We start from the raw sequence: 70,078 nt of genomic DNA, 5'->3' as shown, positions 1-70,078 counted from the left end.
TCCACTCGGGTTTTTGCACGATGACGTGCTCGGCTTCTGGCGGAGCGAGGAATCTGCACGAATCGCCACAAAGGTCAACGGGAGTCTTTTCCAGACGCCCAGGGCCAACCCCATTCCTGGGGGAGCAATTGAGCTGGGATGTAGCCAACTTTCTTGCTCCGAAGATCCAGTAGCCGCTTTCCACAAATTTCTGCAAGGATCCACTTCGGAACAACAAAAGGGTACAGATCGATCTGTCCATTTTTAATCTCCGCATTACCTCTGGTCGTTTCCCATCCTTGATCTCACTCATTAATCACACAATCTCTCTCTCTCTCTCCCTCTCTCTCTCTCTCTCTCTCTCTCTCTCTCTCTCTCTCTCTCTCTCTCTCTCTCCTTTCCATTGTTCTCCACCCTTCTTAATTCCCCCTTTTTGTTCTTTTTGGGGTCAGACTTTATTTCCTTCCTATCTTTCCACGCACCTTGTTTCTCAGGGACTAGATAAATTCTCTCTCTCTCTCTCTCTCTCTCTCTCTCTCTCTCTCTCTCTCTCTCTCTCTCTCTCTCTCTCTCTCTTTCTCGCTGGCTCTTTTGCTGACACCAAATTTGGGCCTGCTGGACATCTGGAAGCCATCAGCGCTGTAAATAGAGCCAAGTTCCAAATTCTCCACCAAAAAAATAAAAATAAAATCCACGTTGTGGCAGGCAGGGCTGTGTTTTCTCCCCACACCTCCCCCTTTAATCTCGGAGGAAAAGGGTCCAAGTTTTATTAGAATAATGCTTTTATTTCTACGTGTGGAAACCGCTTCTGGACTTTGTGCTTGAGGTGTTAAAAAAAATAATACTAATGAAACGTTGATTTTGGGTTTTACCGATTAGCTAGATCTGCTATCTGTTATCGGAATGGCTAGTTTAGGCTATTATGTGAAAGTAAAAAGTTGAGGTCTGATATTAATGTTTTATTCTACTGCACCAAAGGGAATCAGAAGTCAATGCCTTTTTCCCCCCCCCCCAACTCTTTCCCCCCTGGCTTCCCCCCAGTTTTCCCTACCCTCCTATTTACTTTTGTGTGCTATATTATAAACATAATAATAAAAAAAATTCACACATGCCAAAAGAGAAACGGCTCTGGCTTTTGTTCTTCTCTATCCCGCCCCCTCCCTTCTCCCCTGTACACTCTCTGTTATTGTTCCTGTAGAAATCAGCAGAAAAGAGGAAAAAATGATTCTCCAAATCTTGCAAGCAATTTTTCTCTCCCCCTCCCAGCTGACTTTGCAACGATTGAAGTCCCCGGGGACGGTGCAGGAAGGAACACATCTGCAATACGTCACCCCTGGCAGCTGAGATCCTGGTCAGACCGGACCTATCTCGGCTTGATTAGGGGTGACAGGCTAGGCAAGAATCTGGGTTTCTGGAATTGCAAAGCAGACAGAGTGAGGTTGCTTAAAAGCCTCGGGGTGTGTGTGTGTGCTCCAGCTGGGACACAGGGCAGAGGAGACAGCTGGGTGAAATCAGAGACGTTTGGGGGGGGGCAGAAAAATGCTGAGTTAAGCGAGCGGAGATAAGGGAGCGACGGATGAGGCTGGAGGGATGCCTGGCTGGCCTTCTCTGCTCTTGGGAAGATGCATATTTTCCTGGGCGGAGAGCCACTGCATTGCCTGAACGAGCCAACGGAGGCAGGCTGAAAAACAAGCCTTTGAATTTTTGCAGGATCCTCGGGGTTCTCCGAGCTTGGTGTTTTTTCTTCCAGACGTTTCGTGACCCAACTAGGGAATGTCATCAGTGCTAGAAGAGAGGGGGGGGAGAATTGAGGAGGAGGACTGTGGGGTCCTTGGTGTTCCTGCTGTCTGTAAACCCCACTCCCTTCTAGCACTGATGGCGTTCCCTAGTTGGGTCACGAAACGTCTGTAATAAAGCCACCGGTCCTCACATTTACAACCGTTGCAGCATCTTGGGGTCAAAAATCATGCGATCCACATCTGCGACCTTCCCAGATGGCTTCCCACAAGGAAGCCATCTTTGTTTAACAACCACGCGGTTGTTAATACGTGACACACAAGAGCTGCAGTGATTGGCTTAACCACCGTTAACAAAAAGGTGACAAAACGAAGCGTGACTTCCTTAACAGCTGCCTTGGGTGGCCACAGAGAATTCTGCTCCCAGTTGTGATCCTAACCCAGGGATGCCCACCAATATTTTGCATGGCTTTGTCTAAATCTTTTAAGACTTATTTTCGGTTGCCTCTTGAAGCTACGGAGGGATTCCCCCCCCCCTAGGTGAAGCCATCCGCACAACGGATTTTCTCTCCTGGCAACCTGCATCTATTCTGGCCTGAGATTGCACAATGTGGTTTGATTATTTATTCTGAGATTTGGGGCATTAAAGTCTGAGTTAAGTAGCTCTCACCATCAAGGATGTCCAGGGCTCCTAAATGTGCAGTGGAAACTTTATACCACTAGAGGGCGCCCGAGGGCTTTCCATCAATCTTCCTTTTTTTTTACAAAAAAAAATTCCAGAGATCTGTGTGTGTGTGTGTGTGTGTGTGCGCGCGCACGCGTTTGTGTATTGTATGATACAAGAGGCAAGCATGGGCTCAGGTACACACATACCCCGCTCAAATATTCCAATGGGGGCTGCAGTCTGTGTCCAGCCTTATGACTGGCCCAAAGTCACCCAGCTGGCTTTCATGCCCAAGGCAGAACTAGAACTCACCGTCACCTGGTGATTGGCCTAAAGTCACCCAGGCAGCTTTTCCCCTTTTCCGACCTGACAACCCCGATTCACTTAACAACCGGGTTACTAACTTAAAAACTGTAGAGTTTCACTTAACAACGGTGGCCGGAAAAGCCGGAAAATGGGGCATAGCTCACTCCAGAGGTGTCCCGCTAAACGAGGGTAATTTCGGCCTCCAATTGTATCAATTAAAAAAAAGGATGGTTTGATGCAGTCGGCCTGGGTGATCTATCGGAATCCATTTTGCAAACTGCTCGTTTATTGGAAGCAGACGCCGGGCGGAACCGTCTCCGTCTGATTCGGATCCAAGCTTGAAAGATCAATGAAATACACAAAAGCAGCACTTAAAACAACAACAACAAGAAGAAAAGCAGTATGGATTCAATCCATTTTCTGGGAGTGTCAGGGGGAGAATTTCTAGGAATAGTTTAAAAACTTTTTATTTCCAATTCTTCGGCTCGGCTTTGTGAGGCTGAAAAAGGGAGATTTTTCTGGGAAACTTTTTTTTTCCACATTGACCTTTGATCAGAAGTAGAAGTTAGTTCCTTGCTGGCAGGAGGAGCCATCCTGGTTAGCCAGCGGTTCCAGAGGGAATGTTATTCCCACGGTCAAAGACTTAAGGCTGGACTGAAAGGATGAAAAGGCCACGGAGGGAGGGATGAAGGGAGATAGAAGAAAAATATTTAGACAAATGACAGAGAGAGGAAGGAGGAGAAGGAAGGAAGGAAGGAAGGAAGGAAGGAAGGAAGGAAGGAAGGAAGGAGACAGATGATAGACAGGATTTGATAGGTAGGTAGATAAAGAAGGAAGAAAAGATAGATGAAAGAGTGGGGGAAGAAAGGAGACAGATAGACAGACAGGAGTTGATAGGCAGGTAGATAAAGAAGGAAAGAAGAAAAAGATATAGACAGATGACAGAGAGAGAAGGAAGGAAGGAATATAGATACCTACTCAAATTTAGACATTGTCCCTCTTGCTCTCCAGTATACAGGAACTGCTCAGCAGATAAGAAAATTTAGAAACCAACCTTAATTCCAATTTCCCTTCTGATCCCCTCTCACCTTCTCTATTATCCCCAAGAGATTTATCTCAGAACGCTAATCCTCTGCTAAAGCTTTTAGCATAAGGGTATCATCTGCCTTTTTTCCAGAAGAGACCAATCCCATCCCCTTTTCCAGAAGGGAGGACCATTCGTGCCTCTTCATTTACTCACCTCCACTTGCTATTCTGCAGGAGTAATACAAGAAGCCCCATGGGAGCGGAGACTTTTTTTTAAAAAAAAAATAATTATTGTTATTGTGAAATTCACGTTCCTCCGTATGCATTTCAGCCTGGATTTATAGCATCATCCCGAGTAATGTTGTTGGGTGGGGGAAAAAAAACCTAAGCAGGGCTAGGCTGGGCCTATTTTTGGATGGGAGACCCCAGAAAATTATAAAGCATCGTGGAGACAAGTTCAGCCATGGTTTCAGAGGAATGAAATTGCCAGGAATTGGACCTTCCTGAAAGAATAATGCTAAGGAACCAAGCTTGGTCCCCTCTGCCTCCTCGTTGCTCTGCAACCATCGCCATGGGAACCCTGGGGAGAAAAAAAAAGGATGCTTGGAGGCCACAGAGGATCATAGCACCGGCTCACCGGTGGCCACCATCTGAGGGAAAACTACTTATTTCCAAATAACTGGGCCCATCTGTTCGTCCTCCGGCCATGGTGAGAATCAATTACAGAGCGAACAGTTGTTCTTTTTCCCCCCACTTCCATGATGAATAATTAAGGGATCGAGCATCGTGCATTGCTTAAAAGCCGTATTCCTTTCTTCTTGGCACTCTTTTTTTTCTGCACGCTGTTTCCTTGCACACCCACCTTCTCTCCACGATTAGATCTGCGGGGAGGAAGCCTAAGTCTACCTCCCCCTGCCAGATTTGGAGACTGCCCTCAAATTAAAATTCGGTGCAAAACTGACAGGGCTAATAATTTCAGAATAGAATAGAGCTGGAAGGGACCGTGGAGGTCTTCCAGTCCAGCCCCCCCTGCTCAAGCAGGAGAACCTATAAGGTCTCCTGCTTAGACAGGGGATTAGACTAGATGACCTACAAGGTCCCTCCCAACTCTATTATTCTATTCTATTCTGTTCTATGTTCTGTTCTGTTCTATTTCATTCTTTCATTATATTCTGTATTTCTATTCTATTCTTTCTTATTCCCCATTCTATTCTATTCTAATTCTCTATTATATTCTGTTCTATTCTATTTCATTCTTTCATTATTCTATTATACAGTATTCTGTATTTCTATTCTATTCTTTCTTATTCCCTATTCTATTCTACTAATTCTCTATTATATTCTGTTCTATTCTATTCTGTTCTATTCTATTTCATTCTTTCATTATTCTATTATATTCTGTATTTCTATTCTATTCTTTCTTATTCCCTATTCTATTCTGTTCTATATTCTGTTCTATTCTATTTCATTCTTTCATTATTCTATTATATTCTGTATTTCTATTCTATTCTTTCTTATTCCCTATTCTATTCTATTCTATTCTATTCTATTAATTCTCTATTATATTCTGTTCTATTCTATTGTATATTCTGTTCTATTCTATTTCATTCTTTCATTATTCTATTATATTCTGTATTTCTATTCTATTCTTTCTTATTCCCTATTCTATTCTAATTCTCTATTATATTCTGTTCTATTCTATTCTATATTCTGTTCTATTCTATTTCATTCTTTCATTATTCTATTATACAGTACTTTGTATTTCTATTCTATTCTTTCTTATTCCCTATTCTATTCCATTCTACTAATTCTCTATTATATTCTGTTCTATTCTATTCTGTTCTATTCTATTTCATTCTTTCATTATTCTATTATATTCTGTATTTCTATTCTATTCTTTCTTATTCCCTATTCTATTCTGTTCTATTCTATTCTGTTCTATATTCTGTTCTATTCTATTCTGTTCTATTCTAGTTTGTTCTTTCATTATTCTATTCCATTCTATTCCTATTCCTTCAACCCACGTAAAGACACACCAAGTAACCAGCCTAGTCAGGGATTTGAAATCCTTTTATTTCGACAGCGGTGGGTGGGCTACGGCTCTGGTCATCTCCACTTTTGTTTTCCCCCTGTGGTTTGGTCACTGAGAGACCGTCTCTTTGAAACGGTGCCCGAAACATTTGCCAAAGGAGGAGGAAACAGAGTTATCTTTCTTTCCTTTTTTCTCGTTCAGCGGAGCGTCCCTCTCGACACCCCCCCCCAGCCACGCAAAGAAAATCAAATTCAGGTAATCTTCAACTTACAACTGTTCCATTTAGTGACCGGCATTGAAAAAAGTAACCAATGACCCGTTTTTTCACCCTTAACGACCATTATACCATCCCCGTGGGGTCAGGTGATTTACATTCGGACGTTTGGCAACTGGCTCACATTTACGACGGCTGTAGCATCCTGGAAGGTCTACACGTAATCCCCTTTTGCGACCTTCTGACCGGAAGCCAGATTCATTTTAACGATCGGGTTCCTGATTTTAAGAACTGCAGCGATTCGCTTAACAAACGTGGTAAAGAAAAGTTGAAAACAGGGCAAAACAAATGTAATAATAAGAATAGTAACAGAGTTGTTAGGGACCTTGGAGGTCTTCTAGTCCAACCCCTTGCTCAGGCAGGAATCCCTCTACCATTCCAGACAAATTTCTCTCTCAGCCACATAAATGTTGGGCTCAATTGTGGCCATATGTTGAGGACTACCTGTAGTATTTTGCACCAAGGTTACACTGAAGCGGGACGATGCGGGACGTTCCCCCCCCCCCGCCACCAGCAGGCAGACCTCCCCCCTGCCCCCAAAGCCTCAGAAGTGAAGTTGATCTCAGTTGATCTCCCAGAGCAAATCCAATTTTTCATGGTCGATGGGACGAGACGGGAAACCGTTACCATGGGAAAAAACAGAGTAGCTGAAATGCAGAGTGAATTCTGCTTTTTTTTTTCTTTTTGCAGAGTGAAAGAGGCAGTTCCTTCAAAGGCAGCTTGTGTGGGATCTGCCAGCAGTTTTGAACGGAAGAAGGGATCCGGGATTGCCCAGATCACCAGAGTCTTGCCATCAGCGGGGCCCGACACGCTTCTGAACCAATTCACACGACACCTTTGGGCGTCGAATTGATCCGTTTTGCTGGCTTCGCGCAGGAGATTCAACAGTTGTGTCTCCGAAAAGATGGGAGTGCTATTCCACACTTGGAGCCTGAAAACTGGATTGTTGCGTGAATGCAGCGCCTCGGACGTTCACTGACAGGGCTCTGCACGTCAGTGTGTGTCACTTTGGGGTCTCCGCTCCCGTTCTTGGGGTTCGGCACACGGGATAAGGATGAAAGCCTACTTAGCCCTTATTTCGAGAATGGTGAGTCGCTAGAGAACTTACAACAGCTTGCTTACTGACTGTTCAAAGTTACAACGGGACTGAAAAAAGTGACTTATGACTGTTTTTCACCCTTGTGACTGTTGCAGCATCGGTCGTGTGATTTACATTCAGATGCTTGGCAACTGACTCCTATTTATGATGGCTGGGGTCATGTGATCCCCTTTTGCGACCATCTGACAAGCGAAGTCAATGGGGAAGCCTGATTCACTTAACAACTGGGTTACTAACTTAGCAACGGCAGCGATTCCCCGAAGAACTGTGGCAAGGAAGGTGGCAAAATGGGGCAAAACGCACTGTTTCACTTAGCAACGGAAATTTGGGGCTCAGTTGCGGTTGTAAGTCAAGGACCGGCCTGTATTTTTTTTAAAAAAGAGAAACCCTACATTGTCAAAACTTGGGAATCCATGGCAACAAGAAGCCCCCGACTCTAAAAGAGTGGGTAAACCTTATTTCAGCTGGCAGAGAGGAAACGGCATCAACAGGCAGTCCTCGTTTAGCGACCACCTTGCCGTCACCATGTCGGTGAAAAAAGTCACTTTGTGACCAGTCCTCACTTTTACATCCTTCGTAGATCTGACAAGCAAACGAAAGTTGCAAAGATGTATTATTTGATATACACAGAGAGAGAAAGAGTGAATCACTCCGGATAGCATGACGGACAGCCAATAAATGTAATAAATAAATGAATGAATAAAACAATTTCAAGTGAGCGGCCACTTGGCTTAAAGACCAAATTGCCGGTCCCGTTTTGGTCGTTAAATAAGGACTGCCTTCATCATCTCTCCTCACTCCCTTCCCTGCTCGGATGGGCATTCACGCATCCATGTTTTTGCAATGCTCGTTAATTCAAATGTCGGCTTGATCCCGGAGCGACGGAACAATTGGGCCATCAGCTTAGAGCCTTAGAGCACTCATATCCATCTGGAACCTCCTTTTTCAGTTCAAGGATCCAGCATGGAAATTCTTAATTTATTCATTCATTCATTATTATTATTTTTTGGAGGGGATATTTAAAGGGGGGGAGCGTTCTTTGTGGGTGCGCCTGATCTGTGGAACCGTTTACCGGTTGAGCTCCGGATGGCTCCCGACCTTCGCTCCTTCCGACGTGATCTAAAGACCTATTTGTTTGAACAAGCCGGCCTGGTCTGATGAGTTTGGGTTTTATCGCTGTTTTTATGTAATTTATTTGTTGCATTGGGCATTGGTTTAATCTCTTCTTAATTTCTGTATTTCTGTATTTTAGTATTTATTGCCCTGTTCACCGCCCTGAGTCCTTCGGGAGAAGGGCGGTATACAAATTAAATTAAATAATAAATAAATAAATAAATAAATAAATAAAAATAAAGCAGCCTCAGACAAAGCCGGCTCGCTTTGCAAGCGCAGAACTTAGTTTGGAAGATACCAATCTTGATATTAGGAATTGTAAAGAGAAAGCTTGGAGGAGGCCAGCAATATAACCCCTGCCCCGCTCCCCTCGCTTGGCCCTAGGGTTCAAGATAGACTGCTCCTAGGCAGGGAGGTTCAATCGATCCATCTTGGCGCCTGATAGCTTCTTCCTCTAAGAACCCGCATTATTGGGGAGGGAAGTGAGGATGGCTAGTGGAGGGGGGGGGAGAAAATAATTTTGGGGTTTCTGCCAGCGCTGGGGATTAAAAACGTCACCTCTCCAATTCGAGCTTTGCTGTGTGGTCTCCCCTCCTTTGTGCCAGCGCCTGGCACGGGATCCAACTTTCTGAGTGCGAGTTTCCTTTAGGTGACTGCTGCCCCAGGGTGAGCGGGACGAAAGGAACAACGGAGAAGCTGTGGGTTGGACTAGAAGACCTCCACGGTCCCTTTCCAACTCGGTCATTCTGTGTTCCATTGGGCTGAGCCTCTGACCTTTCCTCCCCTGGTTAAAACGCCCTTTCTGTTCTCTTTTTTTTGTCTTTTTTAAAATGTTCCCGAGCACTTGTGGGAAACTCTCTCACATTCTCCGGAATATCCTTCCTTCCTTCCTCTAGCGAAGAGTTCAGCAAAAGAATTCTGTATAAGAATACTGACTTGAAAATGCGCGTTTTTAGAACACTGCTTCGAAAATTCGCATTTTCCTGAAAATTTGGGACGTTCTTCCTGCCTGCTCTATTTCCTTCCTTCCTTCCTTCCTTCCTTCCTTCCTTCCTTCCCTCTATTCCTTCCTTCCTTCCCTCTGTTCTTCCTTCCTTCTCCCTCCCTCCATTTTTCCTTCCTTCCCTTTTCTTGCTTTTTTCCTTCCTTCCCACTATATTCCTTTCCTTCCTTCCTTCCCTTTAATCCTTCCTTCCTTCCTTTCTTCCTTTCCTTCCTCCCTCCCTCCCTCCCTCCCTCCCTCATTCCCTCCCATCTTCCTCCTTCCTTCCTTCTTCTTCCTCTACCAAAGAGTTGGGCAAAAGAAACCCCTGAACCATATCAGCTTAATGGGCTCCTCTCTCCCCAAAGGAACAACCTTAGAAGGCTGTAATGTCGGCCGAAGAGCCTTGCAGTCGGGTTAATGGGTTCCATCTTGGCTCAAAGGAAACAAGCCAGAGACGTCTTGTACTGCCTTTCTCCCAGGGAACTTAAGTTTCCACCATCCCTCCCCCCCCTCCCAGTTCACAGGGGGGTCCCTTGCCCCCTCCCGGCCAGCCCCGGCCTGTGCCCGTTGCGCTCGCAGCCCTCGCCTCCGTGGACAATCAGCACAGGAAAGTACAACGCATCCTGGTAGCACGGGGGGCTTTCCAACGGCTCCGTCTCCGTGTTGCTCCCCACGTGGCTCCCGCTGAGGCTGCGCAGGATCCCACCACACCGCCGGGCGCCACTCAGCGAGAAACGGCTGCAGCTGAAGGGCAGGCGGGCATAGAGGGCTCGGGTGCCCCGCGAGGGCAGAGAGTTGCTGCTGACAGTCCGCCGACAGCGTTGGCAGCTGCGGAGGTAGGCTGCGCCCGCCACCGTCGTGGCGTCCATCAACACGGCCTCGGAGTAGCTGGGCACCAGCTGCTGGTTGGAACGGATGTGCCATTCCAGTTCGGTCATGTCCACTGTGTTGACGCGCGAGATTCGCCGCCCGTAGCCCCCCGCGGCATCCAGCGGGCTGGGCCCGTCGTCTGCCCCAAAGAGTTTCTCCACGTGATAATGTACGTTCGCCGTACGGTATTCAGACAAAACTCTCAGCGGCCAGGACAGCAGGAGGAACGAGGCCAGCCAGAAGACACTCCGGCGCGTGTACCAAGGTGGGCGCCCCGGATCCAGGAAGACCAACATGTGCTCCTTAAAGTCCACGTTTTTGAGGTGCATCCCTTCGCGGGCCTCCATGTAGTCGTCCAAGCCTTCATTCTCGCCAAAGAACCGGGCCCTCTGCGTCAGGTAGGCGGCTTCCGCCTCGCCCGTGGCGAAACTGAAGCATTTCGTAAAGCGGAGTTTGGTCACAGGGTAATCTGAAAGACCCAACAGCTCCTTGGAGACGTCCTTCACCCCGTGCCCTGAGTAGTCAAACTCCGTCTCCGAGACGTGGGTGTTGACCCGCTCGTGGTAAACCTGGGTGGTCGTGTAAGCGTCCCCGTTGCGGTAACGCGTGACCTGCCTCGTACGGCGGATGTAGTGATAGCTGACGGCTTTCCACCAGATGCAGGGCGTGGCCTGCTGCATGCGCTGCACCTTGTCGTAGACGCTCGCCGTATCCACCCGGTACTGACTCTGTCCCTTGGCGAACCGGTGCCAGCACTCCACCAGGTACACCACGTACAACATGCTCAAGAAGGCCAGCGGGATGTAGATGTACCCGTTGGAGCACGGGCTGTCATGGTACACCAGCGATGCCCCCCGGTAGGAGCTGTCGTAGTTCAGGCGGGTCACCGTCGAGAGGCGGCACCAGGCCATGACGCCAAAGCACCCGAACATCAGGAGGGTGAGCACTAAACATTTCCAGTGGGACTCGCGGCACAGCGAGCTGCTGAGAGACTGCTTCAGAGGACGTTGCTAAGGGCCGAGGGAGAGACAGGCAAGGAGGGAAGAGAAGAGAAGAAGAACGGGTTACAGAGCTGCCCCTTCCCACAAAGATCCGAGACCCCCCCTCCCCAAACCAGTAACCATAATTCTGCCCTCCCCACCCCGTGTTTCTGACCCGGAGGACGAAAAAAACCAGCACGCCAAAGTTGAACCCTTGAAACGGTGCCAACGTCTTGTGTCCCAGGATCACAGCAGGCGGGGCGGCGGTGGTGGTGGTGACTTAACTACCAGCTTGGGGTTGACATGCCAGACACCCTGCAATTGTGTTTTCAGACACATCACGCCGTTCACATTGGGGGCGTTGAGGCCAGACGCTAACACGGCCACTTTCAGGGATATAAACAGGATGTCGAAAGCCAGACAAAATAAAGCCGAGTGTCTGTTTCCTCCGCAAAAGCCGAAATGCACAGCCAGCCTACAGCTCTCTGGTTTGCCTCCTTACACCAGGATAGACTGCTCCTGTGTAGGGGAAGTTCCATTTTGTTGTGACCGCCAGCCATTTAACGTATCTAGCCATAAGCCAAGTTGGATGAAAGGGTTAGGGATACGCTGTTATTGAACTGTTCCCGGACGTTGTCTCACCTCTAGCTGAGAGAGAGAAAGAAAGAGAGAAAGACAGACAAAAAAAAAGAAACAGAGAAAGAAAGAGAAAAAAGAGGGAAGAGAGAGTCCAAGGGAATTCCGACTATTTAATTTAAATATTTAATTTACTGTTTTATGTTTTTTTTAATGGCTTTAGCATTTTAGAAAGGTTAGCCACAGAGGGTTCCTGGACCACTCTAGAAACGGATAAATAATAAAATAAACTAAGCCGGGACAGCTTCAAGGTGGATTGGGCCCTCTTGGGTGGTAGTGGAGGGGGGTGGGTGGAGAGGGGGCAGCTGGGAGGGAGTTCCATGACTTTTCCATGCACCCTTCACCTCTTCCATCATCCCCTGCCTTTCAACGTCTCCCTTGAGAACTGCAAAAGGGGTTCGGCAACTGGATTTTTGGGAGACTGCCAACCGCAAATGGCTTTTAAGATGGTTGGTGGGGGGTGGGGGTGGTAAAGAGGATGATTTTTTTTTTATTTTTTAAAAGCATGGGTGTGTGTGTGTGTGTGTGTGTGTGTGTGTTTCAATCTCACACCCTCTTCCCTTTGCCTTAATGCAGTCCAGGAAGAAGGCAAGACTAAACGTGCCTGGCGTTTGTCTATCAAAATTTGTGTGCGTGTGTTTTGTTTGTGTGTGTGTGTGCTTCTCAACCCCTGGCAACTCCCAGCCTCTTGGGTGCCAACTCCCTCCCCCACACACAAATACTTCCCCAATCTTATTCTTCAAAAGCTAGGCAGAAAGGCCCAGCCCTTGTCCCAGCAGCTTTTTCCATCCCCCAACCAGAAACTACACAGGCTGCAGAAAGGCGTGCAAAAGAGGGGGAAGGGGGGGCACTATTCTTGTTCCTAAGGCTTTTTCGAGGGGGGGGGGAGAGCGAGAGAGAATTATCCTTTGTTGGTTTTTTTTCCTGCAAGAAAATGCAGTTGCTTTTAAAATAAAAAAAAATGCTAGACGTGGAGAAAAAAGGGGGTCGAGTCCCAATCAGCGTCGGAATGACTTTCACCCTCCCTTTAGCCCCCCCCCCAAACCCCTTCCCCGATCCTGCTGGCTTTGTTCCTCCGCTCAGACCGAGCGGTGTCGCTCGCCGCAAGAGCATCAAAGCGGAGAGGCGAAGGACGCGGCCGGGCAGACTGTGGTGCAATGCAGAACTTCACGCGTGCCCCCACCCCTCCACTCTTTCTTTCTCTCTCTCTCTCTCTCTCTCTCTCTCTCTCTCTCTCTCTCGTGTCCCCACCCCTCCACTCTCTTTCTTTCTTTCTCTCTCTCTCTCTCTCTCTCTCTCTCTCTCTCTCTCGTGTCCCCACCCCTCCACTCTCTTTCTTTCTTTCTCTCTCTCTCTCTCTCTCTCTCTCTCTCTCTCTCTCTCGTGTCCCCACCCCTCCACTCTCTTTCTTTCTCTCTCTCTCTCTCTCTCTCTCTCTCTCTCTCTCTCGTGCCCCCACCCCTCCACTCTTTCTTTCTCTCTCTCTCTCTCTCTCTCTCTCTCTCTCTCTCTCGTGCCCCCACCCCTCCACTCTCTTTCTTTCTCTCTCTCTCTCTCTCTCTCTCTCTCTCTCTCTCTCTCTCTCTCTCGTGCCCCCACCCCTCCACTCTCTTTCTTTCTCTCTCTCTCTCTCTCTCTCTCTCTCTCTCTCTCTCTCTCGTGCCCCCACCCCTCCACTCTCTTTCTTTCTTTCTCTCTCTCTCTCTCTCTCTCTCTCTCTCTCTCTCTCTCTCATGCCCCCACCCCTCCACTCTCTTTCTTTCTTTCTCTCTCTCTCTCTCTCTCTCTCTCTCTCTCTCTCTCTCTCGTGTCCCCACCCCTCCACTCTCTTTCTTTCTCTCTCTCTCTCTCTCTCTCTCTCTCTCTCTCTCTCGTGCCCCCACCCCTCCACTCTTTCTTTCTCTCTCTCTCTCTCTCTCTCTCTCTCTCTCTCTCTCTCGTGCCCCCACCCCTCCACTCTCTTTCTTTCTCTCTCTCTCTCTCTCTCTCTCTCTCTCTCTCGTGCCCCCACCCCTCCACTCTTTCTTTCTCTCTCTCTCTCTCTCTCTCTCTCTCTCTCTCGTGCCCCCACCCCTCCACTCTCTTTCTTTCTCTCTCTCTCTCTCTCTCTCTCGTGCCCCCACCCCTCCACTCTTTCTTTCTCTCTCTCTCTCTCTCTCTCTCTCTCTCTCGTGCCCCCACCCCTCCACTCTCTTTCTTTCTCTCTCTCTCTCTCTCTCTCTCTCTCTCTCGTGCCCCCACCCCTCCACTCTTTCTCTCTCTCTCTCTCTCTCTCTCTCTCGTGCCCCCACCCCTCCACTCTCTTTCTTTCTCTCTCTCTCTCTCTCTCTCTCTCTCTCTCTCTCTCTCTCTCTCGTGCCCCCACCCCTCCACTCTCTTTCTTTCTCTCTCTCTCTCTCTCTCTCTCTCGTGCCCCCACCCCTCCACTCTCTCTCTCTCTCTCTCGTGCCCCCACCCCTCCACTCTCTTTCTCTCTCTCTCTCTCTCTCTCTCTCACACACACACACACACACCCCAGCTGGTCGCAAAACGCGCCGCTTCTTTTGCAGATCCCCTCCCTCTTTCCTGGGGATCCGGAGAAAACCGGGGTGCCTCGTTTTTACGCAGCGCGGACACCTTGTTGCAAATCGCTCCAACCCCCCCCCAAAAAAAAAGTCTGGTTGGGGAGGGCGGAGGCGGCGAGGATGCAAGGGGGCCCGAAGGGGAGGGGGCCCAAGAAGCCACCTTTCCTCCCACCCCCCCATGCTCGACCCCCCAACGCAGAAATCTAGGTTTATTTTTAACCCCCGTCGAGCTATTAATCACGCACAAAGGGACACGTGTTCCCTGCAGCAAAATCGCTCCTGCGCTTCCCCCGTGTTCACGCCCCGCCTCTCTCGTTTTAGGGAGAGGGGGGTGGGTGGAAAAAGGGGGTGGGGGGCGAAGGACCGAAAAGAAGAGGCCCGGAGCCCGGGTTTCAAAGCCCGAAAGCCGGCATCCCCCTCCCATCCCCGCTACCCCCGGATTTTGGAGGCGCCGCTTGGAAAGGGCGAGTGGTCTCCAAAGCGGTGCGCCCAGGGCGCAGCGCAAAAGCGGTTCGGGTTTTTGGCATTTCCTCCTTTCTCTCTCTCTCTCCTTCCTTCCTTCCTTCCTTCCTTCCTTCCTCTTTCTCTCTCTCTCTCTTTTCCTTTCCTTTTTCCTTCCTTCCTTCCTTCCTTCCTTCCTTCCTTTCTCTTTCTCTCTCTCTCTCTTTTCCTTTCCTTTTTCCTTCCTTCCTTCCTTCCTTCCTTCCTTCCTTCCTTCCTTCCAGCCTTCTCTTCTTTCCCTTTCCTTCCTTCTTTCCTTCCCTCCCTCCCTCCCTTCTTCCTTTCCTTTCCCATCTTCCCTTTCCCCTCTTCCTCTCCTTCCTTTCTTTCCTGCCTTCCTTTTCCCCATCTTCCTTCTTTTTCTTTCACCTTCCCGCCCTCCCCTTTTTTTTCTCCCCCACCCCACCCGCAGCGTGGGACCGGCTTACCTCTTCACGAGGGGGTCCCCCAGCCGGGGTGAGGGTGGGCAGCTCCCCCGCGCCCGGCTGCTGCCCGCCGTCTTCTCCCCGGACGCCAGGCATCGTCGTTCCCGCGTGGCGCCGCCGAGCAAGCGGCCCGGCCGCATCTTACGCTCGGCCGAGGGGCTGGCCGGCCCCGCCGCGGTTCCAGCTGTGCCGCCTCCCGCAGTCCCCGCCGCCGGGCATGGGAGGCAGCCGCGGCGCGCCCTGCCCGGACACCCACCTGCCCGGACGCCCGGACGCTTCGGATGGAGGCAGAGGCGGCGGCTCCGCCTTCCGCGGCGGGGCTGGAAAGCAGCCCCCGCGCACAAAGCCCGCCGACCCCGGCCCGGTTTCTTCCCCCCTCCCGACGGTCCGCAGCCCCGAACTTTCGTCCGGCTAAGCTGCCCGGCTCGAGTCTCTCCGGCTGCCTGGTCCGCCGCCTTTCTTGTCGGCCCTGATGACTCGGCAGGCGAGGAGGGAAGGCTGCTTCCCCACGTGTCCCTCCCCTTCCCTCCCCCCCCGCTTTCCCCCTGGGCGCGAAAGCGGCGCGTCTGCACGTCGGAATGCAAACCTGGGTCAGAGAGACTCGCCTTTCTGCCCTCCCCCCCCCCACACACACACACCCCGGCCCAAGGTTTAGGTTTAGGTTTAGGTTTATTCGATTTCTATACCGCCCTTCTCCCGAGGGACTCAGGGTTAACAGGGCATATATAAATAAATAACAGTACAAAAATTAAAAAAGATTAAACCAATGCCCAATTAAAATACAATAACAATAAAATAATAAAAAAAACCGTTAAAAAGACCCTCCCCATTAGGCCAGACCAGCTAGTTCAAAGAAGTGGGTCTTCAGCCCGCGGCGGAAGTAGCGGAGGTCCAAGGATGTTAGTTCTAATAACCCCCCCCCCAAGTAAAAATGGCTTGGAAGTTTGCGGCGAGGGGCAGATGCGACTGTCCTGAATAAACCCAGTTTATATTGGGCTACTGTCGGACTAAGTTTGGTCAGTATCTCTGAAATGGGGGGGGGGGTGTTCCAAGGGTCGCCATCAGCAGACACCTCACCTCCGCCAGATCTGTAATAACCCCACAGCCAGATAAAGCCTGGCCCTACTAACTGGGTTCTGACCCAGATCTAGCCAAACCACAGGGAGAACAAACCTACAATTCTCCAAGCTCTGGAAGGAGAGGGGTAGGTGAGCTTGGCTGCAGCGCTCAGGTCCAATTTCCCACAATGCCTCTGAGAGCCTCAGGAGCATTGTGGGTAATTAAAAATACTTGATGCGATGGGCCTGGTTAACTGGGACGGCAAAAATATTACAAATACGGTAAAAGGGAAAAGAAGTCAGAGAGTACCAGTAGATGCAAGGTGGTTTTGATATAGTATTGTGCAACACACACACACACACACACACAAACTTCCTGACTGTGAGAACAATTCACCAGTGAAACAACCTGCCTCCAGAAGTGGTGAATGCTCCAACACTGGAAGTTTTAAAGAAGAGACTAGACAGCCATTTGTCTGAAATGGTATAAGGTTTCCTGCCTGAGCAGTGGGTTGGACTAGATGACCTCCAAGGTCCCTTCCAACTTTATTATTATTATTATTATTATTATTGTTATTGTTATTATTATTATTATTATTATTGATAATTATTATTATTATTAATAATAATAATAATAATAATAATAATAATAATAATAATAATAATAATAATAATAATAATAAAAAATAATGTGGCCATGGCTTATTTTAATAGCCAATTGTTTCAGCCTTTGGAATTTTTGTTTTGTGGATTTCAGCTCCCAGAATTCCCCAGCTAGCTGGCTTTGAGATATGTGAACTTCAACTCCCAGAATTCCCCAGCCACCATGCCTTGAGATATATGGACTTCAACTCCTAGAATTCTCCAACCAACAATCTTTTAACCTTATTTGTCCATGGAAATGTAAGCTTAGACTCGTGTTTCTCAACCTTGGCAACTTTAAAATAGATGGACCTCAACCCCAAGAATTTCCCAGCCGGCATGCTGGCTGCAAAACTCCCAGAATTTCCCAGCTGGCATGCTGGCTGGAGAATTCTGGGAATTGAAGTCCTGCCATCTTAAAAGTCCTGAGGTCGAGAAAGACAAGCTAGATCTGTTCTGCAAACATAACTGATTAAAATTGGGTGGAAATCCTACTGTTTTTCAGTTCTGGATGATCCCAGATGAATCTTCAAGGGATCAACTCAGGTTTTACTATTGGAAACAAAAATTATTTCTGTGCACACCCTCTATGCCAGGGACACGTAATGAAGACCATCAATGAAAGGTAATTTTTTTTTAAAAAAAAGATCCAGTTTGTTGTTATTTAAAAGGGGCGAGGGTTTTTAAGCAGCAGCAAACTTTCTTTCTTTTTTAATTACATTTCATTGATGATTCAAACCTGGCTTATAAATTTGACCAACAGGTTCTCCCAGGGCCTCAGACTTAAATCTAGTACTCAAGAAAGGTTTTTAAGCGTCAGGAGAGTGAGGATCCACAAGTTCTTGGATGGGATCAAACTAGCTGCCGAATTCCTGTAGTAGGATGTTTAAGAATTGCCTCTCTGGCGATGCTCCATAGGTGGCAATGTCGAGTTGCAACGTGGTCCTAAATCTCGATTTAGATTTGGAAATTAATTAATTTAGAGCTAACGAATTTCCAGCTAACGAATTTCATTACAAGACATTAATAAATAGAAAACAATGGGCATTGCCTAATTTTAGTGTTAGTGTCTGGATATCAGCAAGCAGAAGGATGTTGGCAATCCATACTATCCATACTATCATATATGTATATGTAGAATGTAGAATAGAATAGTGCTGGAAGGGACCTTGGAGGTCTTCTGGTCCAGCCCCCTGCTCAAGCAGGAGAACCTACACCATCTCAGACAAGTGACTGTCTAGTCTTTTCTTAAAAACCTCCAGTGATGGAGCGCCCACGATTTCTGGTGGCCAGCTGTTCCACTGGTTAATTGTCCTCACTGTCGGGAAGTTTCTCCTTAATTCCAGGTTGTTTATCTCTTTGGTCAGTTTCCAACCATAGTTTCTCGTCCTGCCCTCTGGTGCTTTGGGGAACAACCTGGCCCCCTCTGCCTTGTAGCAGCCCCTCAAATACCAGAACGCTGCTATCATGTCTCCCCTATTTCTTCTTTTCTTTAGATTAGCCAAACCCACGTCCCGCAGCCGTTCCTCCTATGTTTTGGTCTCCAGGCCTTGGATCATCTTGGTTGCTCTTCTCTGAACTTTTGCCAAACTCTCAACATCTTTTTTGTAATGTGGTGACCATATGTATATGTATATATAAGGTAAAGGTAAAGGTTCCCCCGCACGTGCGTGCTAGTCGTTTCCGACTCTAGGGGCTGGTGCTCATCTCGGTTTCATAGCCGAAGAGCCAGCGCTTGTCCGAGGACGTCTCCGTGGTCGTGTGGCCGGCATGACTAGACGCCAAAGGCGCACGGAACGCTGTTACCTTCCCACCGGAGCGGTACCTATTTTTCTACTTGCATTTTTACGTGCTTTCGAACTGCTAGGTTGGCAGAAGCTGGGACGAGTAACAGGCGCTCACTCTGCTACGCTGCACTCGGGATTCGACCCGCCAAACTGCCGACCTTCTGATCGACAAGCTCAGCGTCCTAACCCACTGAGCCACCGCTATATGTATATGTATATGTATATGTATATGCATATACATATATGGGAGTTGAAGTCCATAAGTCTTATAAATTCCCAGGTTTGGGAATAGCTGATCTTACAAATAAGGCTTAGGGAACTGCAATCTAAAAAACGCATCTATTTGAGCAGTCTGACCTGGTCTGATGGGTTAGGGTTGGGGTTTTAAATACATTTTAATTATTGTTTTAACCTTGGGCATTTATTTAATCGCTTTTAACTTTTGTATCTTGTTTTTGTATTTATTGCCCTGTACACCGCCCTGAGTCTTTCGGGAGAAGGGCGGTATAAAAATATAATAAATAAAATAATAATAATAATCCACTAGAATCTAGATGTCTTGTTGAACTACAACTCCCAGCATCGCTCGGGATCCGCCATATCTCCCGGACTTGCGGCTCAGCCAATCAGAGGGAACCTCTGTAAGAAAAAAAAAAAACACAGGCAATTCCCTAAACAACCACCAACCCCCCCCCCCCCCCCCGCCGCCGCCCATGCATCCAGCCGCTTCTTCCTACCAGTCTCCCTGCCAGCTCGGCTGGACCCCAACTCCCATCATCCCCTGCCCGCGCCTCGCACCCCCAAAACCTCGGTTGCCACCCAACGCCCCGCCCCATCCTCCAACCTTCCCTCCTGCGCCTGCGCCGAAGGGCTTCGGAACGCCAGCGAGCGAAACCCCTCCCCTTTGGAACCTCCGCCGGGCGAAATGGATACACTCTCCGCCAATCGGCGCGCGGGACCTGCCGAAAGGATACAAGCGGCAGCCAATGGGAGCGGCCGCCTCGGCCGCGCCGGCGCCTTTGAGGACGTGGCTTAGAACCTTCGCTCTGCTTCCTTTTTTTTTTTTTTGATCTCTTCGCAACTTTGCTGCTCGGGTTTTTTTTTTTAAATTGATTTTTTTTTTTAAATTAAGACCGTCGATCTTTTTCCGCGCGGGCCGCAGTGGATCGAGGCAGGCGGGTGGGAAGCGATCGAGGGGCGCCATGGCTTATCCCCCTGGTTATGGGGGGCCAGGTAGGTGGGGGGGAGGGAAACGGGGGGGCAGGCCGGGTGGATCCAGTGGGGGGGGGAGAATGGGGGAGGGTTTTTTTTTTGGGGGGGGGATCTTAGCCCGGGAAGGGATCCAGCATTAACACCCTCCCCCCTTTCCTGCCTGTTGCTTTGGGAGAGGCCCGTCGATCCCTACCTTGGCTCCGGATCGACCAGATCCTCCGGGATCCCTAAATCCGGCTGGCCGGTCGGGCCCTTCCGGGGTGCATTTTTGATTTCATCCCGGGGTTGAATCAAATCACTCCCACCCACTAGAGCTAGTTGGGCAATTCACCCCATTTTTTTTTACTTTGCACCCCCAAATTTTGGGGCAGGGGTGGGGTGGGGGTGACCCCGGGATTCCGTTCTGGGTGGTGCCAAACTAGCTATTTTCTACGTTGTCTACGTTGCTGGAGGGCTTAGAAACGGAGTCCAATCAAATGCGTATTTAAATTAAATATTACTTAGGATGTCAATTATTTACGACGTCAATAAATATTAAAGTCTGTTTCTCCTCCGTTGTAAGCCGCCCCAGTCCCCCCCCCTTCGGAGAGGGGGATGGATGCCTGATCAATGGAAGGATGAATAAACAAACATTTAAAACGGAAGGGCTGATTTAGTAAAGCACACACAGGCAATGTTCAGTCCCGTGCCGAGTGCGAATCCTTGGTTTGTATTCTTGTGACAGCTGATCCTTGACTTACGGCCATTTGTTTAGTGACCGTTCGCAGTTGCAGCGGTCCTAAAAAAAAAAAAGTCAATTAGGGCCGTTTTTCACACTTGGGACCGTGGCTACATCCCTCCCCGGTCCCATGATCAAAATTCTGATGCTTGGCAACTGACTAGTATTTATGACAGTGTGCTGAGATCCTGTGCCGAGTGTGAATTCTGGATTATATGCTATTAGTTGAGGGCTGCTGGCTACTGGCTGTGTGGTTCCCCTCTTCTCCTCCTCAATTTCCCCCCCCTCGCAGGCTCCAAACACAGGGCCAGAATCCCCCCTGTGCCGCAACCTGCAGACACCCCCCAACTCTTTGATGACACCAGCTCAGGCTACGGGCCACCCCAGGCGGGCTACCCCACTCCGGGGATCGACATGAGTTTCAACCAGATTTTTGCTGACCCGGTTGCTAACGTCGCCATGGCGTACGGCACCTCCATTGCTTCCCAGGGTAAAGACATCGTCCATAAAGAGGTAAATTGAATAAATAAATAAATAAATTGAATAAATAAATAAAGGAAAAAAATTGAGAATCCTCCTTTTTAAAAAAAAATGCTGAAGGAGAGGCACAATTGTTACAGTGGTCATACATCCTTTAAATTTATATATATATATATATATATATATATATATATATATATATATATATATATATATATATATATATATATATATATATAAAGCCTTGGTGGAGCAGTGGGCTGATGCCTCCTTAAGTAACCCCAGCTGCCTGCAATTAGTGCAGGTTCGAGTCCCACCAGGCTCAAGGTTGACTCAGCCTTCCATCCTTCCCAGGTAGGTAAAATGAGGACCCAGATTGTTGGGGGCAATTAAGCTGACTTTGTAATAATGCCGCTTGGGGTGTGTGTGAAAGCCCTAATAAGCAGGCATATACATAGAATGAAGGCTACTGCTAAGCTTGTAAGCCGCCCTGAGTCTTCGGAAAAGGGCGGGATATAAATGGAATTAAAATAAATAAATAAAATATATATATATTTCCAAATCTCTCTTTGCTTCTTTATTTCGGCCCTATTCCATAGGTGTGGGTGGGTGTATGTGTGCATATCCAAATGCAATGCAGTGCAACATAATATATGGGATTAAAACTAAATCCTTTAGTTTTATTTGTGTCAGAAGCACCTACAAACTATAGACATATAACATTCCACACTGAGCAAGTAAAATAGGCATAAAAATGATACAGCACATTTAAAAGTATGTGAACTAAAGAGGCTTAAAAGTAAATGTCATTTAAACTAATTAACCTAAACATTTAGTTTTAATCCTACATGCTATGTTATATTACATTGCATTGCATTCTAGTCTATTGTAAAGATAATCATACAATTTCTATTATACTTTTGGCCCTGCGCACTCACTCTTAAGAGCCTTTTCTGATTTTCCCCTTTTCCAGATCTGCGTTTTAGTTTTTTGCAGAAAATAGTCACGCTGTGGATCGAATGCAAACAGCAAATTTATTTGATTGCCGGTTCTGTAAAATTTTGCACGGAAGAGCTTAAAGCCATCCACCAACAAAGCCCCTCTCTCGTAATTGAAATGCCCCTTGAAGCCTCATTTCGACCGGACACTATAAAAATCAAATCCCAAACTCTTAATGTGGATGGCTTGATTGCCCCGGTGAGACGGACGGCCTTATAAATTTAATAAATCTGTTTTTTTCTTGCAGATTCACAGATTTGTTTCTATCAACAAGCTTAAATACTTCTTTGCGGTGGACACGACGTACGTGATGAAAAAATTAGGTCTAATAATCTTCCCTTACATGCATCAGGTAAAGAAAAAAAAGGTGTCCTTAAGCCTGATTTTATGGCCAGGGTGGTGGAAGCAAATCACTGCAGTTCTTAAGTGAATTGTGCAGTCGTTAAGCGAATCAGCCTTTCCCTGTAGCTTCTTGGAAGCTGGTGGGAAAGTTACAGACCGCGATCACATGACCCTTGGATGCTGTAACCATCATGTATATATGCCGGTTGCCAAGCAACCGAATTTTGATCCCATGACTGATATGCTGCAACGGTTGTAGAAAGCCACTTTCCCAGCGTAATCATTTTGAAAGGTTGCTAAATGAATTTATATAAGTCGGGGAATATGTGTGTATAAGAGGGTACATTAGGAATGTGCAGAGTTCGGGTTTTATCAGATTCAAGCGGCCAATACGTACCTCTTCACTCAGCTCTGTAAAACCCGTGGAACTCATTGCCACTGGAAATAGAAAACCACGTTGGGGAATGCGTTGGGAGCTAAATCGAATATCAGAAGAAAGATTCCTTTTAGGCTCTCTCTGCAGCTGAAAAATTGGAACTAAACGCTTTTTAAATTTGGCAGAAAATAAAAAGATTTTTTTTTAAAAAAATTAGAACTTTGGAAGGGGATGGGAGCGACTTTAGACCAGCTTTTTCAAGAAGGATTTGGGTGCAAGAAGCTACGGATTGGTGACAGGCAAACGCATAAATTGTTTTTTGGTTTTTTTTTGTAGAATTGGGAAGTTCGTTACCATCGTGATGTTCCTCTCACTGCCCGCCAGGATGTCAACGCTCCCGATCTGTATATTCCTAGTGAGTCATTTTATTTTATATTTTTTATTCTGAGGCCGTCATCACTCTGAACAGTTAATTAAACAACCAGTCCTAAGTCAAGGACCACGTGGATTTAATTAATTGTTAGGCTTTTGCAACTCTTAGATTTATATATTATATACCAAAATGTGTGAGTTTTGCTTTTTTTGGGGGGGGACATTTTGAGTTGTTGCTTTTTTTTTTAAGGCTAAACTCTGCAGTGTAAACTTTGCTCAGGGCAGCCTGAGCTATCTCAAACATAAATGCATTAAAAAGAGTTAATTTAATAATCCAATTAAATCGATCAGATGTGAAATTCAATCGGCCAAAAATAGAATTGCTGGTTTGCTGGGAGGATATTTTTTTTAAAAAACCCTAGACTCTCGGCATTTTATGGGACAAAAAGGTTATCGCAAGGCATTATTCTAACAACGGACTTTGATTTTGTAATTTTTAATTACCAAAGGGCTGGGGAAATCCAACTGATAGAATACATTCCTGTTGGACATTGCTCTTTAAAAAAATAAAGATCACATTATTGTAGTTCTCCTGTTTAAAACAAAAACGCTTTCAAACTCCAAAATCTGGAGGCTTTTTTCTTTTCTTTCAAAAAAAATAATATTTTCTCCTCCACAGGTATGGCCTTCATTACGTATATTTTGCTGGCTGGGATGGCCCTCGGGATACAGAAAAGGTAAGGAAAATTCTTTTTTGCTTCCCAGTTTTGCATCTTACCGAAAGCGGTGGAGGTTAAGGAGTCAATTTGGGTGGAAGATTTGAGGCCGGGCATAATGTAGAATTTGGCAGGGAGCAGACTGCAACTGGACCTCGATTTACGGTGGCAGTTGAGCCCAAAACCTCTGTTGCTAAGCAAGACAGTTTGTTTAAGTGAGTTTTCATCCCATTTTACGACTTACTGTCCCTGTTCAGTGAGATTTGCCTCGTTTGACGACCTTTTCTGGCCATCGTCGTTACGTGAATCCCGACAGTTAAGTCAGTGACACGGTTCTTAGGTGGCTTCCCCACTGCCTGCTTGTCAGATGTTCACATCACATGACACACACACACACACAGAGGACCGTGCAACCGCCATAAATGGGAACCGGTGGCCCGAGCGTCCAAATTTTGATCAGATGACCGTTGGGGATGTGGTTTTCCTCATCGAATTGGCTTGTCAGGCTGGGAAGATTGCACAGCGTCATCAGATTGTGTCATCGTCAGGTTGTGAGTTGTCTCTTGTGGACACCTGCTGGCCTGCTGGAAGCCAGACGGTGAATCGTTCGGGCGTCACTTTTTCTACCTGCCCAGGTTTTCCCCGGAGGTCCTCGGGATGTGTGCCAGCACGGCCTTCGTGTGGATGGTGATCGAAGTTCTCGCCCTTCTGCTGGGTCTCTACCTTGCCACGGTCCAAAGTGATCTGGGCACGTTTGATCTTCTGGCTTATTGCGGCTACAAATATGTTGGGTGAGTTGGGAAGGTCCTTTCTGCTTCGCGGATTAGACTCTTGTTTCCCAGAAGCCCCCACTGACGCAAGCGCCTTGAATTTGAGGCTGTTCCCTAGCTGTCCAACCGATTGAGGCTGGGCGAGTGGCAGCAAATTCCTGATTTAACAGACGAATTGGGAGAGAAAGTCCGTTAAATCCCAATGAGCTTTTGGCAAAAAACCTCAACAGCATGTCTTGTGTATTGAGGAGGATGTGCCTATAACAGAAATTAACTTGGTTCAATTCAAAATTAAATTTTAAGCACTGCTTAAGAGTGTTATAGACACAATGGAGCTGTCCGTTGTTTCAGAAGGATTTGTCCGTTGCATCAGACGTCTGTTAAATGAAGATCCTTGCTGCAATTCAGCACTGGGAGAAGCTCGTTCTTTGCTCTTGGGAGTAAACGTTAATTCCTGCCCGGTTTGGAAGGATGTATTAATCGCACACACAAAACACACACAATTCTTTATTTCTCCTCTCCAGGATGATCCTCACTGTGGTCGGGGGCTTAGTTTTTGGGCTGAACGGCTACTACATTACTCTGGCGTGGGCCTCCTGTTCTCTTATGTATTTCATGGTGAGTCAGGCTGTCTTCAGGGCGGTACGAATGACTTGGTGACTTTGGGGGCCCGTCCCTCCCTCTCTCAGCCCAACCCACCTCAAAGGGTTGTTGTGCAGGGGAGCGAGGAGGAGGAAGGAAGGAAGATCCGTCACCTTGAGCTATTTAAAAATTATAAAAGCAAATTTAAACTCAAGTCGAGATGGATTTCATATCCCATCCCTTTGGTGCATGACGGACATGGGAACTCCACCCTCAAGCCAGCTAGGCGCGGAGAGATTTAGTTGATGAACAAGGTGCCCATCTCAACATGCTTCTGATGCCTCTCTCTGCCCGCCCAGGTTCGTTCCTTACGGATGAAGATCCTCACTTCGGTGGTGCAAGACGGACTGAGCCGGACCACCGGACGGGCGCAGATGTACGTCACGCTAGGTGCCGCTGCCTTTCAGCCCTTAGTTTTGTACTGGTTGACGGCCCAGTTGGTGCATTAAACGGAGGAGACTTTGCGGCGCACTTCCTCCTTTTTCTTTTCCAGTTCACCCCAAATTTTGCCGCTCCCCTAGTTCTGTCTCTGTTCGTGGCCCCCCTCTCCCAAATTTCAAGCGTGGGGCTCCACGGAGGAGGACAAGTGGGGGGATCCATCCCCTTGAAGAATGACGCTAAAGGCAGCGGAGTCATTCGCACTCGTGACTCTCTCGCCCAGGAGCAGCTGTGCCGGTTGACGCTTGTCCACAACTCCAAAATTGAAGTCCCCTTTTTGTTTTTTTGTTTTAAAAAAATGGGGTAGATTCGGGGGTCTTCCTTGTAGAGACAGTTCCGCTATTCGGAATTTACTTGAGTTGGATGAGTTTTGAGCCTTTCTAGCACAAAAATACGGATTTTCTGTTTTGGCTGTCTCCACTGGTGGTCTTCTTGCCAGGATTGTGGGTCTAGAAATGGTGTTTCTCAACCTTGAAGATGGCTGGACTTCAAGTCCCAGGATTCCATGCTGGCCTGAGCGATTCTGGGAGTTGTAGTCCACCCATCTTTGAAGTGGTTAAAGTTGAGAAGTACCGACCTGGAAAAATCCACTGTTTCTCAACCTCAAGATGGGTGGACTTCCAACTCCCAGAATCCCCCAGCCAGCGTGCTTGAAGATGGGTATACTTCCAAGTCCCAGGATTCCATGCTGGCCGAGGGATTCTGGGAGTTGAAGTCCACCTGTTTTTCCAAGCGGTTGAGGATTGAGAAGTACCGATCTAGAACAAATCCAATATGGCTTCTGGTTGCTGAGAAGTGAAAAAGACGCAAAGGTAGAGATGAAAAAATAAAAATAAAATTTGAAGTGTTAAAAGAGTTTGGGTTTGACTCGCCTGTGGGCTGAGGAGAGGAAGAGAATCTCTTCGATTTTCTGCCATCGCTCCCTTGACGGATTTTTTGGTTTTCTTGCAAGCGCGATCAAAGTTTATAAAACTCTGCGCTGGGCAGAACAAAACTATTCTGTATGTATTTTATTTGGAAGAAGTTTCCTCTGCAGCGGCTGGATTTTTCCCAGCGTTCCCAAACAGGATTCCTCTTTTTCCCACGCTTGATCACCAGGAAGGGATCTGAATACAGGGAGTCCTCGACTTACAGCCACAACTGAGCCCGCCATTTCTGTTTGTTAAGCGAGACCTTGGTTAAGTGAGTTTTGTCCCATTTTGCGACCTGCCTTGCCGCAGTTGTTAAATTGATACGTTAGCTTCGCCATTGACTTTGCTTATCAGAAGGTCGCAAAAGGGGATCACGTGACCCCGGGACGCTGCGACCGTCGTAAATACGAGTCAGTTGCCAAGCGTCCGAATTTTGATCACATCATGCTGCAACGGTCGTAAGTGTGAAAAAGGCTCATAAGTCACATTTTTTCACTGGTGTTGTGACTTCAAATGGTCACTAAAAGTCAAGGACTCCCAGTAAAATGGAGGAAGCCTCCGGCGCTGCAAAGTGAGGTTGTCACTTGGCTTAATGACCGTTTCACTTAATGACCGCTCAAAGCTGGAAAAAAAGTGGCTTGCAATCAGTCCTCCAACATAACGTCCGTTGCAGCATCCCTTGTGATCAACACGGTCAAAGTTTTGAACCATTCGCGCCCCCCCCCACTCCCCGGGTGTGAATTTACGACCATCGCATGGATCACCGTTTACGACCACCCCCACTTCCCCTGGGAGCGAAATGAGCAGAGGGAAGCCACAGGGGGGGGCTTAACGGCCGTGTGATTCGCTTAACGACCACCCCAAAAAGCGGTGAATCGCCCACGATTCATTGAACGGTGACCACGTGGCTTAGCAACAAAAGCGCCGGTCCCGATCGTGGTCGTTCAGCCAAGGACTTCCTTTTTGCCGCCCTTGAAAGGTTTGAGGAATCCAGCTCTCCGAGTCCCCTGGCCCAGGATGATGGGAGCTGTAGTCCAAAATCAGGAGGAGAAGGTTGTTACACTCTGCATCCCAGTCGAGAGCAAAGAGCCGTTAACAAAAGAAAAAACAGGTTAAATGGGAGGTTTACAATATTTTGGCGGTTTTTTTCCCCCCTAAAGGATTTAAAGCCTTTTCTTTGCGGCTCTTAATTCCAAAAAAAAAAACAAAACAGCCCACCCCCTTTCCCCAATTCCTGGGGCGCCTCCTATTTTCAGGGAAAATGGAAATTTTTTCTCCTGCCACCTGTTCGGCTCTGGAGGAAAGAGGCTGTGGATAAAAAGGAAAAATAATTTCATTTTCCCCGAGCTAGGTGGCAACCTCCGCCGGCATTTGAAAAGAACATTTTGCAAAACAAAACAAAAAAACCTGGGGGGGGGGGGAACATGTCGCCTGGCACAGGAACACAAAGGAAATCCTGATGTGTGTTTTCTCCTACCATCATTTCCAATCCTCTTCTTCCCCCCCCCTTTTATCTTAATGTCCCATTTTGGGGAGCAGAGCTGCCCTTCCTAGACCCCGAAAATGGCTGGCGATTTGCAAATGTAGTTACAGGTAGTCCTATTACAGGTAGTCCTCGGCTTAACGACCGCCAAAAGAGCTCAGGCTTTCGGTTGCTAAGCGAGACGGTCGTTCAGTCAGCTGTGGTCCCGTGTTGTGACTTTTCTCTGCCACGCTTGTTAAGTGAAACCCTGCGGTTGTTAAGTTAGTAACTCGGCCGTTAAGTGAATCTGGCTTCCCCATTGCTGGTCAGGAAGGCGCAAAAGGGGATCACGTCACACACACACACGCACACGACGTTGCGGCAGTCATAAATACGAGTCAGTTGCCAGGCGTCTTGACTTTTGATCACGCGAGGTTGCAACGGTCTTAAGTGGGGAAAACGGCCCAAAGTCCCTTTTTTTTTCAGTGCCGTTGTTTGAACGGTCACTAAACGAATCGTCGTAACTTGAGGACTTGCAGGGTGTTGCATCGGAAGCCTTTGCGACCTTAAGCCGGGAATCCAGGCACCTTAAAATAATTTTCATGGGCAACGGTGGTCGGCCCTCCGGGCAAGGGCGTGCAAGGGGGAAGGCCTCAGTTTCCCCCAGTGTGTTTGGGGGTGTCACTAATGCAAAAAAAAAAAGGGGGGGGGGAGGACGAGAGGAGGAAAGGAAGGGAGGGCTGACAAAAATAGGCAAGACGGAGAAGAGAAACGAAGGAAAGGTAAAAACTAGCCAAGAACTAGCTGTGTTCTAGGCCTGGGGACAGAAGCCGCCCCTCCCCTACCGTGTGCTTTGTGTGTTGTGTGTGTGTGTGTGTGTCAGGATGGTGCAGCTTTTCCAAGAGCTGGGAGAGAAAGACAGCTCAATGCTGTGGGGGCGGCTGGATGCCGGCAACACCGTCTGCAGACACGGCTCTCCTGTGCTCTTCGCACGTGTGTGCACACGCACACAACACCCACATTTCCTTCCCCCCTTCCTTTCTTTCTCTTTATCCCGTTTCCTTCTTTCCTGCCTCCCTCCCTTTCTTCCTTTCCTGCTTCCCTCTTCCTCCTTCCCTTCCTTCTTTCACCATGTTTATCACTCCCTTCCCCTATCGTTTCTCCTTCCTTCCTTCCCCCTCTAATCCTTCCTTCCTCCTCTAATCCTTCCTTCCTCCCTCCCTCCCTCCCTCCCTCCCTCCCTCCCTATTTCTTTTCTTCCTTCTGCCACCCCCCACTTCCTTCCACAAACCATGCCAATTCCCAAGCACTCGAATCCTGACCAGGTCATCACGTGGATGCTGCGACAGTCGTAAGGGCGAGGACTGGTCGTAAGTCACGTTTCCTGGTGCTCTTGTAACTTCAGTCGCTAAGTGAGTGGTTGCAAGTCGAGAACTATCAAGGTGGCAGCCCAGTGCAGGTGTCCAGACGCCCTCCAGGTGAGCTGGCATCTCCGAAGGAAATCTGCCTTCTTTTCGTTCACACAAGACAGCGGAACTCCTGGCCACAATCAAATCATCGTCTTTATTTCCAACAGCACTTTGTTTTATACAGTGGCCCCCAGGAGGGGTAGAAATGGGGTCCAGCAGTCTCCCCCCACCCCAAAATCCAGAGTTTCGGCTCCTGCCTGTTCCGTTTGGTCAGCCAGTCGCAAGCTCTTTGCCGAACAAGCCAATGCAAAGGATGGAGAGGGGGGAAAAAAGGAGAAAAATAGATGGAAAAATATATGGGAAAAAGAAAGAAATCAGGGCGGACAATCTTTTTGGTGATTTGTGCTAATTTGGGTTAAGGCAGGGTCTCCAAACTTGGCAAACGCAAGACTTGTGGGCTTCAATTCCCAGAATCCCCCTGCCAGCCAACCAATTACCCAACTTGAAAGATTTGTGGAGATGTTGGCTGGGGAATTCTGGGAATTGAAGTCCACAAGTCTTAAAGTTGCCAAGCTTGGAGATTGTTGCCACGTGGCACCACAAGGATTGAAATCCAAATGTTACTAAAAACCAGGATCGTCGTCAATTTCCAGGGAAGAAGGAAATTTAAAACTATTTTGATTCCACTCTGGCCCTTTAGATTATCTAGCCTTTGTTTCTGAAGGGGTTTCATGGGATCCTAGAGCTGGGAAGGGACCTTAGAGGTCTTCTAGTCCAACCCCCACCCGGCCCAAAGCAGGAAACCTTACAAATGGCTGTCCAATCTCCTCTTAAAACCTTTTCTTTCATCTTTGCCCTAGTGGGGGGGGGGGGGTCTCCTTCCTGGCGAATGTTAGATTGGCACAAGGGTTAAATCTCTTACTAGGTGGGCATTTAAAGCGGCATCGATCGGGTGGGTGGCTGATTAAGACCCCCCAAAAAATCACCAAATTGCAAAAACTCCGGGCCCCTCCCTCTCCCTCCTTTGGCTTCTAAACTAAAATTTCAATTTATAAAAAAACAAACAACCCGATAAATCAAAAGAGAACTCAATCAATAAAATAAATTCTGCTCCTCTGGCAAAAATCTGCCTTCCCCCCTCCCCCACCACCACCACAGGGGCCGAAAACAGGCGAAGGCCAAAGAAATCCCTTTTCACTGGAAACAGGAAAAGCAAAGCCTCCACAGCCAGGAGCAGTCTAGCAGATTTAAGGCTATTGCTTTCGAGCCAGCGGGGTTTGGTTCGTTTTTTTTTCTTTTTTTCCTGAAAAAAACCTGGGGGCTAGGATGCATAGTTCTCCCCACCCTCCCCCTGGTTAAAAAATCATTAAAATTTATTGATTATCGCAGGGGAGGGATGTCTTTCTAATAGGAAAATGGACCCCTCCCCCCCAAAAGACAGACAGCTGGCTTTCCTCAATGGAGATGCTCGTAATTTGAGGGAAAAACGGGATGAAAACGACAAGAGTGGGTGAAAAGGAAAAGAAAGAAAAGCGGGGGGGGGGGGATAGGAGCCAGGCTGATCTATTGCCCTAGCAACAGATGCTTGGACCAGAGCATCCAGAATAAAACAGAGGGAAAGAAAACAGCCCATTTTTATTTTATTTTTATTTTATTTTTTTTTGCATCCCAGCCCACCCCCCAAAATCCTACAGGAGTCCTCCAGAGAGGAGAAAAAGAGGGGGAGAAGGCTACAACCCCCACCCCAGAGCACAGAATCAATTAAATAGCTGCCAAATTTGGGGAGTTTCCTTGTGGGTTTTCCCTTCCTCGTTTCTTTTGTTTGAGAAATGGATTTTTGGCCCCTAGACCACCACCACCCCAAAAAAAAAGGGGGGGGGAGAAGAAACTCAAAGCTGAGCTGAGGCAGGAATGGGTCCAACCCAGTGGCGAAGATGGAAGAGGGGGGGGTGGGAGAGATAAAGGGATCTTGTTCACCCCAAATCCATTTGCAGACTTCCCCCGAAAGTCCAGTGGGGACGCAGCTGGAAGCGTCCAGCCGTGGGAAGGATGCTGGCTTCTTTCTCCAAATCATAACGGGGTGGTGGTGTGAGGGGGGGGTGTTTTCCAGACCACGGGGGTGGGGGTGGGGGGAAGCAGAAACACACCCCACCCATATGGGGCAAAAAAAAAGGCGGTGGTGGCTTTCCGGCTTGATCGGCTTCAGGCACGAGTGGGTCCGTCTCGGCTTTGCGTTTCAAAGTCCAGAAGGAAAAAAAAAAAAGGAGGGGGCGCTTCGATTCATCCCGGAAGGTCCAAAGGGGGGGGGGGTGTCGATCGGAGGGTCCTGCCCCTTTGGTTGGCTCGATTAGAAACTCACCAGCGTATAAACCATACTGGGCGGCGAGGGGTGGAAAGGAGAAAAGAAGAAGGGCCGTTAGTCCGAGAAAACCTGGCGTGCAGATGAGTCCTCGCTTTACGACCACAATTTCCGTCGCTAAGCGAGACAGACTAACAAAAGACAAGACGGAATAACACCCTGCGACTGGCGGTGGGTTAACCGGGGGTGGGTGGGTGGGTGGGCGCCTGATTAGACATACAGCAGAGCAGAATTTGGCCAGAGAAGCTATATAGAGAGTCCTCGCTTAACGCTAGTTCCGTTTAGCGACCGTGCAACGTTGCAACAGCCCTGGAAAAAGTGTGTTTGGGGTGTCACTAATGCAAAAAAAAAAAAAGGGGGGGGGAGAAACGAGAGGAGAAAAGAAGGCTAAAAGAATAAGCAAGACGGAGAAGAGAAACGAAGGAAAAGAAAATTAGCCAAGAACTAGTTATGTTTCAGGCCTGGGGACAGAAGACCCCCGTGTGCTTGTGTGTTGTTGGTGTTTGTGTGTATGTGTGTGTGTATGTGTGTGAAGTCAAGGACTAGCTATAGTTCCTCTGGCCAAATTCTGCTCTGCTGTATGTAAAATGAGGCCAGCTTGAACGGCCCACCGTTAACCCACCACCAACCGCAATGGATTATTCCGTCTGTCTTTTATTTTAATTCCTTACTATTATTATTGTTTGCATGCTCTTACTTGCTGGCCTGGGACCGTCGTACAAAAAAATGGATCGATTGAAAGAGGAGGGAGAAGGAAGAAGAAGGGGGTCACGGGCGCACTTTTGCAAAATGCAGGAGGGTTGGGGAAAACGGGGGGGGAGGGGGCAATGGGGTGCCTTGCATATCCGGCTCCCCGGATTAAATCACCAAATTAACTCAACCCCATTCAGTCGATCCATACACCGATCCAATAATCTCACATCCGTTCAACCAATGAATCCATTCCTTTCGATCAAACCAGTTCCCTTCCGTCCATAACTTTCTTCAAATGTTTCCATCCAAAATTATTCGTTTTAATGTTTTATTATATTGATGAAAAGGTGTACTGCCCTTCTGCAAGGGAGACGGTCAGTTAAGAAGTTTGATTTATAAGTAAATTAAAAAAAAATTCCACTCCCTCATTAAATCAGTTCCATCCATAATTCAGTTCATAAATCCCTTCCATTCTGTCGAGTGATTCCTGTTCCATCAATATTTCCATTCCACCAATAAATTAATTCAATTCCTTCCTTCCTTCCTTCCTTCCTTCCTTCTTTCCTTCCTTTCTTTCTTTCTTTCTTCCTTCCTTCCCTCCCTCCCTCCATTCCTTCCTTCCTTCCCTCCCTCCATTCCTTCCTTCCCTCCCTCCATTCCTTCCTTCCTTCCTTCCTTCCTTCCTTCCTTCCTTCCCTTCCCTTCCTCCCTTCCTCCCTCCCTCCCTCCCTTCCTTCCTTCCTTCCTTCCCTCGCTTCCTTCCTTCCTTCCTGCCATAAGTCGAGATCTTATTCATGGCAATGTTTCTAGTGACTTTTGGATAATCGATGAGAGAAAAGTGGGGTAAAATTTAAACAGCTATGGAGACCTGTAAAAATCGGGACTCACCTGTACAGATAATAGAAGAAAGACAACAGATAAAAAGCCAGTTTGCACCATGATTCTTTCTGGCAATAATTTAAGATGTCAGCATTCATGATAGAGACTGCATCATACATGACTTCAGAACCGTCTGCCGGGCGGTGAAAGTACCTGGAGAGAAGAAAGGCAGACAAATGAAAATAAATGAAAAGGAAAAAAAAAATCAGAGGTTTCTAAAATGTCCAATCTGACCAACGATGGCCTCAAGATGGCTAACTCTGATCGGAAAACGGCCAATTTCTGACCTCAAAATGGCTAACTGTGAACTCAAGGTGGCCGATTTTGACCTCAGGACGACCAATTGTGGCCTCGGAACGACCACCTTTGACCTCAGAATGACCAATTGTGGCCTCAGAATGACCAATTCTGACCTCAGAATGACCAACTGTGGCCTCAGAATGACCAATTCTGACCTCAGAATGACCAATTATGGCCTCAGAATGATCCAGTTTGACCTCAGAATGACCAATTCTGACCTCAGAATGACCAATTGTGGCCTCAGAATGACCAACTGTGGCCTCAGAATGACCAATTCTGACCTCAGAATGACCAACTGTGGCCTCAGAATGACCAACTGTGTCCTCAGAATGACCAATTGTGGCCGCAGAATGACCAATTGTGGCCTCACAATGGCCCAGTGTGAAAATGGCTCTTTTTGACCCCGACATGACCAATTCTGAGGTTTTGCACCCCAGAAGAAAACCCATCAGACTCCAAATTAAAAACACAGCAGTCCAGAATTTATTAGGATGGAACTTCACCAACTCAAGATCACGAGATCAAATCTCACCAACTCAACACTCAGACAGAAGGACGAGGGAAAAAAAAAACAATTGAATTTTGGGGACTTTTTTAAAAAATTTGGGATTTCATTGGATTCCTGCTACTTTCTATTTAATAACGCCAAGCTTCTCTTCCACACCCCGAAATCTAATTTCCAAAACAGAATCAGAAGGATGTCCCGTCTGTTCTTTTTTTAGAACCAAAACGAGCTATTTCGATATAGATGAAATATATACGCATATTTGCCCCGCTAGTGTCTATTTTTGCACACTGCAACAAACAAGGACACACACATTGCCTAGTGACGTATATAAACGACAAAATAGCATCTGTTAAAAAGAAGATTATATGCTCCAAGTCAACAATAGTAAAAATTCTTTAAATTTTTACATCAGAGACTAATCGAACTGGATTATAAATTTGTTATTATGATGAGGGACTGGAATGGAGTTTTGGTGCCGTTTGAAGACAAGAAGGAACCCTCTAAAAACTTTTTTAATTCGAAATTGCCTAAAGCTTTTTTTTTATTTGAAGGAAGATCTGGAATTATGGCGGGAAAGGAATATGAGAGATAGACTTGTTCCTACAGAAAACATATGAAAGAATTTTGTTACAAATATGCATAGGTACCTTGATAGAAAAGGTTTGGGATGCTAGTCTTATTTTGAATCTATTGGATAATGGGGTATTATTGTAGATTTTGATGTTAAAGAAACTAATTTGATGTTGAATATAAAAAGGATAGTTTGTTTATTATAGAAGAATGGGTGTCTAAAGTTTCGAATCTTGCAGAGATGTCTAAGATTTTTTGTGTATTTGAAGGATCATTCACAGGAAAGATATGTTTCAGTTTGGAGGAGATGGATAGATTATATCTAGAATAAATATGGGATTAAAAAGTTCCATTTAGCTTATGAGTAGATGTTAGTGGGGTATTGATATTGGTACTTTGATTGTAGCTATGTTAAAGGGGAGTTAAAGCACATTATGAACTTGGTTAATTGTATATTTGCATAATTTCTATTTAGAATATGATTATTATAACTATAATCCTGTATTTAGCTCTGGGAAGTGGGGGGGGGAAGTGGGGGTAAAACTTTGTTTTTGTAAAACTTTTCAATTAAAAAAAAAGAAAATTCCCCAACTTTTTTTTTCTCATTTTCAGTACAGGAAGAAAAGTTTCTAACAGGTTTAAGTCCTCGAGGGTATTTCCTTTCGCTTAGTGACTGTTCGAAGCGGCAGTGGCACTGAAAAAAGTGACTTACAACCGGTCCTCTCCTTATGACCGTCATCACAGGTTTATGATTCAGGTGTTTGGCAACCAGAATGTATTTATTTAGTGATTGATTTTTATTTAATAAATGTATTTGTGATGGGGGAAGCATCCCGGGGTCACGTGAGGAAGGAAGGGAGGGAGGGAGGGAGGGAAGGAAGGAGGGAAGGAAGGAAGGAAGGAAGGAAGGAAGGAAGGAAGGAAGGAAGGAAGGAAAAGATCATGAGAAAGGAGAGAGACAGGGAGGAAGGAAGGATTAGGGGGAAATGGGAAAGGAAGAAGGAAGGGAAGGAAGGAAGGAAAAGAGAGTGAGAAGGAAGGAAGGAAGGAAGGAAGGAAGGAAGGAAGGAAGGAAGGAAGGAAGGAAGGAAGGAAGGGATTGTCCTTAAAGACATACAGTAAGAATTTCCACCAACCTATCCCCTGCATTTTACTACTGAGTTCCCTCCCCAGGAGAAGAAGCAAAATCCTTCCTTAAAAACGATTTTTTTTTAAAAAAACCTTTTTTTAAAATTTGCAACTGTGTGCCTGGCCAGTTGCCACCTGATGCTGCTTTCCTTTTGCTGGCTGGTGTCTGACGGGAAGCCCCCCCACCCCCCGGGTGGGCGAAGGAGGCCGCCGGGAGGGATAAAGGGGTGGGGGGCTTACCTCCACAAATGGTAGAACAAGAGGGGGATATTGAGGCCCAGAGTCACCCATTCAGCCGCACAGAGGAACATCAGGCAGAAGAGTCCGTGGATCGAATATTCCGGAACCACAAGCTGTCAGAAAAAAAAACCTCAGATTCCCCCATCAGATGGAAAGAGCTGAAATTTTTGTTGGGGATTGTTGTGTTCTCTGCTTACGGTTCGCAACCCCTTAGGTACAAAACCATTATCCTCAGGAAATCCCCACAGCACAATTAACCAGCAAGACGGCTTCTTTCTCCTGCACAAAATCCTTCCGATATAAAGGGATTTATTCAACGCTCCCTTTTGTAATCGGAGCGATGCCAACGTTATCAAAAGGGATTTTCGTACAGCTGCCTCCAAAAAAAGAGATTTTTTCCCCCTCGTTTTATTTATTGGGGGCTTGCATAATTAACAAGGCAAACTTTAATCTTATTATTTTTTTAAAAAAAACTCAGAAAAGATGAGAGAGAAAGAAAAAAAAATCAACCGTAGGTTTTATGCTTATTAATAGTCACTGGCTGGCTAATGAATTCATGACAATTGTGTGAACAGCCTAACGTTTTGTCAGGTGTCACAACATCTCTGTCATAAATCTAAGGTTGGATGAACTAGCTTGGATGAACTAGCTGACATTTGGTTCCTAAGCCAGATCTGCTTTTGCAAAAAATAAATGATAATGTAAGAATAATGCTGTGTAATAATGCAAAAATAATATGGCAATAATACAGTATCAAAAGGGAATGTAATTATGTAGTAAAATAAGGCACCGTAAGAGTGCAATATGAGAATATCAATGCAGTATATTAATGCAATATAAGAATGCAACATAATGTATTGTAATGCAACAATGCAACATAATGCAATATAGTAGTGCAGCATAATAATGCAACATAAAGCAATGTAAGAATGCAATATAAGAATGCCGCATAATATATAATAATACGATGGAATGCAATGAAATAATGCAATATAAGAATGCCGCATAATGTATAATGTGATGACGCAATATAGTAATGCAGCACAATGTATTATAGTAATGCAACAAAATAATGCAATGCAATGCAATATATTGCGATGGGTGTGTTGATTTCAAGACAGAAGGAGGGCCAAATTAAGGGGTCCACTTAAGGCTTTTCTTACACCAGGCTGAACAAATCTCTTTTGGGTAATTTTGCCCAAACTGAACCTCTGAGCAGAGATGACAAGCTTCCCCATCACTAACCCCAATGCAGAAACCACTTCCTTTGTTCATTTCAGTTTAATTTAGACTGGCAGGAACAAACGGCAACAGCTTTGAGAGGAACAGACCTCACTTTGTAGTGTGTGTCTATGTGCGTGCGTACATTTGTACATAGCCACACTTCCAGACAAGAATAATCCTGGGCGGTGAACGCCCCCACCCCCCCAAAAAAACCCTGGTGGTTTACAGCTCATTTTAGAAAGTCAGAACTTTGTTAAGAACAAGAAGCTGGATCTTATTGATAACTGTACTTGCATTTTCGCGACGCAGAGGGAGGGAGGGAGGGAGGGAGAAAAAGGTAGAAGATGGAGGGATGGACGGATAGATGGCTGGACACACACACACACACAAAGAGAGAGAGACAGATAGAAAGACAGACAGAAATAGATAGGAGATGGATGGGTGGATGGCTAGAACAGATGGACAGGAAGGAAGGAAGGAAGGAAGGTAGGAAGGAAGGAAGGAAGGAAGGAAGGAAGGAAGGAAGGAAGGAAGGAAGGAAGGAAAGGAAAGAAAGAAGGAACGGGTGGGGAAGGGAAGGATGGAAAGAGGGAAGGTAGGAAGGGGAAGAGGAGGGAGAGAAGGAGGGAGGAAGGAAGGGGGAAGGAAGGAAGGAAAGGGAAGTAGAAAGGAAGGTGAGGAAGGAAGGAAGGAAGGAAGGAAGGAAGGAAGGAAGGAAGGAAGGAAGGAAGGAAGGAAGGAAGGAATTCTGTCAGGAAACTTCTCCTTAGTTCCAGGTTGCTTCTCTCCTTGATGAGTTTCCATCCGTTGCTTCTTGTCCTGCCTTCAGGGGCTTTGGAGAATAGCTTGACTCCCTCTTCTTTGGGGCAGCCCCTGAGAGACTGGAAGACTGCTATCCTGTCCCCACTGGTCCTTCTTTTCATTAAACAAATCAAAGCCAATTCCAGCAACCGTTCTTCGTATGTTTTAGCCTCCTGTCCCCTATTCATCTTTGCTGCTCTTCTTTGCACCCTTTCCAGAGTCTCAGCATCTTTTCTTCTACTGTGAAAAGCCAAAACTGGAAGCTGCATTGCAAGTGTGGCCTTACTAAGTCATTAGAAATTGATATTAACACCTCGGGTCCTTCAGCTTTGAACAGACATATCCAGAAACTGGCGCTCCTTAGAAAGGGATCTTTAGGGGGGTGGGGGGGAAAGAAAATTAAATGCAGTGGGGAAAAAGGCGCCATACTCACTTTTCTCAAAAGGCAACAGATGCGTTCGACATTTTTCAACCTCTCTCTCTGCGGGGGAAATATAAAACATGTTGAAACCGTCGCTTGCGGCAGGGATAATAAGTACAATGGAGGGAAGAGAAGGGTTGGGTGACTTAAGTTGGGGGCTGCAAAAAGATTTCCCCATTTTTGCAAAACCACCGAAAAAGATCCTCAATCCGTCAAGTTAGCCCTGAGCTTGATATTCTTATTTTATTTTAAAATTTTCAGACATTTGAGGGAGTCGCCTGGAGAAAAGCCACATGCGTCCCCAGAACGGGCCTCTGTGGTACAGTCGCTTGGGCATCACGAAAAATGCCCCACTTCTGAAGCCCATTTTACAGATGGGGAAGATTGAGGTAAGTGAAGAGTGCAAGGATGGATGGGGCAAGGCTTCTTGGCTGCAAATCCCAGACGGGGAGCTTATGGCTTCCAGATGGAAGCTGAGAACTAAAGTTCCCAGATCTCATGAAAAAAGACAAGGTTGTGGAGTTGTGAAGTGGGCGCCCGGTAACATTTGCCAGGTCCAAATTCTAACTGAATTCGGGAACTGGAAGTCATAAGCTTCGGCTGATATCAAAAAGAAGAGACTATTTGTGGCTCAGGATTCAACCGTGGGGTCCTTGGTGCTCTCCAAGTTATTTGCTTGCAGACATTTTATGACCCAAGTAGGTAATTATCATCAGTGCTAGAAGGAGATGGATTTGCTCTCTGTTTATGTACAAGGAGCTTGTTTGCAGGGAGCAAGCCCCATTCTCCTTAGCACTGATGAAGTTACCTAGTTTGGTAATGAAACGTCTGCAAGAAAACCACCAGGCTCAGACAGCCGAAAGACCCCACAGTCCTCCTCTTCCTCTCCACAAACCCCACTCCCTTCTAGCACTGATGATGTTCCCTAGTTGGGTCGTGAAAAGTTTGCAAGAAAACCGCCAAGCTCAGAGAGCATCAAGGACCCCACATCTCCACCTCCTCCTCCCAAACCCTCCTCCCTTCTAGCACAGATGATGTTGCCTAGTTGGGTCGTGAAAAGTTTGCAAGAAAGCCGCCAAGCTCAGAGAGCATCAAGGACCCATAGTTGTCATCATCGTCATCCTCCTCCTCCTCCTCCTCCTCCTCCTCCTCCTCCCAAACCCACCTCACTTCTAGCACAGATGATGTTGCCTAGTTGGGTCAAGACATGTCTGAAAGGAAACCACCAAGCTCAGAGAGCATTAAGGACCCATAGTCGTCATCATCGTCATCATCGCCCTCCTCCTCCTCCTCCTCCTCCTCCTCCTCCTCCCAAACCCACCTCACTTCTAGCACAGATGATGTTGCCTAGTTGGGTCAAGACATGTCTGAAAGGAAACCACCAAGCTCAGAGAGCATTAAGGACCCATAGTCGTCATCATCGTCATCATCGCCTTCCTCCTCCTCCTCCTCCTCCTCCTCCTCCTCCTCCTCCTCCTCCTCCTCCTCCTCCTCCCAAACCCTCCTCCCTTCTAGCACAGATGATGTTGCCTAGTTGGGTCGTGAAAAGTTTGCAAGAAAGCCGCCAAGCTCAGAGAGCATCAAGGACCCATAGTTGTCATCATCGTCATCCTCCTCCTCCTCCTCCTCCTCCTCCTCCTCCTCCCAAACCCACCTCACTTCTAGCACAGATGATGTTGCCTAGTTGGGTCAAGACATGTCTGAAAGGAAACCACCAAGCTCAGAGAGCATTAAGGACCCATAGTCGTCATCATCGTCATCATCGTCCTCCTCCTCCTCCTCCTCCCCCTCCTCCTCCTCCCAAACCCACCTCACTTCTAGCACAGATGATGTTGCCTAGTTGGGTCAAGACATGTCTGAAAGGAAACCACCAAGCTCAGAGAGCATTAAGGACCCATAGTCGTCGTCGTCCTCCTCCTCCTCCTCGCAAACCCTCCTCCCTTCTAGCACTGATGAGGTTACCTAGTTTGGCAATGAAATGCCTGCAAGAGCTCCGTGGCTCTAAAGGGCAGGAGATCTTTTTTCCGAGTTGAAATCTCTGCTCCATTTCTTTGCGTCGGCATGCAAAACTTTCCAGGGCTATTATTTTGAGATTCCGTGCAAAGACGGTGGAAAAGCACGGCGACAGCCTTTAGATTTTTCCACCTGCGCAGTCCGGAGCTTGCAAGTGTGTTTTTTCTTTTTTTTTTTAAAGATCCAGGGCATCAACCTCGTTCTGCACCCGGTGGGATCAGAGGGGAAAAAAAATAAAAAATTAAAAATTGAGGTCAGACTATTTATACCTTGAGGATGCAATGGGCCAGCCGAGAGACATCTCAGTGCCAGCCACAATTTCGAGGCCGTTGCAAAGATCTGGGACTTTGCAAGATGCCTTTTGCTAATCTTGCAATGTTCTCCTTTTAGCTCACGGGGGCTTCCTCGCCTGCAGGAAACCGTTTAATCAGGTCCGCCTGGGACGAGGATCTGGATTCTGAAAAAATTTTTTTAAAAGGGGTTTCTCCTTTTTTTCAAAAAATCCAGAGCTTTCGTCTAGCCAAAAGCTCGAGAAAACAGCTCCTTTCCCCCCCTCCCTCCTGCATCAAAGCTCCTCTGGAAAATGGCAAACTATAAAAAAAGAAAAGAAAGCGAAAAGATCCAAGTACTGCGGTCCTCGACTTAAAACCGTTCACTTAGTGACTGAAGTATAATGCATTTTCTGGAGCCCCTAAAGAGCCTTAGGACACGGTGGCTAAAACTGACAATTTCCCGCTGAATTTTAGACTGGGAAGCCAAATAAAAATAAAATAAAAGGAGGCATTCACACCTCTAGGCGAGCGAGAGTCCCAGCAAGAGAGGAATAAAAACCGAGATATTACAGGGAGCGCTTGGCTGACGACGTTCGTTTAGCGACCGTTCAGAATTACGACGGCAGTGAAAAAGGTGACCTTTTGTTCAGCCTTACGACCGTTGCATCTCCAAATTCTGACTGTTGGCAACTGACTCATAGTTACGGCGGTCGCAGCCTCCCGGGGTTACGCAATCCCCTTTTGTGACCTTCTGACCAGCCAAGTCAACGGGGGAAGAAAGATTCATTTAACAACCGTGTTCTTCACTTAACAAATGCAGTGCTTCAGTTAACGACGCACGCAGCATGCAAAATGGGGCAAAACTCACAACTGTCTCACTTAGCAACAGAACCGTTGGACTCAATTACTACCCTTACATCATTTTTGTTAAAAAAAAAAATAGGCTACCCAAGAACTCTCGAGTTTGTTGGCGACGTCCATTTTGCTCTCTGAGCTCATGGTGACCTAACCCTAACCCTAAATGGAATTTTCCTCCAATGGGATTTTCCCATGTATTTTCCCAGGAAACATAGATAGGGCAGCCTAGAAAAGTCAGTGCCCTCCTAACCATACCCAAGAACTCCGAGTTTGTTGGCGATGTCCATTTTGCTGTATGAGTTCATGGTGACCTAACCCTAACCCTAAATGGAATTTTCCTCCAATGGGATTTTCCCAAGTATTTTGCCAGGAAACATACATAGGGCAGCCTAGAAAAGTCAGTGCCCTCCTAACCATAGCCAAGAACTCTGAGTTTGTTGGCAATGTCCATTTTGCTCTATCTATACCGTTCCTGACAAACGGCTGGGCAATCAATCTCTTCCTAAATTATATCAGCAATTAACTCGAGGACCATCCGTATATATCTCTACAGAAATTACCGTGCAAACCCTCTCGGATGCATTTGGGTTGATATAAAAGGGTGTTTTTTTTAAAAAAAAGTGTATCCATAAGTGTATCCTCCAGGCCACCCAACCAAACAGAGGAAATAAATTATTTTTTTCTGCTTTTTTTTTTTTGACCAGCGAGGAAGGAGGACCTGGAAGAGAGGGCAGGAAAGGAGAGAGAGAAGACAAACAAATGGAGACAGAGACAGACACACCTCGGACATGATATGTTTAGACTTACTGCCCTGGCTGGATTGCCCTGGTCGATGGGATTCTTAAAATCTATGTGCAATTCGTCAAAGGCGATTATCTAGAGAAAGAAAGAAAGAAAGAGAGAGAGAGAGAGAGAGAGAGAGAGAGAGAGAGAGAGAGAGAGAGAGAGAAAGGAATTCAGAAAATATTCTTGTTCACGGGGCAAGGGAAAAAATCACGCAGCAGGTCCCCCGTTATAACCAGCAACTGTCATTCCCGCGCATCGCGAAACTTACATGGATGTTCCATAAGGAAAGGATGAAAAAGTAAATAAAACAGGGTGCACCCTGAAAGCACAGGGGAGTCAGTGCGTCAGGTTTTATCCACACCCTTAAACCTTTAAACTGAGAGGGGAACATTTTGGAGTTTAGAAGTTAGACCTGGACTGGAGCTCTGGAGGTTGTTGAACTCCAATTCCCATCAACCCTTGCATTAGATTCCATTCGATTCCATTCCATTCCATTCCTATTTCTTATTCTATTCTATTCTATTCTATTCTATTCTATTCTATTCTATTCTATTCTATTCTATTCTATTCTATTCTATTCTATTCTATTCATTCCACTATTCTATTCTATTCTATTCCATTCCATTCCATTCTCTTATTTCTTATTCTGTTCTATTCTATTCTATTCTATTCTATTCTATTCTATTCTATTCTATTCTATTCTATTCCATTCCATTCCATTCCATTCCATTCCATTCTTATTTCTTATTTCTTATTTCTTATTCTATTCTATTCTGTTCTGTTTTGTTCTATTCTATTCTATTCTTATTTCTTATTCTGTTCTGTTCTAATTCTAATTCTAAATTTCATAACTTTGGCATTTTCTCATCTTTCCCACCACTCTCCTGCCTTAGCCACCATGCTGCGTGTACACACACACACACACACACACACAAACAAACAGGCTGATCTTCAGCCCCATCTGCCATTCTCCACTGTGGCATCTTCTCAGGAACACAATGGCCTGCAAAAGCCTGCCAAGCTGGCTGAGTCAAAGCGGATCGCTTTCCTGGTGGCATCTCTCTGGAGCAAAAAAGACACTTTAATTCTCTCTCTTTCTCTCTCTCTCTCTCTCTCTCTCTCTTTATTTCCCCCACGGCCCCACAAAAAAAGAAATCTATGGAAGCCCAGCACGGCTGATGACGTTGCCAGAACCGCCCACGTCTCCCCAGGTCCCTTGTCCTCTGCTGGCGGAGAAGCTGAACTTTTGCTGCCTCCCAGCATGACAAAATAATATATATATGTTTTTTTAAAAAAAATCCTTTCATTTAGAAGGGATCTTTCTACTCCAGCCCATAATAGGCGCTTCCCTGCCCACGCAACGTCGCCTGCTGCAGATAACGACGAGGTGAGACTTGCCAGGGGCGAGAAAAGGACAGCGGAGACGGCTCACGAGGGCAAGCGGGTCTTCCAGGAGGAAAGGGCACCACTGGGGGATCTTTCCGAGCGGGAAGACAAGGCAGGAAAAGAAAGATGAGAAAGGGATGTGTGTGTGTAAAAAAAATAGAATAGAATAGAATAGAGTAGAATAAAATATGGAAAGGAATAGAATAGAATAATAATAATAATAATAATAATAATAATAATAATAATAATAATAATAATAATAGAATAGAATAGAATAGAATAGAATAGAATAGAATAGAATAATGGAATGGAAGAATAGAATAGAATAGAATAATGGAATGGAGGAATAGAATAGAATAGAATAGAATAGAATAGAATAGAATAGAATAGAATAGAATAGAGCTGGAAGGGACCTTGGAGGTCATCTAGTCCAACCCCCTGCTCAGGCAGGAAACCCTATCCCATTTCAGACAAATGGTTGTCCAATCTCCTCTTAAAAACTTCCAGTGTTGGAGCATCGGCAACATCTCGAGCACGTGTTTGTTGTCTAATCCTAACCCCTCCCCGGTTTGGAAATTCATCTTTTTTTTTTTTTCCTCCAGTGACAGTCAAAGCACGAATTACATCCATCACCTGTCAAAAGCCTGCTGAGTCCCACTGAAGCCCGGGAAAAAATGCCTAGCAACGCTGACACCCTTACTTCCGTGTGCCCAGCCGGAGCAATTTTCACACCACGGGTGTCTTTCTCCTTCCTGAATCTGCCTGCATTTACTTTCTCCCCCCCCCCAACCCTTTACTGTCTACCGGGTACCATATATATATATATATATATATATATATATATATATATATATATATATATATATATATATATATATGTTAAAAAAAAGAGGTGAATATTTTTTTTCTAAAAAAATAAAAATAAATATATTTTTTTAAAAAGAAGAACTGTTTCCCAAAGGTTCAACAGGAGGGTTGCAGTGAAAAAGGAGCGTGTAGGTGGCAAGAAAAAAAGAAATAATACCAGCCTGATCTGCACATTTCGGCTTATCGACCAAAGGGAAAAATGGAAAAGATTTATCGGAGGCTTGGTGCAAGCCCTCAACGCAGTGGTGGGATTCAGCCAGTTCGCACCACTTCGGCAGAACCGGTAGCTAATTCTTTTGTTGCCCACGGCCAGAATGGACGTCCGGGAAGCGGCATCCACGCACAGAACCGGTTGTTCCCGTATTTGAATCCCACCACTGCCTCAATGTAGTGCTTAAAGGTGGTTGAAGGGAGACACCGGCATTGCATTCACTCAAATAGGCTATGCACCCCTACAAGGAAACAAATTCTGTCTTCAGATGACACCTTTTTTTAAAAGGACAGGTTTCTAGACCTCATGAACCTGATTTTTTTTCTTTTCCCTTCCATCTTTTCTCATTCCCATGTCCTTCCTTCCTTCCTTCCTTCCTTCCTTCCTGTGTTTCTCAACCTTGGCAGCTGGATGCTTGGAATTCAACTCCCAGAATTCCCCTCCCTTCCCCCATATTCCTTCCTTCCTTCCTTCCTTCCTTCCTTCCTTCCTTCCTTCCTTCCTTCCTTCCCTTCCTTCCTTTCCTCCCTCCCATGCTCCACCCTTTCCTTCCTCCCTCTCTCCCAAGTTCCACCCCTCCCTCCCTCCCTTCTCTCTTTCCTTCCTTCCTTCCTCCTTTCCTTCCCACATTCCATCCTTTTCTTCCTTCTTCTCTCCCTCCCTCCCTTCCTTCCCACATTCCATCCTTTCCTTCCTTCCTTCCTTCCTTCCTTCTTCCCTCCCTTCCTCCTTTCCTTCCCACATTCTATCCTTTCCTTCCTTCTTCCCTCCCTCCCTCCCTCCCTTCCCACATTCCATCCTTTCCTTCCTCCCTCCCTCCCTTCTCTCCTTCCTCCTTTCCTTCCCACATTCCATCCTTTCCTTCCTCCCTTCTCTCCTTCCCTCTCTCCCTTCTCCCCTTTCCTTTTCCCACACAACTTCCCTTCCCCTCCCCCCCCCCGGGTCCTAAGCTGATGAAAAGCCGCATCTGGGCCACTTTTCCCAGGACTGATTCTCAGCCCTGGATCCTCTGATGCCATCTCCTTTTCCCAATTACAGATCAAAGGATGATTTTTTTCAGGAGGTGATTCAGGACGCTGGAGAGCTCCATGAAAGAGACAGGCAGAAAATGCACAGGGCATCGGAGAATTCGGAAGGCTAAGGAAACGGGACATTAACCCCATCTCGCCGTCTCCGGCCCCAAAAGCCATCGTGGAGAATTGAATCCTCCCAAAATACACTTCGCTAGAAATGTTCTCCCGGTCAGAAAACCAAGATTTATGGCACTCGGTTCGCTCCCAAGCCTGGAGCGAACAGATTTTCCCCACCTGAACGAGACATTCCTGTTGCCTTGTCATGCGTGTCTAAAAATCATGTGTGTTTTTTTTTCCACCACACTGAATTTGAAACACAGCCGAAAATCCTGGGGACAACTGCTTAGGGAAAGGATTGCACTTTGCATTCAAACTTTCTCCGGCCTCGGATGGAAAACAGAGCCAAATTCTGCAAATGCAGGTGCCCTTCAACCTACGACCGCAACGGACGCCCAAAATCTAAGGTCGCTAAGCGAGAAAATGCCTTAAGCGGGTTTGGCCCCATTTGAGGGCTTTTCTTGTCAGCCTGGCGAAGTGGATCCCTGCAGTTGTTAAATGAATGACACGGTTGTTAAAGCGAGACTTGGCTGCTCGGAAGGCCGCAACGGGGAATCCCGTGACCGCGGGGCACTACAACCGACGTAAATCCGAGTCAGTTGCCAAGTGGCAGAATCTTTTCATCCTGTGACCGTGGGGGGATGATGCCACGGTCGTAAGCTTGAAAAACGGTCCTAAGTCCCTTTTCCCAGTGCCTTTTTTCGTAACTTTGAACGGCCACTAAGCGAGCTGTTGTAACTGGAGGACTGCAGCCTGTAAAAAGACCTCTTTCTCCCCCGACCCCGCCTTCCCGGCACGGTTCACATTTTAAAGCACCGTGCAAATCGCACAGGCGTTTTTCCAGACATGCGTCTCTCTCCAGGATCCATCCGGCATCGGGAGAAACAATTTCAGAACAATTGTTTCTGCTCTGCCTTCCGAATGGCACTTGCCATTGTCAGCCCTGATAGCCGTGAAACCGGGATTCGGCAAAGGAAAAAAAAAAAAGCTATTTTTAAGCTTTTAAGACCCTCACGGCTTCCAGCTTGAACCAGCTCCCTGAACTAAGAAAATGAATCTCCCACGACATCAACCCCAAACCTTGAAGTCCTGCAAACGCTGAGCTGATGTAAACGTCGCCTTTGATTATTCTTATTCGGACCTGGAAGCGTTAGCCAGGTTTGGGAGGTTCGGGGTTAAGGGACTGCCCGCCTGAACAAGCCAAGGTTTAAGATTTTTAAGTTTTGAGAGTTTTCTTTCGAACCAAGGTGTGGGAGTCTCTCCTACCTCTTCACCTTAACCAAAAAATAAAAAAAATTAAAAAAATATGGATTAGGCCTGGAACCAAAAACGCACGACTCCTATCCATATCCATATGGCTGATCTTGACATTTAGGGTCCTGCGTTAAAAAGTCAGCGAAGGATGAATTTGGAGGGGGTGGGGGGGCGAAAAAGCATCCTCGACTTACGGCACCACATTTAATGACCGTTCAAAGTTACAACGGCACTGGAGAAAGGAACTTAGGACTGGTTTTCACACTTTTACGACCGTGGTGGCATTCCCCCCCCCCGCCACGGTCACGCGATCAAAGAAGAAGCTTGGCAACTGACTCGTATTTACGACGGTCACAGCCTCCCGGGGTCAGGTGACCTTCCAACAAGCAAAAAGTCAATGGGGAAGCTGGATCCGCTTAACGACGGCGTGACTAAGAGAACCGCTGCAGTGATTCCCTTAACGGCCGTGCCCGTAAAGGCCTTAAAACGGGGCAAAACTCAGCTTAAGATCTGCCTGGCTTAGCAGCAGAAATTTGGGGGGGGTCTATTTTGGTCGCGTGTCAAGGACTCCCTGTATTAGTGGTCCCGTTTCTTGAGGTTTCAGCCTAGCTTTTAAAAAAAATAATAAAGAAAAATAGCCTTCTCTAAATTGCCTCCTCGATTAAGGTCACGCAAAAATTAGATCGGCCTATGAATTGACCCAAATCTTTGATCAGGGAGGGAATTTGCACTCCTCGCTTTATATCCGGAGTGAAGACCAACAAGCCAGCCTGCTAAATTCTCCAACTGCGATGGCAAAAAGATACGAAGAACGGTCGCAGGAATTGGGTATGGCCAATCTAGGGAAAAGAAGGACTGGGGGGCGGGGGGGACAGGATCACAGTCTTCCAGTATTTGAAGGGCTGCCAAAAAAGAAGATGGGGGGAGCGGAGGGGTTTCTACCTATTTCTCCAAAGCACCAGCAGGCAGGACAAGAAAGAACGGATGGAAACTCATCCAGGAGAGAAGCAACCTGGAATTAAGGAGAAACTTCCTAACAGGGAGGACAATGAACCAGTGGAACAGCTGGCCACCAGAGGTGGTGAATGCTCCAACGCTGGAGGTTTTCAAGAAGAGACTGGACAAGCCACTTGTCTGGAATAGAGATGCTCGAGCAGGGGGTGGGACTAGAAGACCTCCAAGGCCCCTTCTCTTCTTGATTCTGATTGATTGACTCTTTTTTTTCGCCCTTTTTTTTAAAAAAAAATCCCCATCCTGTTAAAACCTTCTGCCTTCCAGTTAGCCAGCGGGATAATCTCTTGTATCCTTTTCTCTGCAAAATGCTCGGAGGGTTGTTTTTTTGGCACCCCTTCGATCTGTATTTGCGTCTGAAGCCTGCCAAGCCGAATCACGGCAGCCGTGCCAGGAAGTGGGGGCGACGTTTGGTTGCCTCGGCCTTGTTTTCTCGCAAACCCCCCCCCCCTTTTTTTTCTTTCTTCCTTCCCATCCTTGGTGGGGGCCCAAAAGTTTGGAAATTTGGAAGCTGGGCTAATGTCAGCTCTCCCCTCCCCCAATATTTTGGGGGCTCATTGGTGTGTGTGTGTGTGTGTGTGTGTGTGTGTGTGTGTGTGTGTGTGTGTGTCCCTGAGAATACTCTAGAATGACAGAGACGCGGGGGAAGAAAACGGAGAAATAATATACCGGAAAGCAACGAACTCTGTTTTTATTCTTCTTTTCACCTTGAAGGTACTGTCGGTTGCTAGGGCAACCAACGCTGTCAATTTTGGGGTATTTGTGTGTTAAATCTGCACCCAGCAGACAAGGGGTGGGTGGGTGGAGCTGGGATCCATTGAGGGTCTCTGCCCCCCTCTAGATAATCCACAAATGATATCTTTTGATTCTTGGTGCGAATTCAGATGTATTGAATCCCCTGCCCAGCCCAGCCAATGGAAAGCCAGAGACTACATCTCCCATCTTTCCCATCCAGCTAGTCCTTTCCACCCAGGGGATCTAAAACTTGTCACCTCTGGAAGGACGTGTGAAATCCTCCCTTCTGTAGGATGGAGCAATTGATGAAAACTCAGTGGCTAGTCCCTGGTGAGGGCTGACACCAGGGACTAGCCACTTAGTTTTCATCAATTGCTCCATCCTACAGAAGCCAGTTGGGTTTTATAAATTTGTTTTAACCTTTTTAATGTGTTCTAACTTATTCATGGGCATTGTTGTTTAATCGTTTTTAATTTTTGTATCTTGTTTTTTAATATGTATTGCCCTGTTCACCGCCCTGAGTCCTTCGGGAGAAGGGCGGTATACAAATTAAATAAATAAATAAATAAATAATTCGAAAACTAACAGAATAACAGAGCTGGGACTTTAGAGGTCTTCTAGTCCAGCCCCCTGCTCAGGCAGGAAACCCTATCCCATTTCAGACAAATGGTTGCTTAATTCAGCTTAATCAAGTTTGTTTGATCTTTAGCTAAAATTATACAAACTCTGGTGCTGACTGAGCTGGGGGTTATTGGCTTGCAGACATCTCATTACCCAACTAGGGAACGTCGTCAGGGCTGGTGAAGGCGGCGGCGGGTGTGTGTGTGTGTGTTTGATGCCTGTTTACAAGATTTTTCCAAGATTGAACTTAGCCCAAGGGAAATGCATCGTTCTCTTTGAGTTTCCGTTCCTCAGACAGGGATGCCTTTGAAAAAAGAAATACAGTGCTGTAACCTCTGGAAAAAAGAAAAAAAATCTGTTCCTCGATGGCTTTTTTTAAGACACTGTCTCCGAGTCGGATCAATTAATTTTGGCATCCAGTGCTTTGCCAGCCCTGGCAAAGGCTTATTTTGGATCGCGGAATATTTCTCAAAATAGAGGTGCCAATTGAGAAATTTAAAAAAAACAGAGGTCAGAAAAGGGGGGACCTCACACCTCAGCAGTCACGCATAAATCCTAAAAGACAATCAATTTCCCCCCCAAACGGTAACTGTGGAACCCCCCCCAAAAAAAACCTAGGTGCCTCCAATTATTGAGCCTGTTTTCAATGTCTAGCAAGCTTCGCCACGTCTAGTGATATTTTGGAGAAGGCTGGCTGCCAAGCTCAGCGTGCTAACCCTCCCTTCTCCTCACGAGGACTAGAAACTCAGGATCTGTCTGTGTCGCGCGCAGGTGGCAAGACACTGCAGCGAGCCAAGGTGGTGGGGAAAAGCCTGGTCACCTAAAACCACACAGGCCAGGCCGGCGTGCGTGCGATTTGAAGGTGCCCACGCACGAGGCACGGTCGTGAGAAGCCCCTAGAGGCAATGCTCTGCGCAGCATTCGAACTCAGGTCCCGAGAAACGCAAGGGGCAGCATCCTCAACCCCCGGCTGGGTTTCTTGCAAAAGCGTATTTCGGTTGGGCTGGAGTTCTTGCCAAAAGTGGGGGGGGTGGGGGAAACCCAGCAAAGGACAAAGGCTAAGCGTGGATTCTGGTCTTTGTTTTCGGTTGCAGAAACGAAAAACTATATTTCCCACACCCAGCCACCAAGATTTAAGGTCAGGAAGGTCTTCAGATTTAAGACCCTCCCTGCTTCCGGCGAGAAGACGAAGCAAAGGAGGCTGCATTCCGTCGCCCCAAACTTTGGAGCCTGCAAATGCCGAGTGGATATTGAATTCCTTGCATTTTAATTATAATTTGATTTGTTTATTTATCTGTTGGTATCCTTGAGCTGTCCCCCTCGAGACGGGACAGCCATTTGACTGACATGATATAAGGTCTCCTGCCTTGAGCAGGGGGTCAGACTAGGAGACCTCCAAGGTCCCTTCCGGCCTTAGGATTCCATATAAAAAATAACTCCAGGCGGCAAACCTATCCAAGGAAGCTTCTGGACTGGCTCAAAGTCACCCAGCCAGCTTTCACGCCTAAGGCAGAACTAGAACTCACCGTCTCCTTGCTTTCTTGCTGGATGCCTTGGCTTAACCTCTAGAGCAGTGGTAGGCAACCTTGGCTCTTTTATGACTCGTGGACTTCAACTCCCAGAATTCCTGAGCCAGCTGGCTCAGGAATTCTGGGAGTTGAAGTCCACGAGTCATAAAAGAGCCAAGGTTGCCTACCACTGCTCTAGACCAAAGGTCTTCAAACGTGGCCCTTTTATGACTTGTGGACTTCAACTCCCAGAATTCCTCAGACAGGCACGCTGGCTGAGGAATTCTGGGAGTTGAAGTCCACAAGTCATAAAAGGGCCAAGTTTGAAGACCCCTGCGTCTAGACCAAACGGACTCTCCAAAGTGCCTCTGTAGAGAAACTATAATTCCACTTAAGCCACTGGCAAGTTGCATCTCCAGCTCCTGGAAATCCAGACTTCCCCCTCCGCTGTTTCAACGGGGGCGGCTTTTTTGAAGCTAGACGACGGGTCCCCAAATAATCCCCCCTACCAAGAAATAGCACATACACCTTAAACGGAGACACACCTAGCATATTTTTTTAAAAATAAATAAATAAATAACCAACTTTCCAAGGACTTTCCTATTTCAAAAAAATAAAGCTGAATAATAACCCCTTAGGCTATATTGAAACTATCCCGGCTCAGATCATTTGCAATATTCATGTCAATATTAGTTCCTGAATATTGCAATGGGGACCCCCGGCTTTATTTTTACACCGAGGCTTTTAAAATCCTGCGGGATTTTGGGCGAGAAGCAAAAGCGATGTTCTAATCCTATGTTGGTTTGTTTCCTTTTAAATCGAGGAAATCCTTTCCTGGTTTAAGGATCTTTGGACTGTTCTCCGCACGTCTTGTGTGTGTGTCAAATCTATTATTATTTATTTTATTTTTTTTAAAAAAAGAAGAAGCAGGGATTCCAAGCTTTTTTACACTCAAATCAGATCTGTAGGGATTTATTTCCCTCACATCCTGTCCCCCCCCACCCCACAAAACACACACACACACCCCAAGGAGACCCCCGCAGGGAAGGAGTTAAATTGATGCCAGCATCCCATTTATTAGGAAAGGGCTCTCTTTTGTAAACATATGTAGTTCCCATGACAACCGGAGTCAGGTTCCTTGGTTACAGATGGAGGAGAGAAAATTGGGGAGGGGGCAGAGAGGTGGATGGCAGAAAATGGAGGAACAGGAGAATATATATATATATATATATATATATATATATATATATATATATATATATATATATATATATATATATATATATATATATATATATATATATATATAATCCTTTCCTGGGATTCCTGAGCACGTCACCAGAAGGGAAGAAGGGGTGGGGGGAAATCCCCCTCTTATTTTGTTTTTTAATAGCCCCCTAAAAGAGGTAGGGGATAGCTGGAAAGTTGTGAGGGAGGGGGCCAGGAGTAAGGGGGTGGCTTTTTCTGAATTTGGGGAGGGGGCTTCCCCACCCCCAAGGCCCCTTTTAGGGCCTATTTGATCTAGATGGATGGCTTAAGCGTGGATAGATGGCTTTCCTTCTGGTCCCAATGGATCCAAATTCCTCTGCTACCCCACCCTCAAAAAGACCGACGGACCCCCCCCAATTTTTCCCAGACAGAAATAAGACGGGCTTTGCACCCCGAGACCCGAATTGCAAGGGTCTCCCTCAACCCCCCTCTCTCTCTCTGCTAGGACCGAAGGCATGCCTGCTTGCGGGACTCACGGGGGGGGGGCGCTTTCTTGCCCCTCCCAAATTGCTCAGATCTGCCCCCCCGCCGAAAGACCCTCCCCTCAAAAAAACGGGGTTGAAGATTGAGATAGATGATGGTAGGAGCTGGACTGCTCCCCCCCCCCCACACCACCACCACCAGCCGGGTTGGAGTTTGGCAGAGAGAGCCCACTTGCTAGGGAGCCTGGACCTGTCTTTGGTGCTGATTCCAAACCCCCCCCCAAAAAAAAAATTCCAGTTCTTTCCTAGACCTTCCTCGGCCCTTGGACCCCCTCCCCTCCTTCCCCTGGCCCCCGAGCCCCCTCCCCTCCTTTCTCTGGCCTTGATTCCCCCCTCCCTTCCTCGGCCCTCGAACCCCCTCCCCTCCTTCCCCAGAGCCCCCTCCCCTGCTTTCTCTGGCCCTTGATTCCCCCCCCTTCCGCAGCTAAGGAGTCCCCTGCCCTCCCTTCCTCGGCCCTTGAACCCCCTCCCCTCCTTTCCCCGACCCCCCTCCCCTCTTATCTCTGGCCCTTGATTGCCCCCTCCCTTCCGCAGCTAAGGAGCCCCCTCCCCTCCTTCCCCCGACCCCCTCCCCTCCTTTTTCTGGCCCTTGATTGCCCCCTCCCTTCCGCAGCTAAGGAGCCCCCTGCCCCCCTTCCTCGGCTCTTGAACCCCCTGCCCTCCTTCCCCCGTGCCCGAGCCCCCTCCCCTCTTTACCCCGAGCCCCCTCCCCTCCATTCTCTGGCCCTTGACTCCCCCCTCCCTTCATCGGCCCTCGAACCCCCTCCCCTCCTTGCCCCGAGCCCCCGAGCCCCCTCCCCTCCTATCTCTGGCCCTTGACTGCCCCCTCCCTTCCTCGGCCCTCGAATCCCCTGCCCTCCTTCCCCCGAGCCCCCGAGCCCCCTCCCCTCCATTCTCTGGCCCTTGACTCCCCCCTCCCTTCCGCAGCTAAGGAGCCCCCTGCCCTGCTTGACCCCGCTGCCCTCCCCTCCGCCCTCCCCCGGCCCCCGCTCCGAGAGGGAGAGCGAGCGAGAGACCCCCACTCACATGCCAGATGACGAAGAAGATGAGCGAGGCGCAGAGGACCAGCGTGAGCATGTAGCAGAAGGCGGCGAAGGTGAAGGCCATGGCGGGGGGCTACTGGGCCATGGGAGGCGCCGGGCCGGGGGCCGCACAGCCGCCGCAGCCGCTACCAGACCGGCGGGAGCAGCCGCGACGCCCCCCGCATCCTCCCGGCTCCGCCGCCCTCCTCTGCCGCCGCCCAGAGAGCGGGGGGGGGGGGACGGGGCGGGGGGAGGAGCCGGGGGCGGGGCCAGGAGCCGGGGGCGGGGCCGCACAGGTGAGCGCGCAGGGGCCAGCCTGGGCTGGGGAGCAGGGGCTGCGGAGTGCCAGCCGGACGCTCAGGCTTCCTGGGTGATGGGGGTCTTCTTTCGGGGCGGGGGGAGAGTCGGGGGTCGCTTTGGAGGGACACCCCCCCCTCCTCTGCAGCGGCCGCAGCAGCAGGTGAGCGGCTTTCCTGGAGCAGGTGGGCTTGGGAAGGGTGGGCGGGCTGAGAGGGGCTCGCTGCTGGACCCCGACTCCCATCCTTCCCGGCCCGAAGCGGCAGCCGGGACGACTAGACCCGTCAATGTGGACCGCAGAGACTGCAGATCTTGCTTCCGAGCATCTGCGCCCGGACTACAAATCCCATCCTCCCCCGGGGGCTCTCTGCTGGACCCCAACTCCCATCCTTCCCTGCCCAGAGGCACCTGGGACGAGCAGACCCGTCAACGCTGACTGCAGAGACTTCAGATCTTGCTTCCTAGGATCTGCGCCCGGGCTACAAATCCCATCCTCCCCCGGGGGGTGGGCTCTCTGCTGCACCCCAACTCTCATCCTTCCCCGCCCAGAGGCACATGGGACGAACAGACCCGTCAGTGTTGACTGCAGAACTTACTTCCTAGGATCTGCGCCCGGACTACAAATCCCATCCTCCCCGGGGGGGCTCTCTGCTGGACCCCAACTCCCATCCTTCCCCGCCCAGAGGCACCTGGGACGAACAGACCCGTCAGTGTTGACTGCAGAGCTTACTTCCTAGGATCTGCGCCCGGACTACAAATCCCATCCTCCCCGGGGGGGCTCTCTGCTGGACCCCAACTCCCATCCTTCCCCGCCCAAAGAGGCACCTGGGACGAGCAGACCCGTCAGTGTTGACTGCAGAGCTTACTTCCTAGGATCTGCGCCCGGACTACAAACCCCATCCTCCCCCAAGGGGTGTCTCTGCTGGACCCCATCCTTCCCCACCCAAAGAGGCACCTGGGATGCTGACCGCAGACAGATTCTTGCTTCTTAAGTCTAAGATCTGTGCCTGGACTACAAATCCCATCCTCCTTGCTGCCCGAGGAAAGGCAGCTTTATAGGTCTGTGCTCAACCTTGGCTAGTGGACGATGGGGGTGAGTTTTACTCCCAGAATTCTGGCGAGGTCTACCAGTGCCGACTGGGGGATTCTGGGAGTTGAAGTCCAGTTCAGAAGCTCCCAGGTGATTTGGCATCAGCCCGACCTACCTCACAGGGTTGTCGCGTGGCAAAAAAAAAAAAAGAGCAGCAAGGAAAAAGTTGTACATAAATTTGAGGTATATTTGAAAGCTTCACCTGGACAGCAGCCCAAGGTTCTAGATTTTCCCCCCTTCCTTTCCAGTATTGAGATCTCTCTTGTACAAGGTTTAGCTCACAATCCTAAACCATGGCTAATTCCTGGTTTGCCCTCCCAGCCCGTTTCCTAAATAAACCCCGTTTCTAGCTGAGATGACTGAAGGTGTCGTTGTGCGCTTTGGCACAAAACCTGTCAATTACCAAATAGGCTGAGCTGGAAATCGCCCTCCTCCTTGCACAAAGCCAATCCTGGTTAAATCTAAGCTAGCTTGGCAGTGGCAAGACCTTCCAGAAGAAACTGGTTTAAGGGCATTGTGCGAAACCGGAACGTTTCCTACAGGCAAGCTGGCTCTGTAGCAATTCTTTATGGGAGCCCCTGGGCGCCGGGTTGCAGACCCAAGGAAGTGGCAGGCTAGCCACGCAGTGAGAGAGCGCCCCCTGCTGTCCCCCTTGGAGAGTTTTTTTTTGCAGGATGGAAAAGATTCATCAACAGGAGGCGACTGCGGCATTAGGCAGATTAAATGAATTATTTAATGTTTTAAATGTATTTAAATTAAATCTGCAAAACGGATGTTCTCCGGAGGTTGAAATATCCCGCCCCACCTGCTTAACAGCAGCCAATCCACCTCACAGGGTTGTTGTTGCGGGGGGTGGGGGGGAATAAGAGAAGGGAATATTATGCTCATTGCCTTGAGCCGTTTATAAAAAATAATAAAAGGCGGGATATAAATTAAATAAATGCACAAATAAATTGCCAGCCTGAGTCAGAGGCAGGGACGTCAACTGGGCAAATTTCCCCGCATTCGGGTGCTTTTCTCTTTCCTACCACCAGAGGGCAGCGTTCGACTTTCCTATAGCAATGGCCGTTTCCCAACCAGCTGGGGAATTCTGGGAGTTTTGAAGTCTCCTCCCTCGGAAAAGTTAGCAAGATTGAAACAACCCTCTTCAAGCCAATCCTTAGCCGAGTTAAAAGTGAGCTTATCGAATTAAACCGCGACGCACCGCACTGTTAAAAAGATTGCGACCCACCGCAGTTGTGCAGGACGAGAAAAAAAACACAAAACAAAACACAAAACTAAAAAAAAAAAAAAACACACACGCAACCGAGCCTGGAAAACCCTCATTTTGCAGAGGCTGGTTTATCTTTTATTCATTTCCCCCACCCCCAAATTTCTTTTTCTCTCTTCCTCTCATCTGTGTTTTGTAATGTCACTTGTGGAAAACAACAAAACGAACGGACGACGAATCGAGAGCCGACGAAACTTTCCACCCGCGGCTGGGGGGGGGGGTCCCTGACGTTCCTTAAATAGAGCGGGGAAGGGGGGAGTGTCGGGCGAGGAAGGGGAGACGAGCGAGCAAGCGGGAGGGGGAGGATGGGAAAGAGGAAGAGAGACCACCGGGGCAGACAAGTTGCCGGGGAAGGAAAGGACTTCCTACTGCTAAAAAAAAAAAAAAAAAAAAAACAGAAGAAAAAAAAAGTGGGGGGGGGGAAGGAGCAGCTTTGGCAGGGCCTGGGCCCAGCAGCATGGGAAAAGTGATCCCCGGGGCTCCGTTTGGTCGTTGATACACGGGGGGGGGGAATGAGAGAGAAAAAGTGAGGAGCCGGAGGGGGGATCGGGGGACGGGAGACCCTACAAAATTATTCACAAGCTTGGGGGAAGCCCAGCAGAGTTACATTCACTGACTGTGGAATGCAGAAGCTGGGGAAGAACCCCCCCCTCAAATCTCCCTCTTCCTAACCCCCCCCCCCCATTTTGCAGAAGGGGTACAGAATTCAACAGGTTCATTCTAGTCCAGGGGAGGGGAATGTTCCAAGGGGCTGGTGAAGGAAGGAGCATCGAGGGGTCCTTGAGGTGGGCTGGGATGGAGGGGGAGATTGGGAAGACGGGGTGGCTGGGAGGGAGGGGTTGAAAGATGGTGGGGAAGGGAGGAGAAGAGGAAGGAGGAGGAGGAAGAGAAGAAGACAAAGGAGGGGAAAGAAAGACAGGAGGAGGAGGAGGGTGGGAGGAGAAGAAAGAAAGAAAGAAAGAAAGAAAGAAAGAAAGAAAGAAAGAAAGAAAGAAAGAAAGAAAGAAAGAAAGAAAGAGAAAGAAAGAAAGAGGAGGGAGGGAGGAAGGAAGGAAGAGAAAGAAGAGGGAGGGGGAGGACGGAGAAAAAGAAAGAAAGAAAGAAAGAAAGAAAGAAAGAAAGAAAGAAAGAAAGAAAGAAAGAAGAGGGAGGGGGAGGAGGTAGAAGGAAGGAAGGAAGGAAGAAAGAGGAGGAAGGAAGGAAGGAAGGAAGGAAGGAAGGGAAAGAAAGAAATAAAGAAAGGAAAGAAAGAAAGGAAAGAAAGAAAGAAAGAAAGAAAGAAAGAAAGAAAGAAAGAAAGAAAGAAAGAAAGAAAGAAAGAAAGAAAGAAAGAAAGAAAGAAAGGGGTTCAGTAAGGGCCAGGTGAAGGAATGACATGACACTTGGGAAAAAGGAAGAATTCTGGCTGGAATAAAAAGGAAAGATGGAGGAAGGAAAAGGTGGACGGGGAAACAGCCTCAACAGCCTTGATGGGGAGGGCCTCCTACGTAAAGGAGGAGGAGGAGGAGGAGGAGGAGGAGGAGGAGGAGGAGGAAGCAGGCAGACCAAAGGGCAGAGATGAGAATGCTCTGCTCTGGGCTACCAAACAGCAACAGAGATTTGAGCTGGGGGGCGGGGGGGGGGGCAGAGGAGAGGGGGAGGAAGAGGGCCGAGACCCCCCCCTTGCAGTAAAAGAAAGTGCCACCCAGATCCTGCCTAAAAGAGTGGGACCCCACCCCCCCCCACCCATCAGAGAAGTCTTCCCCCAGCCCGAAAGACCAGGGGCGGGGAAAGCCTGGCCTGGCCAGAGACCACCGGCCTCTCCCGCCTCCCTGTCCAGAGTTAAAAGGGGAGTGGGGTGTGTGTGTGGGGGGGACAAACAGCCCAAGACCCCCAACTCGGAGTAGCAGCTGCGTTGGAAGGGAGGAAGGCCCCGTCCTCTCCGGCACGGAGGTATCATCCGGAAAGCCACCTTCAGAGAGTGATGAAGAAGGAGGGGGAAAAAAAAACAGGGGGAGGAGGAGGAAGAGGAAGGAAGGGTCTGGACGGTGGGGAGGGGGCACGACCCCGCTGCCCGGCCTGTCCCAGGCGGCCCCCCCCAGCCCTCCCCCCCCAAAAGCCATCGTGTCCCTCCGGTTCAGCAACAGCTGCTGCCTCCTTGTTTCACCGGAGTGCTGTCGATTTTCAAGTTGGGCCGGTCCCCGCCAGACGTGGCCCCGGGGCCCATCCGCTTCTTGATCTCGGCCGCCATCGTCATGAAGGACTGCTCCACGTTGGTGGCGTTCTTGGCGCTCGTCTCCAGGAAGGGGATGCTGAGCGAGTCGGCAAACTCCTGGGGAGCGGGGGGGGGGGGGGGGGGGAGGACAGTGAGAAACGAGATCGAGATTCCAGTGAGAAACGAGATCGAGATTTGGGCAGGAGCACGATCGGGATCAGGATTTGCAACGGCTAAGTGGGTCTGCGGGGGGTTAAACTGGCTGTGCCCGATTTTATTTTAATTTGGATCCAATGAACTTTTCTCCCCTGCGGTCGTAGAGCGAACGAGGTGGCCGTTAAGCGAATCCAGCTTTTTTGCTTGCAGGAAGGAAGCGAGGGGTGGTAAGGGATGCTGCAACCGTCGTAAATGCGGGCCGGTTGCCAAGCAACCTGATTTCTGATCCCGTGAGTTGTAACGGTTGTTAAGTGCGAGCATCGGGCCATAAGGCCCGTCGTAAGTTCGAATGGTCCCTAAATGAACTGTTGTAAGTCGAGGACTGCCTGCGACATGGGGATACACCCCGCAGAGACGCCTCCGGTTCTCAAGCCCAGCTGACACCCCCCCCCAGGCTGCAGACCTCGACTGGGGGTGCATGTAGAGGCCCTGCGCTTCCGGCAGCTGGAGGCTCACCTTGGCGGTTGTGTAGTCCACCACCTTCTTTGTGGTTAAGTCGCACTTGTTGCCTACGAGCAGCTTGTTGACGTTCTCGCTGGCGTAGCGCTCAATCTCCTGCAACCACTGCTTGACGTTGTTGTACGATTCCTGGGCGGAAGCGAGAGAAGGGGCAAGGTGAGGCCTGGAGGGGGTGCCAGGTGCTACTCCAAGACCCATAACCCTTGAGGAGGACCCGAAAGGCCAGCCGGGCATTTCCCAGACACGATTTCCAGGTGGGACTTCAATTCCCAGAATCCCAGAGCCAGCACGGACTTCAATTCCCAGAATCCCAGAGCTGGCACAGGAAGACTTCAACTCCCAGAATCCCACAGTCAGCATGGCCAGAAAGAGAATTCTGGGAGTTGAAGTCCACCCATCTGGAAGCGGGGAATGCCTGCAGCTTTGGGGCACAACCTTCTGCTACTCCAAAGGGGTTAAAAATATCCTGAAAAAAATAGCCTCCCACTGAATTTTGGCCCTCCTGTCCAGATTTTCTCCAGGGGTTTGCAGAGGCAAGGATTTCAAATTAACAGCGATGGCCTTTAGCTGGCGGGGTAGCCATTTTTCCTCCTCCTCTACCCCCGTAATTATTATTTATGTCCTTTTTCATTTTTTTTTTTGGGGGGGGGAAAGAAACTTATCCCATTGTAATAGTAATAATAAAGTTGGAAGGGACCTTGGAGGTCATCTAGTCTGACCCCCTGCTCAGGCAGGAAACCCTACATACCATTTCAGACAAATGGCTGTCTAGTCTCTTCCTAAAGACTTCCCGTGTTGGAGCATTCACCGCTTCTGGAGGCAGGTTGTCCCACTGGTTAAATTGTTCTAACTGTCAGGAAGTTCCTCCTTAGTTCTAGGTTGCTTCTCTCCTTGGTTAGTTCCCAGGTGTGTTAAGCCTCCGTGGTCCTGATCCTCTTGTTGTTGGAACTGGCCCCCTACCTGATCCGTTACGTCGTAAACCACGATGATGCCGTGGGCCCCTCGGTAGTAGCTGGAAGTGATGGTCCGGAACCGTTCCTGCCCAGCTGTGTCCCACTGGAGAAAAGCAGAGAGAGGGGTCAGCAGCCTAATCGGACAGAACCAGGGGTCAACGCTGCTGACATTGGATGCTTTTGCACGGACGACAGATGGAAATGCAGCCATCTTTTTCCCTTTCGCTTTTAGAGTTAGATGATGCTGGGGGGGGGGGGAATGTGAATGAAAGTCCAGCTAGACACAGCAACACTAAACTTAGTGTGAGAATCAAGGTTACTGAGACCAGAGCTGATAAAAGAATTGGCGGGAGCCCCGGTGCTTCCAGCTAATTGGGGAATGTGATTTATGACTGTTAATTGGAGGAGGGAACGGTGCTTTGATACTAGGTGCCCAGGGGAGGGGAATTCAGTTTTTAGCTTCGATTATGTAAGTGCCAATATTCTGCCACTCAAATAAAAGATCCTTAAACAAGGCCTCGAGGTTCTTTGGAAGAGTTTCATCTGTCGGAACCACGACAGACCACCTGGTGATTTATTATTTTTTTTCCCCAAGCTGAATCCCCCTAGCCAGCATGCTGGATCTCAAAGCTTCGTCCAATTTAGTCAATGGTTCAGGGGGAAAAAAAAAGGACACAGATTTTTGATTTTTAATCGGAGGCTCCTTCTGGAATAAAACGGAATAAAAAGCAGACAGCGGCGGCGGCTATCCTGCCCTTCTGGATAGCCCGTCGAAAAACTTACAATCTGCAGCTTAATGGTTTTGCCATCCAGTTCAATCGTTCGGATTTTGAAGTCTACCCCGATGGTGCTGATGTAGCTTTCCGTGTAGGTGTCATCCTAGCCCGGAGAGCGCGGGGAAAAAAAAGAAAAAATAAATAACTCACCGCAGAGAAAATGAGGCATTCTGTCAAAATCCTAGCCCTTGAACCCCGTTAATTAGCTCGAGCCACAATTCTAACCCGTCCACTTCTCCAAACAATTGCAAAAGGTAAAAAAAAAAAAAACCCACACGATTTAAATCAAGGCGTCCCGCTCGGAAGTGGAATTTAGGAGGAGTCCTAATCCCTGGCCAACAGTTAAAGACGTTTCATGACAAAAAAAAATCCTTCCCCCCCCCACCCTAAATAAAGGGGATTTAAGATTTGAAGGTGGGGCAGAAAAGAAATTCCAGAAGCAGATTTAATGCATTTTTTTTGCCCCCCTTGACCTCCGCTTCCCTCGAAACATTCCTAAATTAGCAGCGGCTCCGAAGGGCTGTTTTGGGTTGGAAAGACGGAAGGGTTAGTAAGAAAAATAGCTATTTGGTGGGGAGAGTCGTAGATACTCACGGCGAACCGTAGCAAGAGGCAGGATTTCCCCACACCAGAATCTCCAATCAGAAGCAACTTGAACAGGTAATCGCTGGAGGGGGGGGGAGGACAAAAACAACGACACACAAACACACACAGAGATCAAAGTGGGAAGTTTGTATGTGTTTCTTAAATCTTTGGGGAGAACTTGACATACAGGCAGTCCTTGACTTAGGGCCAGAACGGAGCCCCAAATTTCTGCTGTTAAGTGAGACAGTCGCTCAGTGAGTTTTGATCCATTTTACGACCTTCCTCGCCCCACTTGTAAGGAGAATCACGGCAGCTGTTTAAAAAGAGTGTGGGCGTGCTTAATGGCCACATCAGACCGGCTAACTCAGGGGTCTTCCAACTCGGCCCTTGGATGACTTGGTGGACTTCAAACTCCCAGAATTCCTCAGCCAGGCACGCGTCCACAAGCCATCAATGGGCCAGGTTTGCAGACACCCAGCACCTAGGCCAGGGGTAGGCAACCTCAGCTCTTTTATGACTCATGGACTTCAACTCCCAGAATTCCTGAGCCAGCTTTTATGACTCATGGACTTCAACTCCCAGAATTCCTGAGCCAGCCAAGCTGGCTCAGGAATTCTGGGAGTTGAAGTCCATGAGTCATAAAAGAGCCAAGGTTGCCTACCCCTGCCCTAGGCTAACTCAACCTTTCCCATCCAGATGTTTCTGTAAATGGGCTGGACTTCAAGTCCCAGGATCCTCCTGTTGCGTGACTTTTGCCCTGACCTGGGGCAGAACCGGATCAGGGAGCCCGTTATCCGTTACGGCACTTTTCCCTCCTCAAGATTGAAACGCGGATAAAGTCAAAATGCCGGAGGAGCTTTTGAGTGACAGGCAAGAGAGGCGACAGGAAGCTGGCGAATCACCAGTCGGGTGAGCTGGCACTTTTCCTGACTTCAAAAAGTAGGAAGGGTGGGACTCCCACTTCCTCTGGACGGGGAAGGGAGGCGTTGGTTCCACTCGCCAGGTGGAAACGGAGGCTGCGGTGACGTGTGAATCTGAATTCAGGCTGCAGGCCCAGGCAGGAACACGCCAGGAAGGCCCAAGAGAGGAGGAAAATAGGTGTAGCTCAGGGTTCAAATGAGGGGTAGCCCTGATGATGTTACCTAGCCTGGGTCATGAGATGTCTGCAAGAAAACCACCCAGCTCAGAGAGCATCAAGAACCCCACAGTCCTCCTCCTCCTCTCTGCAAACCCCTTCTAACACTGATGATGTTCCCTAGCTGGGTCATGAGACGTCTACAAGAAAACCACCAAACTCAAGAGAGCAACAAGGACCCCATAGTCATCCTCCTCCTCCTCCTCTCTGCAAACCCCACATTCCTCTACCACTGATGATGTTTCCTAGTTGGGTTATGAGACGTCCGCAAACAACCGAAACATCAAGGAGATCGCTTCTAATCCTGTGGAGTTTCAAGCTACATCCAGAGCCCAGTTCCAAACTTCCAACGCGGAGAGCGAGGATTATAAGCTGGGGTGTGAAAACAAGTTTCCCAGGGCAAGCGTTCTGCCCCGGAAACCGGAAGTTAGGAGCTGTAGGTGGTCTTCGACTTACGGCCGCCGTTAAGTCCCAGATTTGGGTTGCTAAGCGAGAGAAAGAGCATTCGTCCCCTTTTTACTACTTTTCTTTAGTCGGCATGTAGGCCTCAATGCCGTTGCCGTCTTGCCTTGCTCGTTAGGCAAATCCCCGCGGTTATTAAGCGAATCAAGCAGTCACTAAGCAGATCAGGCTTCCCCCATCGACTCTGCTCGTCAGAAGCCGGATGGGAAGGTCGCAAAAGGGGATCACAGGACACACACACACACACACACACACTCAGGACAGTGCGATCGTCACAAATACAAGCGTCTAAATTTTGATCACGTCTGCTGCAACGGTCGTCCGTGGGTCGCTTTTTTTCCGTGCCGTCGTAACTTCGGTCGCTAAACGAACGGCTGGGAACTGGGGAGCGCAAAGCGGGCTCTCCAGTTGTGAAGCTGAAGGGGGCTCAGGAAACGAAGGGCAATTTTGATGGGGGGGGCGGGGGAAGAAACGGTCCTTTCAAGCCGTTTGCTAAACTTCATAATGCTTCCGTGCCGCCACGCCGGCTTTTCGGAAGCGACTTGAGGAAGGAACCGTCCGCAACCACAAGGCGACACTTGCTAACAACGCCAACAGAAAACACTCTTTCTTGCCCCACTCCTATCGGAAGGCCACATCTCCTCCGGGAGGGAGGCAGAGCGAGGAGGCAGGGGGAAAAAAAGGGCTTGTAGGCCAGAAACATCCTCCAAGTATTTTAAGAGGCAGGACTGCGCCGAGCTGAGAGCATCGATGCGGCTCTTCGGCATGAAATATTTAAGGCTCCACAGATCCCTCTGGATGCGGCAACAGTCATAAGTTGCCTTTTTTTTCCAGCGCTGTTGTTAACGTCAAGCAGTCACTAAGCGAACTCTTGTGAAGTCGAGGGCAATCTGTCCTGAATTTTCAGCTTCTCACGAGGGCCTCTTGAATGCCTCATACCTGCAAATCAGCCTAGTGTGCCTCTGAGCTCCTGCAGAGTGCTCGCTCCGCCTCTCCCACCCAGCGAGCAAAGTCTGGCTTCCTGTCACTTGGCATTAAGCAACCAGGAGGGTGAGTCAAAACTACTACGGGCCCCTGGTGGAGTTTGCAACATCGGAGCAACCTTCACCCATCCAGCTCAAGGCCTCAACGGATTGAGCAACCGGATCTCCTACAGTGATCACGCGAGCCCGGGACACGACAACCGTCACAAATAGGAACCAGTTGCTGAGGGACAGAATTTTGACCACGTGGTGGTCACGAGGACGCGCCAACGGTCACGAGGCACTTGTCACTTAGAACAGTCCCTAAATGAATGGCTGTAAGTCGAGGACTGCCTGTAGCATAGTAACAAGAGTTGGAAGGGACCCTGGAGGTCTTCTAGACCAACCCCCTGCTCAGCCAGGAAACCCTATTCCACAAGGCTATCCAGTCATTTCTTGAAAACCTCCAGTGATGGAGGAGGGAGGGAGGAGGAAGGAAGGAAGGAAGGAATAGAAGAACAGAGTTGGAAGGGATCCTGGAGGTCTTCTAGACCAACCCCCTGCTCAAGCAAGGAGACCCTAGACCATTTCAGTCACTTTTGGTCAGTGCTGCTGTAACCTTGAACGGTCACTTAGCGAACGGTTGTAAGTCGAGGACTGCCTGTAGATAACCACAGACGCCTCTTCTACATTCCAGCTGCCGGCATCGCCTCTGATAACGACAGGCCAAATATAACATTATAAATAATAATTATCATCTAGTCTGCAGCCATTCCTGTTTGTTTGACAGCCTGGGCCCCACTTTCTAGCCAGGACCTGCAATCAAGAAATAGATCCCAAGGAGGAAAAAAAATGTTTTGTAGGTCTGTAGTTGAAAAAAACAACAACCCCTCAATCCACACACACACACACACACATTTGAGGCACCTGGCAACTGGTTCACTTTTACGACCAGCTTGGGGGGGGGTGTTCCATAGTCATGGCACTGAGACTTCAGGGGAAAGGATTTCTTTTAATGACGTGGTTTTACGACCATCGTAAAAAGGGTCCTACAATCAAGGCATCCGGACTGATGACCCGCGTCCCCCCTCCTCGTTGTGGCCGTAAGTTGAGGACTACCTGAAGGCAAAAACAGGGCCGCATGCCGACAAGTCTCTACAGCTAATACGCAAGGGATTTACACGAAGGTTACAAGGAATAGCTCTGGATAATCCCATCCGGTGGCACCATTTTTAGAAGAAAACAAGAGGCTGAATTGTTTTAATTTTGGTTTGGCCTGTACGATTGAACTTGCGTCCCTGTGGTTTGCAAAAATTAACTCTACGGCTTAAAGTGATGTGTCAACACCACCAGAGCTCAGCAGAGAAGCAAATTAAGTCCCACAGAAGCTTTCAAAGATGGGACGGTGTTTATTTTGTCACAGCAAAACTCCTGAGGCACCTTAAGTGAACTTTGTAGCTAAACCAGAGAGGAAGAAGGACCAAAGTTAAGGGCAAGCAAATCGTGTTAAAAACCTCTAATAGTGTGTTAAATAACTATTCGCTCCATACTTGAGGAGGGTTTTCCTCTGAAAAAGCCACGTGAAGGGTAGCTTTTAACATAAGGGAATGTTTACATGAACTGCAAGATATTTCATCGAAAGTGCAGCAAAGATCAAGGATTCCACAATATGGCTTTCCGCAATTTGAGGCTGAAATAGCGACAGATTCCTGATTTTTCCAAGAGGCATAAAAGAGAACAGAAACGTTCGATCAATGTGCTTTTGCGCTGGGGAAATTTTAAGATCCATAATAGAGGAAGGGGCTTTCTTGGGGGGGGGAGGTGGACATAGCTACTGGGAAGCTGGAAAAAGACAAAGACTCCACAGTACAGAAGAACAGAGTTGGAAGGGGACCCCAAAGGTCTTCTAGCCAACCCTTGCTCAGGCAGGAGGCCTCGTACCAGTCTAACGGAAGGGATAAGTGAAAACGGCTTGGCTAAAAGAACAGGGGGCTTTGTGGCGTTCCCACCTTATATACTAGAGCAGGGGTCTCCAAACCTGGCAACTTTTAAGACTTGTGGACTTCAACTCCCAGAATTCTCCACGGCTGTTAAGGGAAATCTGGCTTCCCCGTTGACTTTGCTTGTCAGAAGGTCGCAAAAGGGGATCATATGACCCCGGGATAATGTTAACGTGTGTCAGTTGCCAAACACCTGATTTTTTTGATCACGTGATCCTGGGTCGTAAGCATGAAAAAAGGTCATAAGTCACTTTTTTCACTGCCGTTGTAACTTTGAAGAGTCGCAATATGAAGTTGTAAGTCTAGGACTGCCTGTTTTACATAGGCCAGCATGAGAATGGTGGGCTACGGGCCGTTACTAATTTCAAAAGGGAAAAAATTAAAAAATACACAGGGTTAAAAAGCTTTTTAAAAAGCTTTAAAAAGATATTAAAACTGTCAAAAAAATATAAGACACCTTTTCTCGCAACATTCAACGTCTCTAAAAAAACATTTCTGCCTTGGCCATTTGTTTTTCCCATCATTGAAGAAGGTCCAAATATTCCAGCACGAGTAATAAGCTGTTTACACCCAGGGGTTGAGTTGGACTATAAATCCATAAGGCTGTGTCATCTGGGAATGATGGTTTTGTTTTTTGTTTTAAAAAAAGCCTTTTTGGGAGGGGAAGCAAAAGTGAGCAATGTTGGGGTGAAAACTGGCCTTGCTGTGGATGATGGGGCGGCAATGCCCACTTGTCTGAAGGGGGAGCCAGCCATGGGGGAAGTTTACCCAGTTGGGGATTATGGGCTTATAATTCCATGACGGGGAAAGGAGGAAAGATGATGAGTTTGGTATTTTTAATGTAAATGTATTGGCTGCCCAACTCCAGGGGAGAGGGGGCTGCAGCTGTGGATGATGGGGTTGCAAGCCCCCTCTCCCAGTAGGGACCACCTTGGGGAGATATTGGCCTTGCTGGGGATGATGGGGCCACTACCCCATCCTCCCAACAGGAAACAAGCCCTGCTGTGGATGATGGGGCCACCAGCCCACTCTCCCAACAGGAAACACCCTGGGGGAAAAAAAACCTGTCCCTGCCGTGGACCATGGGTGACAATTCCACCATTCAGAAGGCCTCAACTCTGGGGAGGGGGCGGCACTCCCCCAGCTGTGGACGATGGGGCCGCAACTCCACCTCTTCCCCCCCCCCATCCCATGAAGGGGTTTACAAAGCCGCCCTCCAAGCAAACACCCGGCTGGGGATGATGGGAAACGCGGCCCATCCCCTCCCCCACCCTCCTCACTTAGGAAGCCCAAGCCCCGGCCCGGGGTGGGGGGCTGATGGGTCGTGTAGTCCGCCCCCTCAGGAGATTCCCAACCCCGGGCGGGGACGATGGGGCTTGTAGTCCGGCTGTCAAGGAGCCAGGCGAGGCAGGAGGGCGTCCTTCCCGGCCTGGGAGAGGCGGAGGGAGACGCTTCCCTCCCTGCCGGAGCCACCCCGGCGGCGGGCGACACTCACTACTCGGGGTTCATGGCGGCGGCGGCGGCGGCTCCTCCGCGGCGGGCGGGCGGCTGGCTCTGCTCGCGGCTTCTTCCTGCCTTGCTTCCTTCCTTCCTTCCTTCTTCCTTCCTTGCTTCCTCCGGCCTCCTTCGGGGCTTCCTGCCTGGCGGCTCCGGTCGCTTCTCGCACAAGATGGCCGCCGCTCCCCCGCCCTCACCCCGCAGGGGGCGACTTTATCACCGCGCACGCGCGACCCGCGCGGGGCACGCCGGAAGGCGTAGTCTTCGCGCTGACTTTTCTCCCCCCCACCTCTTCTTTTAAAGGAGGAGGCGGAGCCTCATAGTTAGGCAGGTGCGGCTCTCTCTCGCTCGCTTTTTTTTTTTTCCTCCAGGCCGCGCGGGCTGACGGGAAATGGAGATTCCGGCTTCCTTTTTTTTTGACGTCAATCCTCGTCTCGCCCCGCCCACTGGAGTTGTCTTTCTCCCGTCATGGCAGCCGCCCAGAGGCACTCTGGGAAATTGAGTCCTCGCCGCTAGGGTGCCATTATACAGCAGGCGCCGTATTATTAAGTGATGTATTTAATTAGATATTAAATAACCTGATTGGCTATTATTGAATTATGGTCAAATATGACCATTTAGACCCAGTTTATATCTGAAATATTGAAATTGGATATTAAATTGGATCTGACCATTAAGACCCGGTTTATATGTGAAATATTATTTAAATTGGATCTAATAATATGACCATTTAGATCCAGCTTATATGTGAAATATTTAAATAGATGTTATTTAAATATCTAATTTTAATATTTTGCATCTAACGACTGGGTCTAGTCAAACCTGTTTATCATTTACATATACAAACTTATACGTGCTATATATTTCTGGCATTTATTACACAGTATTGTTAAAGACGTTCTCTATTGATATACCAGGTAATCCGACTTACTTTTGTTTAGTGACTGTTCAAAGTTACGACTGCACTGAAAAATGTCACTTAGGACTGTTTTTCACACTTACGACTGTTCTAGCACCCCCGTGGTCAACTGATCAATATTTGGATGCTTGGGCAACCGACTCACAGTTATGACGGTTGCAGCATCCGGGATCAAACATCCACCTTTTATTCCCTCCACAATAACACAGGTGTGTTCCTAAGTGTGTGTATACGTCTAAAAACACAACCGCACATTTAAATAGGGGTTGGCTTGAGAGCTGAGGAGATTATCTAGTCAGCTCCCTAAAAACAGCCTTGGAGATTCATATGACTTTTGATTTTTTAATTGCAGGACTCCAATCGGACACGACTGAACAGAAGGCAAAATAAATTAAAGGAAGAGAAGGGTGAAGGAGGATGAGGAGGAGGAAGACGACCAACCACGTTGAATATTCCTCTCATTTTATTTCTACAGCGACATAATACAGAGCACAATTCTTTTCCTCTCGTTTCACCATTAAATCTCTTCTCCACACGCAAACACCCACCCACCCCCGTGCCCGCAAACATACAAACACGCACGCAAGATTTCTGTGATATAAGTTACCAGGGCCCTGCCCGCTGTCCTGGGAAGAGGGAGGAAAAAAATAAAAATAAATTGAAAAATATACTGGACTGTCCCCTCTACGGGGAGGGGGGGGGAAGAGAGAGAGGGGGGGAGGCTTAAGCTGGATGGCTTTCTTCCTGCCTTTGGTGTCACAAAATAGCATATTTATTTACTTCTTTTTTGTCACGAAGCAGAGGTGGAAAGCAAAAGCTGATACGGCAGGCGTTCGCACTGGTCCCCATAACAGGCCGTCTCTCCCCTCCCTCAGTGATACACCAGGAATGGAGAAATGGCTCCTTTTTAATATATGTATATATATATATATGGGGAAAAACGGATGGAGCACTTGCAGTGAAAAGGCAAGAACATGGAGAAGACCGATCGGAAACTTGGACCGGATGTTCTGCTTAGCCCAGTTTTCTCCCCCTTTGGCTTAAATCCTTAGCTATTTATTATTATCTTTACTGAATGGACGCCCAAGCGAGGCAGGTAGAGGGGAGAAAGGGGCTGTTTATTGGGGTGCACAGCATCCTGGTTGGAAAGACTGTCTGGGAAACAGACTGACATGAGCGGGCATCAGACGC

The 70,078-nt window shown here is 48.2% G+C and overlaps 3 protein-coding genes across 3 annotated transcripts; 1 reads left to right on the top strand and 2 right to left on the bottom strand.

The window, feature by feature from the left end:
- Nucleotides 1-9,732: 9,732 nt before the first annotated feature.
- TMEM151A (transmembrane protein 151A) lies at nucleotides 9,733-54,400 on the bottom strand (the record flags this gene model as incomplete). Its single annotated transcript, XM_083374721.1, has 7 exons — nucleotides 54,077-54,400; nucleotides 42,598-42,666; nucleotides 38,660-38,707; nucleotides 36,202-36,314; nucleotides 33,465-33,608; nucleotides 31,884-31,899; nucleotides 9,733-11,094 (listed from the first exon to the last, which is right to left on the bottom strand). Exons 1-7 carry the CDS (start codon nucleotides 54,155-54,157, stop codon nucleotides 9,733-9,735), a joined length of 1,833 nt encoding a protein of 610 aa, XP_083230847.1. The 5' UTR covers nucleotides 54,158-54,400.
- YIF1A (Yip1 interacting factor homolog A, membrane trafficking protein) lies at nucleotides 19,707-26,028 on the top strand. The gene is made up of 8 exons (XM_083374599.1): nucleotides 19,707-19,910; nucleotides 20,900-21,120; nucleotides 22,334-22,438; nucleotides 23,141-23,219; nucleotides 23,856-23,913; nucleotides 24,528-24,683; nucleotides 25,187-25,280; nucleotides 25,604-26,028. The coding sequence occupies exons 1-8, from the start codon at nucleotides 19,880-19,882 to the stop codon at nucleotides 25,751-25,753; spliced, it is 894 nt and encodes a 297-aa protein (XP_083230725.1). The 5' UTR covers nucleotides 19,707-19,879; the 3' UTR covers nucleotides 25,754-26,028.
- A 4,240-nt stretch (nucleotides 54,401-58,640) lies between the features above and the next one.
- LOC310647266 (ras-related protein Rab-1B) lies at nucleotides 58,641-68,265 on the bottom strand. Its single transcript, XM_083374370.1, has 6 exons — nucleotides 67,967-68,265; nucleotides 61,922-61,994; nucleotides 61,335-61,430; nucleotides 60,559-60,654; nucleotides 59,596-59,727; nucleotides 58,641-59,040 (listed from the first exon to the last, which is right to left on the bottom strand). Exons 1-6 carry the CDS (start codon nucleotides 67,978-67,980, stop codon nucleotides 58,846-58,848), a joined length of 606 nt encoding a protein of 201 aa, XP_083230496.1. The 5' UTR covers nucleotides 67,981-68,265; the 3' UTR covers nucleotides 58,641-58,845.
- Between the last annotated feature and the right edge of the window lie 1,813 nt (nucleotides 68,266-70,078).

This window comes from Vipera ursinii (assembly GCF_947247035.1).
Source record: "Vipera ursinii genome assembly, chromosome: 15".
NCBI classification, from domain to species: Eukaryota; Metazoa; Chordata; class Lepidosauria; order Squamata; family Viperidae; genus Vipera; species Vipera ursinii.
Note: the sequence above shows the minus strand (reverse complement) of the source record. Positions and strands in the feature narration are given on the sequence as shown.

Coding starts and splice junctions, on each gene's coding strand:
- LOC310647266 (XM_083374370.1), bottom strand. Junction 59,728..60,558: donor TTTACGACGTAACGGATCAG/GTAGGGGGCCAG, acceptor GCTTCCGCCCAG/GAATCGTACAACAACGTCAA. Junction 59,041..59,595: donor TGGACTACACAACCGCCAAG/GTGAGCCTCCAG, acceptor CCCGCTCCCCAG/GAGTTTGCCGACTCGCTCAG.
- YIF1A (XM_083374599.1), top strand. CDS start 19,880: ATGGCTTATCCCCCTGGTTATGGGGGGCCAG. Junction 19,911..20,899: donor CCCTGGTTATGGGGGGCCAG/GTAGGTGGGGGG, acceptor CCCCCCTCGCAG/GCTCCAAACACAGGGCCAGA. Junction 24,684..25,186: donor TGCGGCTACAAATATGTTGG/GTGAGTTGGGAA, acceptor TCTCCTCTCCAG/GATGATCCTCACTGTGGTCG.